Source organism: Cricetulus griseus, chromosome 2 (assembly GCF_003668045.3).
Source record: "Cricetulus griseus strain 17A/GY chromosome 2, alternate assembly CriGri-PICRH-1.0, whole genome shotgun sequence".
Lineage (NCBI taxonomy): Eukaryota > Metazoa > Chordata > Mammalia > Rodentia > Cricetidae > Cricetulus > Cricetulus griseus.
In genome coordinates, this window is record NC_048595.1 from 186,145,225 (window position 1) to 186,217,313 (window position 72,089).

Genomic DNA, 72,089 nt, shown 5'->3' on the forward strand with positions numbered 1-72,089 from the left:
GGAGTGCATTTCCAGAGAGGTTAAATGAGGATGGACATCCTATCCTGAATGTGGGCAGCTCTGCCCATGGCTGCAACTACAGATGAAATATAAAGTGAAGAGCCAAGGAAGTGTTGTGGACCACTTTATTCTGTCTGCAGACTGTAAAGCCATCAGCACCTCACACTCCTGTTTCCATGGCTCCACCTCCATGATGGATTACAGAATCAGTCCATGTGCCACAATAAACCCTTCCTTCTTTAAGGTGCCTTTGTCAGACATTGCATCACATCAATGAGTAACTAAGATAATGGGTAAGCCAGGACACTGGCTTTTCTAAATAAACCATAAAGCTGTGATTACCTTAGGGTAATATTTCATGGGATAAATAGGGAATTGTACAGAGATCCACAAGGATGACCCCAACTAGGAATCTAAGCAATAGTGGAGAGGCTATCTTAAATGCCCTTCCTCTATAATGAGAATGATGACTACCTTAAATGCCATCCTAGAGCCTTCATCCAGTAGCTGATGGAAGCAGAGGCAGAGATCCATAGCTAAGCACTGAGCTAAACTCCTGGAATCCAGTTTCAGAGAGGGAGGAGTGACCAACAAAGGGGTCAACACCCATGCTGGGAAAACCCACAGAAACAGTTGACCTGAACAAGTGGGAACTCATGGACCCCAGTCTGATAGCTGGGGAACCAACATAGGACCAAACCAGGCCCCCTGAACATGGGGCCTCTGGCAATGGAACCAGGATGTATCCCTAGTGCACGAACGGACTTCAGGAGCCCATTTCCCATGGAGGGATACTCTCTTAGCCTAGATACACAGGGGAGGGCCTATGTCCTGCCCCAGACGACTTGACAGATTTTTGATGATTCCCTCATGGAAGACCTCATCCTCCCTGGGCAGTGGGTGGGGCATGGGATGGGGGAATTTGTTGGGGGCATGAGAGGATGGGAGGGAGAGGGAACTGGGATTGATATTTAAAATAAGAGTGTTTCTAATTTAAATAAAATTTGTTAAAAAAGAAATGAACACAAACACAGAGAGAGAGGGAGGGAGGGAGGGAGGAAGGGAGGGAGGGAGAGAAAGAGAGAGAGAGAGAGAGAAAGAGAGAGAGAGAGACCAACTAGGAAAATTACCATGTATGTGAATTCAAATTAGTAATGAAAGAATGACCCAGTTATTTAACAATAGCATTAAAACAACATTCGCATTTAAGAAAAGTTCTAACTACACACTGACCATGTGTTAGACCATAACCACAGTGACAAATACTCCCCGTGGTTTACCTTCCACTTCTTTATTTCTTGCTTGCTTATGTGAACGAAGCTCTGTAGGGAGCTGGATATGGCCGGATATGGCTGGGAGGACCTTTTTCATGTCACCACTGAGAGACCCTGGCAAACAGAACTTTAAACTCCATCTTGCAAGATCGGCCATGATAGCAAATCTAATGTATACAGGGAAGAATTCCTCTAATGTTCTGTGAGACAGGTGAAACTTACATAATCATTTTTACCTGTATTCCATGGTCAATATTTGCCTACCTTCCAGGAAGCTATACAATTCAACCAGGTGCCAAAATGAGGTGAAGAAATTCAATGCATTCATAGTCTACTATATTATCTCTTGATATTAAATATCCTATTCCACTTATTAGGATATAATGAATCCTTCCTTCCGTGTGGGAGTCAATCCCACCCTGTTAGTGCATTAACTCTAAGTGATGCTACCAGCTTTGGAGATAGTTCCTTGAAGTACAGTGACACTTGCCCAAAGAACACAATTACAGAAAGCTCTCTACTGCCATTAGCCCTAATATAGCAAAGTGACCACAAAGAGATATTTTAAAAACCAAGAACTACCATCTAGTAAAGATAATAAGGGAGATGGGGAAGGCTCACATCTGAGGTAATCATACCCCTTGAATGGATATTTTGAAGTCCTCTCCTCTGAGGGCAATTCTTTGACTTCAATTTGCTTTTAGAAAAGAACAACCTCTTTGTTGCCCTTTATAGTGTTCTTGGGCTACTTTCTACTATTGCAATCATCTTCTTGGAGGTTCATTTTTGTTCATTACCATCGTAGGTCATACATACATCATAGGTCAGTAGAAAGATAATGTGGCTGATTATCTATGCAAGTCGTATCCTCCCAAGGTTCTTTCCTCATTGCTGCTCTCGTCTGCTGTTTTCCCCCATTGCCTCCATATTTTAAGGCTGACATAGTTAGGACATAATATTATACCTTTCCTTATGTCTATGGTGGAGCCCAAAGTCTCAATTTAACTTATTGTTTGGAACTAAAAACATTGAGTTTTCCTTCCTTTTTGCTCCTGTTTTATCTGCAAACTAGCAAATTGTTACTATAGCTCATCTCTGTCTCTTTAAAAATCTATTTCTTTCATTAAAAACAAACAAAAAAGCATTTATTAAACATTCTAAGTTCTTACCTTTACCCTGAGACAAGGGGTCAGTAGGCATGAGGTCCAATGTCCAAGTAATTGCAAATGGCCTCTTTAATAATTGTCATATAACACAAATCTCCCATTCTTCACACCTGAATAGTAAATCTCATCCTGGCTATGCTATGTATTTTGAAGTTGCCCCAGAACCAAATTCTACATCAGAATAGGTTACATGCACTATCTTTTAGTAAAACTTCTCTTTAGTTTAACACAATAGTATTTGAACACTCAAGTTTGGGTGACTTACACAGAGAAAAGCCCCTTGAAATCTTTCAGAAGACAGTTCCTTCTCTATCTTAAAGATGGGGAGAATCCAACTGTGGAATCAAACAAAATAAGGAAGTTTTGTGGGCAAGAACTGTAGGTGATTGACATGATTTTCTTCTTCATTCTGTTTACGACATGTAATTCTTAAGTTACATGACTTAAACCTAATTCAAGAGATGCCAGTTAGCAGTAAGGAGGTTGAGTCAGGTGAATGGCTATGCTTTCGAGGCTAGCTTGCATTACAGAGTGAGACCCCTGTCTCAAAAAACCAAACCAAACCACACCACAAAACAAAGAAAAACAAGAAAAATTCTCTCTCTCTCTCTCTCTCTCTCTCTCTCTCTCTCTCGAGAGAGAGAGAGAGAGAGAGAGAATATGAACTAAGAAAAGTAGATTAGTTGAGTACTATAATAATTAGTTTGATTAAGTAGTTTGCTAATCTGCCAGAACGCAGAGGGATACATTCCAGATGGATTAGGAATAGACATTTCAACATGAAGCTATTAAAGTACTAGAGGAATAGCAGGGTTATTTGGGGATATCATAAACTTTACAGGGCATGAGAATTTTCATGGCTGAGTGGAGGAATGAGATGCTGGATCAGAACCAAGTAATTTTTATTACTCACAGTAAAAACAAGACACACAGCTAGGATGCCTATGCCAGCTCCCCAGGAGATTTCAGTCTGGAAGAGTACCCCAAGTCTCAATATTTCATCAGAAAAACTCAAAGGACTCAGAAAAAGCTGTTGTACCTGTTGAATGTGTTGTGACTTATCATCATCATTACATTAATAGGATACAGACTAAAATTAGCACAGGAAAAGGGGGCATGGCTTGACATTCAAGAGACATCAGGTGCAGGTTTCTAGGCATCCTCTCTCTGTGGAGCCATGGACACACATTCCATGTAATGACATCACAAGTATGAAATGTCAGTCTGAGTTTACCTGAATCCTAGTGACCAGGGCTTGCTCGATTGATCACATGCTCACTCTCTCTTCCCTCCGTCCTCCCTCCCTCCCTCCCTCCTTCCCTCCCTCCCTCCCTCCTTCTCCTCTCTCCCACCCTCCCTCTCCTCTCCTCTTTAACTGGGAAATACGTCATATAGGTTCAAATTGCCAACCTGACTAACCTCAGCAATTCATGCTTCAGCCTCCTAAAGAAATGTTAAACATAAATCCTTTTTCTACCAGTAACTCATCGATCACATTGTCAACTTGTAATACAAGTTAATCTCCTAGGAAGCAGACAAGAGAGAGGCCCTAAATAAAGGTTTTTCTTAGGCTGTGCTAACTTCTCCTTACAATGATATAACTCATTGGATGTCTTTCCAAGCAAGCATGCTCACCTGAACCATGGTTTGTTTTAAGTTTTCATTGGGTCAACTTCTCTCTCTCTCTCTCTCTCTCTCTCTCTCTCTCTCTCTCTCTCTCTCTCTCTCATTATTGACCTTTGCTACTTAGCCTGTTTGCCCAGGTTATACAGCTACTCATAAATCACTTTGCTAAACACACTATCTGATCAAACAAAGTATTCAGTGGCTCGAATTCTTACTCGCACAAAACATTATTTTCAGGCTGCAATGTTCAGAACTTGCTTCCCAAAAGGATTAGTCCAGAAGATAGGCGAATCTGGGAATGTGCAAAGTTTGAGTAACCCAAGCCTAATGGCTGACCTTTCCTATACGCCTATATTATCCAAAGTCCTGTAGAGGAAACACAATGAACCACTGTAGACTCTTGCACATGCAGTGGATTTTACTAGAGGACAGGAACATTTTGTGCTAGGGAGTTAGAACCCCTCCCTTGTGGTTGGTCAGCATAAATACAGCTTGAGAAATGAACATGGTGAAGTTAACAGGTCCTGGCATTCTTGGTATGTGGAACAAGATGGCAGGGATGCTCAAGTCTTACGACTTGGGCTCTCTTAAGCAAGGCGTAAAGCACAGACAGGGAAGCTGTAGTGATTTATGAACTTGATTATATAACAAGTTAGTTATATCTATAGCATAAACGATGTGGCAGCAATGAAACTAGAACATAGAACATAGAGAGGCTGAGATCATTAGAAAAATATGAATAGGATAAATTACAAAATGAACTTTTCTTTAGGTAGGTGGTGGGAAAAACAGTCAGATCTAGTAAAGTACAGCCATCTTTTAGGAGCCAAGGCTATGGTCTGTCTGGCTTGCTTGCAACAGAGCACAGAAGATGGGGATGCTGTAGAGCAACGATTCTCAACCTACAGGTCAAGACCCCCTGGCAAACCTCGTACCTCCAAAAATATTTACATTACGATTTGTAACACTAGCAAAATTAGTTATGAAGCAGCAATGAAAATAATTTTTATTGTTGAGGTCACCACAATGTGAGGAGTTGTATTAAAGGGTCGCACCATAAGAAAGGTTGAGAACCACTGCTGTAGAGGCATTCAGTTCAACTTTTGATAAATTGCTACAGCTGAATGTGGACTAACCTTAGAGCATTTAACCCATCGTCCATCAGAATAAGAGGAGCTCAAATACACTTCTGGATTTGTGGAGATGAGCCTACACTGGACACACAAGAGAAGAGACACAGGAGAGATTAGAGACAATCAATCCCCAGATTGAATTTCAATTGAACAAATTTCAATTTGCTCATGGATACCTAGTGCTACAGTTAAAGCTCTGTATAGGTTGATAGGAAATGGTTTTAACATGGGCGATGAAATTGACTTGGCAGTATTTTTACAAATTATACAAAACTTTGTATGGATGAAGAGCCCTACATATCATGACAAACTCCTTTCATGTTCTTGGACTTTGTCTTATGACCTGGTGCTGACTAAGCAGGTCAAGAGGTGACACAAAATGGAAAATGGATTATTTTGTGGCTAACTCAAGTATGTTGAAAACTAAGGAGTCTGGATGAACTGGTACCAAATGTTGGATAGACTGGCTACAATTTCCAAATAGACAAGAGCTGTTTGATGGGTATTGTCTACTACTCCAAAGTGCAGAATGTGACATATAGGGTCAGATAACTGATCCAAGGTTTCTTTCAGTTAGCATGTCCTCATGGTTCACCCATGCTATAGACAACAATACCTCATTTTTCTTTATGGCTGAATATCTCACCATATGGGAAGATCACCTGTTTGTTTAGGTATTTTAGTTGTGTAGCTACAACTTGCACTATAGATGTGAATGTTTCCCTAGTCTTTGGGAAATACAAATGACTGGGAACTCTGGTTAAATCCCATTTTTGGTTTGTTTTTTAATGTGTGTATAAATATATAAATGTGTGCACGTGACTGTGTGTGCCCACGCAGACCATGGAGTTACAGGCCTTTGGCAGGATGACAAGCTTCTCTTGGGTGCTGGGATTTCTGGTCCTCATGATCACTCAGCAAGTTTCCTGAACCTCTGAGCCATCTTCAAGCTCCTCAAACTGCATAATCTCAATTGACACAGGAGCCCTTCTCAACTTTGGTAATTGTGCTTTTTAACTTCAGAATTTTCTTCCTCGAGTTAGCTTAACCTCATATTCAGTCCTATTCAGTCTTAAGTGCTACAACAGTCATGTGCACCATATCTTTATCTATATTTATTTATTTATTTGGTGGTTCAAATGTCATCACCATTTTTCTGATAGCAAATATTCTTCTACATCATCTGCACATTATCTTTATTTTTAGGCTACACTATGCTTTCTCTTATCTCTTTAAAGTGTTCTATAGGTTTTAACATATTTCATTTAGCTTTCTCGAAGTCTTATGTTCAACATCTGCCCTTCCTCAATTTCTATTTATTGCTGCTTTCTGCTTCCTTATGCACTGGGCCACACCTTGTCCATATCTTATTTGTTGAAAATTTGACACATTAAATAATAAAATGCTTATAAAGTCAGTCTCCTATGCCTGTCTAAGGCTGGTGATGGTCTCTTAATTATTCTGGTGAAGTTGAGTTCTTTTGATGTGTTAGGCCATTGTAGTCTGCCCAGACATTCCTTCATCACTATTTAGTGGGCTGTGCTCTCTCCCTGGTGAGAGTTGGGAGCACTTCAGCTTGGTCCTGAGCAGGCACTCACAGCCCGAGCTTGTGCATTCTGAATCCTAGAAACTTCCAAAGCCCCAGCAAGCCGACATTAACTTCTTCAGATTTCCCTCTAGGCTTTTTGGGTAATATACTGTTTACCCAACAGATTTCTACTTCCTGTGGAAGCCTTAATATCAAACTGCTGTGTTTTTGAAGAGCTAGCGTAAGGGAAAATGTTATCAAGCTAAGCAAGCTCTCACTCTCACCAAATGAAGGCAAGCGGGCGATTTCTAGTGAGCAACCATCCAGTAAAGCAATTTTTACGAATGTCCCTGTAGATGTGCAAGCTTGTTTATGTCCAGTAGCTGCCAGGCTGGTCTTCACTGTGATAATGGACTGATGGTTTACAAGGCTACCATGGGTTTATAGTGGGGGATGGGCAAATTAAGCTGTGCCAACCATCACTGTTTTATCAAGAATTGGTAGTTTCTGACACAAACACTCTACTGCAAGCCTGATTAACTCCTGAGTTCAGAGAAAGTTGGTTCCAGGAGTTTGGACACTTGCTTTCAGTTTTAAGACCACATGTCTGCAGGGTAGAGAAAAGAAACAAGCTAGCACTAAGTAGCTGTCTGCTGTCTGCAGAGGGGTCAGGTGACACTGAGACGGATTTCGGGTTGAGATATTACAGAATATAGGTATGTTTCCCCACTTAACAGTTGGAGGTATGATAATGTCAGTAGAACTAGTAAGGCTAAATATTGAAGAGGAAGGACACATTAAGATCTGTGGATGGATTTCCTCAAGGATCTGGTAGATGTTCAATCCATGGAATGTGTAGAAGCTCACACAGGCCTAGGTAGTATGTGATTCTAATCACAATATTACAGTAAGGATGACAAGAGTCACAAACCAGGGTTTTTCAACCTTTAGGCTCAAAGTGCAGAATCTTTCCTACTAGAGTTCAGCAGTGTATCTAGACTGTATCTGATAGCTGTAGTACCTTTCATGTAATAACCTAAACATCTCCAGACACAAGATCAAGTTCACCAGAAACTACCCTACACTAGCAGCTTACCTATCTGGAATCATTGCAGCAAAACAGGAATAAACTAGGTTCACAGATAAGTTCACTGCCATTGTAATGTCTCCATGTAACAAAACTGTTGCAGTAAATGTAAAATTTGGCTTCTACTCTTAGGTGGACCATCTCTGACTTCTGGCTGGAGTAACACTCTTAGGCAGACTAGCAAAACTGTTAAGAGCATTCCCAACTTTAGTTTGGGAAAGTCTGAGGTACACATGAACATTTTTCCTTTACGTGTGTATGTGTGTGTATGGAATAATGTACAGACTGAAGAAAAACACCCATCTACACCACAATCTGAATTCCACTGTTGTAGCTACTGATATTCCTCAGCTCCTGAAATAGAATCTGGAGTTGGCAGCTCCTGCTTACAGGCTGAGCAGAAGGCCTTACCTTCTTCTAACAGCAATAACATGCAGGAAACATGGAATTCAGTGAACATTCTTTAACTAACCAATATTCTTCCATGGCTTCCACAGTAGTAAAAGTGCAAATATTTAAAAGACCTTTCAAAAAGCCCTCTTTTCCTTTAGTCACTGTATGGTATAAGTAGGCGGCTCCGAGTCAAAGCTCCTCTACACAGCCATTTCATTTAGAATTCTAGCCATTCTTCTAGAATTTGTCCTTCAAGGTAACCATTGATGACTCTTCTACAGACACTTCAATGCAAGGTCTGGTGAAACACATCTGCCTTGCCAGCACTGGGGAAAGTAAAAACCAATGCTAGCCTAAGTCACACAGCACGATCTTCAGTGACAGTGCATGCAGAAGATCTAGTATGGAGGATGCCCTAGGTTTAATTACTGGTACTATGTCCCCCAAACCAATACATGGCTAAAATAACTAGACACCATGACTTTCCTGTATCTGTTCCATTGTTAACATACATAAAGTGGACAGAAGAAACCAGGAGTCTAGATCGCCATTCTTCTTCATTTAACGGAAATACTTATTGCAGGGGTATATAATATAGAACTCAACTTTTGGATCCTATACATAGCAAGTTACTTAAACACTACAAAGGTAAGATCACAAGTAACCACAACCATGAAAAATTAATATTTAATTTATATTAGTTATATGCACAATGAAAATTACTATTCGTTTTGCTTAAAAAATAACTTGTAACAAAGATGATGTATTTTTAAGTAGTCATGATTCATTTTTTCACCATTATTTTAAGTATCTTAACAATTTTATGACATTATTTTGTGTGTGAGAGTGCATGTATACACATGCATGTGCCATACTGTGCATGTGCAGAGAACAAGTTTTGTGAACTGGTTCTATCATTCCATCATGGGAACTTCCAGGGTCAAACTTAGGTCATGAGGCTTTGCAGCACGTGAACCATTTCATTAGCCTTGTTTTGCCTTATTTTCAAGGCAATAGGCAAAGTTTAACTAGTGAAATATATTTCATAATCATGGATAAGAAAACAAATTACAGAAAAAAAATTCTGTAACCTCTAAATTATTTTGTATAAGAAATAATATGGGGCAAGCACTCTTAAAAATCAAATTTAGAGACCTATAAAAGATTATGTAAACATTCCCCGAACTCACACAAAAAAGGAAAACTCTTTCAAAGAGACTTAAATAATAGGCTAATTAAAAACAAAAACAACAAAAATTTTGACAGAAAGCTCAAAAGACAATGAGCAATCAGTCATCAAACGTGATTTTTTTCCCTTGAAACACAGTGATTTTGGACTGCTGCTCTTTCCGCCTCCTGCTCGCTTCCCAGGAAGGATGCAGAGGAGCATGAGTCTGCTGCTTCACACTCTCAAACCCTCTTCGTGCACTCTTTGTAAACCGACTCTTGATTGGAGGTTCATTTTCTGCAAAGTCTGGGAAGACAAAGCAAAAATTACAACTAAATATATGGGCAAGACAGACTGCATCTCTTTACATCATTCACTGAAGGAGAATCTCAAAGTATCTCACAATTTACAGCTAACGCCCAAGAGAAAACAGCTTCGTGCGAAAGACTAATAATACGAGGAGCTAACTTTGGAGCTCACCCAAAGTAAGCAGATTCTTACTGAGTCAGTCTATCTTTCTTACAGTAACATCAAGAGAGCAAGCAGTTCTACTAACATCAGGAGACAAAACAAGCCAAAATGAACCAATAAAAATGATGTTGATAATGATCAGATGCTCCATTTCGACTTGTGTGGGTACACAATTCAGTAATTCTATCAGGAGATGACAATTTTCATCCTCTCATTGTGGCAAAGTACTGCTTGTCAGCCTGTCAGACATTAGTACACACCTGGAGTTTTATTCTTTGGGGCCTGTTCTCTGAAATCCCTAAAGAAAAGAAAAAACAACATTAGGAGTTAGAAGACAAAACAAATCTGCTGATGACTGAGTGCATGTAAGCTCACCCTCAAAATGCATCCACTTGCTCACTCCACTAACAGCCAATAAAACAAAATGATCCATGATGCAGCTAAACAGTCATTCAATTTCAATGTGACCACACCCACACACCCACACACACCCACCCTCTTTTCTTTCCACCCACATAGGGACTTCTGTTCAGTGGAAAACAATCCATTTTGGCTATCTTGCTCTTGGACACTGTCTATATAAAGAACTTCAAACATTTTCTCAAGGGGAGAATGATTTACACATAATGAAAATTAACACCCATATTTTGGTGCAGAACCAAGAAAAACCTTGAAACCTTTTGGGTTATGACTGAGTCAGATAGGTAAATATTTTAATTACTCTCAAGGCTTTATTAAAGTTGTAGGTAAATATTCTAATTACTCTCAAGGCTACAAAGTTGAAGTTCTTTTCTACGCCAGGTTTGGAAAAATATTTACATTGTATTATTTTATTAAAGAATATCTCTGACCAATAAATAACACAGAAAAAAGGGTCATTATGGAAAATACCAGCCAGTCACAGCCTCTACGTTAAAATGTGTCAGTATTCCCTATCAGACAAAAGTGATGAATGAAATGAAACTTTATAGAAGATCAGCTGTGAGAAGTGGCTATCGGCAGAGATGAAGAGCAACATCCCAATGTAAAGTCGTCTGTAGAAAGGCAGCCTCATGCACTAAAACATGGGAAGGAGCCAGGTTTGGAATGGTAGTGGGTTGTTATACATCCATCCAAAAATTCTGTTTATTGAGACAGATGTTTTTCATAAAAAATATCCCAAATTTTAAATTTTGAATGGGAAGAACAAAACCTATATTCCCCAGGCATGCATGTCACTGGGCTGTAACAGACCATCTCTTCAGAAGCTGGGCAGTGTCACTGCTGTATGTGTATTTAACATGCTAATTATGAAGACGGAGAGAGCACCAGGCCAAACTCAGCATGGCAGACACAAAGCAGGTTCATGAGGAGTTTCTGTCATAGTGCAAGGATATGCAGCCACTTCATAAAGTAAACAAAAATGAACTAAATCATTTCAGAATAAAAACATGTCCTTACCTCCTGGAGCTTTTAGGTCCAGATAAAGAGTGGAAAAACACAGATTCTAACTTCCTAGCGTCTGGAATTCCCTTGTGTTTATCATTTCTTAAATCCCAATCAGGATCAAGTGTATATGTTTTGGGTGACACCTTTTGGAGGGGTTTGTGTTCCTTAGCTGAGGACCGGACACCCCCTTCCTTCTTTCTTGTACGTCGGACTTTTCCAATGAAGAAATCATCACCACTGTCACTATCCTCAGACACAGAAGACTGTTTGTAGAATCTTTCTTCAGTGCTATCATCAAAGTACTCCTTTTCCTCCTCACTCTCCTCTTCCTCACTGCCACTGTTCTCACCCAGGGTGCTCTCCCTTTCTTTCTTTGTGGTTTCAGTTAAGGCAGTCCGTTTTGAGTCTGCAGGTGCCTTCTGTGAGTGTGCAGAGGTAGCCACAGCATCCTTTCCTGCAGGCATCCCTGGAGAACATGGAGTGACCACGGCTTTGGGTCCATGTTCTATCGTGGCCAATTTTTCTTTTGAATCATGTACTGCTTTCTTTGCTACTGTTTTGGCATCTTTTCCTTTCTGCTCACTGACAATAGTTCTCTCAGGATGCTGTAACTCGCTTGCATCATCTTTTGAACAGAGAGTGTCCTTATGCTGGCTTTCCTCTGAAGCATTCTTTGATGACTCAGCCTCAGGAGCATTCTGTCTTGCATCTTTGAAGGCTTGAACAGCAGCTGCAAGGAAGATAGTGCAAGACTTGTCTCAGCACTGGCACATACAAAGTGTCACTGTCCCCACACAGTACTGCTTTAGCTATGTGGAAACATTTAAGAGGACAACTAGAAATCTACAGTATGTATGGAACAGGAATATGAGCTTACAAAGAAATCTTTTCATTACACAAATGCCAAATTCATAAAGTACACTAGGAGATATCCAGCTTAAACTGCAAAATGAAAATTATTTTCTTCATGTTTCTGAATTATAAAGAACAGTAAAAATATCACTGAAAACAAAATGACAACACTAATTTTTCTGTTAATGTCATTGAATTAGTTTTCAGGCATAATTAGTTTTTAGGTACTTAATCTTTGACAAAGCACTTAATTTCATAAATATATTTTATAAAAGATAAATAAAAATTATGATAGTATGAGTTGTATAAAAATTTAACACATCAACTATCTATCCAACATAATTGTGCTTTATATTTTATAAAACACTACATATAATACATTTTAAAATTTAGAAAAAATACAGATTTAATTTTTTATATCAAACATCTTTCATACTTGCAAACATGTCCAGAGTTATATACTTTAAATATTTATAAAAAATAAAATCACTTATCCAAAGTCATACACCTAAATACATTAAGCATCCTGACTTGTCATTTAACTCATACCTTTTAGTGCATCTATTTTTTTCTTTAGAAGAGGGTGAACTGCTAATCTGGCAATTGCTCTTTCAGAAGCAGTTGAATCTGGCTGCAAATTGAAAGCAATAAATTTATAACATCAAAATTAACCTGCACTATTAGAAATTTGAAATCTATCAATCTATTGTATGTATTAGTTAGATCACATAATTTGCAAATATTCTCGATAGATAGATTATCTATGTAATCTACTGTAAAGACAAAGATCAAAATATAACCGATTTTGAATAATTAAAAAATGTTACCATTTAAAACTAAAAAAACTTAGAATGTCTTCTATCCTTCTATCTGTATGCTCAGAACACAACACAGTACCTAGCTCGTTACTAACACTTTACGAGAGGAACATAGAATTCTGTAGCACTTACTGTGTTTATAAATTAAAACATTCATGTCATGACACCTGTTACTTTTTACATGCCCACTGGGGCCAACCTTTTCCATATCCTACCCCTAGCTCCATCATTGGATCAGGCTGATCTCTAGTAGCATGTTTAAAGAGAGACCTTTAAATTGCCCATGTCTCCTACAGTAATTTCCATTTCCTGAATGTATTTTCCCTTCTAAGTACTCAGATAAAGATTCTGTCACCAGTTTTCCTTTCATCACATACTACAGGACACGTTAAAGTTTAATTTGAATAAAAATAGTGCCATGACAGATTATTCCTAAGAAGGTAAAATTTAACAAAATTTCAAGCAATTCTTTAATTTTATTCACAAGAAAGTAAAATTAGTATCTCAAACTTCTAAAACATTTATTAAGATTTTTCTTAGGCTGGGTGGTGGTGGCACACGTCTTTAATCCCAGCACTTGGGAGGCAGAGGCAGGTGGATCTCTGTGAGTTGGAGACTAGCCTGGTATACAAGAGCTAGTAGAGAAATCCTGTCTCGAAAAACAAAAATCAACAACAAAAAGGATTTTTCTTAGACAATGCTTCACTTTTACAATTCAGATATTAACAAAAGACTATAGGCCAAGAACTTTTTTTCTACAAAACAAACCAACAATCTACACTTGATTCAAGAACATTTAATTTAGCTATGTAGGGACAAACTGGAACTCAAACTCAACTTTGTGAGTTTGGTCTAATATGTCCCTAAAATTTTTCCTCTAATTCACAATCATTTGTGACTTAGCTGCAAATTATTTCCACACTAAATTATTTGAAGTCCACTTTAAGTCTTTTCAGAAAAAAAAAAAAAAAGGAGGAATAAAAACATTAGTGAAAAAAAACCAAATCTAAACCAAAGGCTTGTGAGAAGCAGGAGGCACAGGTTCATTCTCTTGGCCACTCTGTCTTTCAAACTTGCATGTGTTCAGTGCAGGAACTAAACAACAAGGAACCACTGCAGGGCTGACCTTCCCTCTCTACTCCCTCTATACACTTACTGACTAAATGTTGTGACACTAGTTTAGAAGGCTAAAATATCTCCACAAATGACTAACCCAGAGCAGAATGTGATAAACATCATCTGAGAAAATGTCACAGGGACATATAAAAGGAGCAGACCCTGTGATGTATCTACTGTGCAGTGACCCAGGGCTTTGCCATCTCTGAAGTGGTGACACTTGCAAGCAAGGCCTTCACAGGGTTAGGCTGGATGAAAGAAACCGCAGCTTTCCTTATTTAAAACTGACACAACGTTTGCCATGGAAAATTCTCAGGAAACTGTGGTTTCTCACACACCTCCAGTTTCTTCCACTTCAAATAAATTAAAAAAGTAGAAAACACCCTCATCTTTTAATGGAAAAATTTTATTTTGGCATTTGGGTATTTCTTATCAACACAAAGGTATTTATTATTCAACTCTGAAAAGAATTCTTCAGATATGCTCTGGATGGAAACAAGTGTCTAAAAGAGAAAGCTTACCTATGTGCAGCACGAGTTCTTTGAAATGTCACTAAGCAAGTTGTAAACCCACTGCTAAAGCAAGACCATGAATATCAACACTTGTAATAATAAACTGGGCTTAAGTTCAATTTTACATTTTATCTAAAGAAATCAATCAACAAGTTACTGTTCTCAATGCACAGTTCTCACCTTAGAGTAAGAGACAGTTTACTCTGGAGACATTTTAACTGACCATGGCTCAAGAACACCAAATTCCACATTCCAACATGGAAGCAATTTCATGACATTTTGCAGTTTTACAGAACAAAGAAATTGGTAAATCAAGGCAAAGTTAAAATACATTGGTGAGCACATCAGAAAGGCAGTTACAGCAAGAGAAGGGAAGCTTTCCTATAGGCTTAAGAAGCTATCCAACCACATTCTCAGTTTTTGGTTCATGCAAATTAGTGGTGAGCTAAATTAATGGGTTCCAAAGGTTTGTGTGTATTAGTCACAGGATGTCAGTTCTGACACAGGTGGGAAAGCTATGTATTCAGGGGTTACTGACCTAGCCAAAATACAGTAATTAATTAGTCTCTGGGTCTGTGGCATTCCAACCTCTCCACACCACTATAGTTTTATTCAATCACCCTGCAGACACAGCTTGTTTACAGGAATTCTCCTTTACACTATCTGTAAAACTTTTTAGGAAGATAATGCAAAATAGTTCCTTTGGCTGATGAAATGAATCATGGTAAAACCCTGAAGAATATTTTGGAGATGATAAAACATTTTAAAATATCAATTATATTACATATGAACACAGCTAAGATTTCTTTTTCTTTTCTTTTTTTTTTTTTTTTTGGTTTTTTTCCGAGACAGGGTTTCTCTGTGTAGCTTTGGAGTCTATCCTGGCACTTGCTCTGGAGACCAGACTGGCTTCGAACTCACAGAGATCCACCTGCCTCTGCCTCCTGAGTGCTGGGATTAAAGGCGTGCGCCACCAACGCCTGGCCAAGATTTCTAGCTTAAATGCTGAAAATAGACAAATTAAGTGTTTCTACTGGAGAGAAAAACAAAAGAACTAATTTTATTCATTGTGGGTATATATAAAGAAATTAAGCAAGGCTTGCCACAAACTACTTGACATGCACAGGTAAAATGTGATAGATGGATGGCTGTTACATGGTAATTTGAGGAAAGGTAAGCAGTCATTTAAATGCTAATACATTTAATCACTCATGCTACTCTTCAAAATTGTTAAAAGTAGTAGTTTAGCTTTTAGTTATTGGCATTTCTTTCTGCTTGACAGGGAGGAGCTCATCAATACTTAACCTGCTGCTAGATCTGCACTGAGGGGTTGGTATTTATCTTCTGTTAGCTTACATTAACCTCCAATTATAGCTTCCTTAGGTCCTACTTCCAGAAGTGGACCAAATCTAAATTTACTGGGTCTATGTTATATCTTGAATATGAAATTTCTTCCAAGCTTGCTTGGTCCCTTTTAGAAGCTGTTTTAGGAGGTTAAAGATCCTTTGGGAAAGAAGGCCTATTGGCACTGTCAGTGAGGGCTTGGAGGTACAGTTTTGCCTGTATCCATCCATACTATTCCTGCTTCTGGATCCATCAAAATGTAGGCAAGCCTCATAGGAAGCCATTGCCATGAATGGAGCAGCCCTAGCTACCATGCCTTCTACATCATGGTGGGCGTTTACTATAATGTAATGTTAGAGTCTGGTGGCAGTGGCAGTGGCAGTGGCGGCAGCGGCAGCGGCGGCAGCCGCAGCAGCAGCAGAAGCAACCTTTTCCCTTTTAGGTACTTCAGTGCTACTAGGGCACTGTCTGTTGAGACCCTGACTAACAGACTCCTATGTGACAGATCTCTGTATATCAAAGGAGGTATTAGTGACTGATACCTAGCTCCTCACACCTATCCTTGACCCTGACCTGGGAACCATCTAAGCACCTGGCTCTAGTTTTGTGCTGTGAAATCACTCCCATCCTCAGAAACTCTGAGAGTCCTCCTCCTGACAGTGGGTTCTTAGTCCTCCTAAGAGACCCTGCCATGATATCTCTCTCTGCACTCTCCCCAGAGACTCCATTATGCTCTCATACATCTGCCTATCTATACTAGTAATACTCTAGTAATAAACTCTATAACTTCAACAATCCGTCTCAGTGTACAATGGCTCCTTAAGTTTTTGAGCCATTATTTTCTCTCTCTGCTTCTGTACTTTCTTTTTAATAGAGATGAGAAAAGAAATGGATGCATTCCAAACAGAATATTTTTATGTCTTTGGTGAACATACAATATGGCAAATGAAAAACAATCATAAAAAAATAAATGGAGGAGCTGGAGAGACGGCTCAGCAGTTAAGAGCACTGGCTGTTCTTCCAGACGACCTGGGTTTAATTTCTAGCACCTATATGACAGCTCACAACTGTCTGTGATTACAATTCCAGGGACATGCAGGCAAAAACAACAATACACATAAAAGTAAGTAAATAAAAAGTTTCTTAAAAATAAATAAATGGAAAAACGAGAAGTAGAAATTGATTCTTAATATCACTTACTTGACCAGAATTTTAAGTAGGCAGAGGGCAAGATAAATCTTTTAACAAAAGAATAAGAAAAAACAAACAAACAAACAAAAGTACATTCCTCTTAAGACTGCAAAGCCACTGGCATTAATGACAGAAGAGATGGATTCTGGGAAAAAACTCGAATACCAAGACCCTTCCCCCTAAAAAAATTCCAAACTTTTAGCAGTGAGGTAAGTCAGTTTCTTATACTTTCTACTACTTTATGTATTTAGCTATTAAAATTTGGTAATGGAAATGGGAAAAAGGGAGTAGGCAAAAAGACTTCGAAGGTTTATTCTGGGAGATAATTATAGAATATTTAGAGGCAGGGTAAGGTGTTTTACACATTGGTACCTCATCTCTACCACAGACATACCTTTTTGCAAGTTTTTTCAAAGTTGATATCGTCACCAAGAGCAGATTTAGTTATGACATCAGGTTTCAATTCCTGTGATAGTAAACAATTCTAGTTAATCTATGAACAATGTAATTTAAATTCCTTTTGTGTCTTGATTTAAGAAACTTGGTATTTAAAATATTAACTTCCAGAGAAGAAGTAATACCTACCACTGTTAAGAAAATATATAAGGCTACAACAAATGCCTTTAAGTATCACTTTGATTCCCCTTACAGCAACACACAAGTTCAGTACATTTTCAAGGACTACAATCTATAACCCAAAAGATTCATATTTAGTCAGCAAGTCTTTAAATATGAAGAATATAAAAATAAATACAACAAACAAATATACTTTTGAACTTGCAGAAATCCATGGAATACTGTGTATATGACCCTTTGTAAGGGGGTATTGTAAAAGATGAACTTCAGCCTGGGAGAAGTAACCTTATTACCAATACTTGTGGGTGAGTACGAATTTGCAGGTTAAGAATAACTGTAGTGACACAGAAGAAAAGCATAGTAGATAATCCCCATAATTTAACTACAAAGAAAAACTTCAACTGGAAAAAGCAGAGGAATGGAGGGAGGTTGTAGAGATCATTATTTTACACACACGAAAAATGGCAGGAGCCCAAAGGATGTCATTTAAAATGGGCAGACTATGCAATGACTAGGTTCAATTCCCAGCATCCACATGGCAGCTTACAACCATACCATTCTAGTTCCAGGGATACAGTACCTTCTTCTGTCCTCCATAGGTATCAGGACAGAAGTGCACACACACACATATCCAAAATACTCATATTTATCAGAGATGGCTTAGTGGTTAAGAACACTTACTCCTTTCTCAGAAGACCAGAGTTGGATTCCCAACACCCATATCAGATGGCTCACAACTGCCAGAGCCTCCAGCTCCAGGGGATCTGATACCTCTGGCCTCTTTGGAAACTGTACTCACATGCACATACAGCTCCCATGATTAAAATTAATAAACCATGAGACAGAGTCAGAGTCCCTGAGGAGAGATCAGGAGGAGCTACTGGTCAAAGTGCAGACCAGGTGCAGCGGAAGACCCCTGTAGTTTAGAGTACCATGGGATGACTGCCAAGAACAGCAGCAGCAACAGCAGTAGCTGAGGAATGGAGCCAGCCTGGGCCTAGGAGACACAGTGTGTGTGCTGCAGAGGGCAGAGCCCAGAAGTGACCCAAGCCCTTTGAAGTAGCCAAAAAGATAGTGAGTGACTCCCGGACACTGAACACTGAGTTATTTTCACTGTTGGGAGTTTGATTTTGCTTTGTTCAGAGCAAAACATATGCCATAGGTTCCTCGCTCTTGAAATAAGAAAATGTTTAACTTATTTTTGATTTTACAGGAGTCCACAGAGACTGGAATTTTAGATATGGAATTTTAAAGAGACTTTTGAAGACTATAGGACTTCTAAAGTTATTTGAGTTTTATATGAAATTAACTTGTCATCTTAGGGATAAATGAGAAAGAAAAGGTTCTATTTAAATAGTGATGTATTTGTGTGTGAAGTTGACAAGGGGCCAATAGTACTGGTTAGTTTTATGTCAACTTGACACAAGCTACCAACATTTTGAAAGGAATCTCAATTGAGAAAATGCTCCCACCAGATTGTCTTGTGGCCAGTACCGTACTAGAGCTGACGGTCTTAGGTGTTATAAGAAGGCAGGCTGAGCAATCCACAGAGAACACACCAGTAAGCAATGGCCCCCCCATGACCTCTTCATCAGTTCCTGTCTCCAGGTTCCTACCCTCACTTCCTTTGATGTTAGACTATGATGTAGAAGTGGAAGTGAAATAAACTCCGCTTCCAAAGTTTCTTTTGGTTATGTTTTTTATACAGCAAAAGAAACCCTAATTAAACTAGTATGTAACTCAGATAGTCATGGAACAGACATGCAAAAAACAAAGGTTTCATAAATATCTGTTTTACATAGGCACGATAGATCTATAAACCACTATCTCCTATACACAATATTAATCCAATCTACTCTCTAGCCAGCCACTCCTGTATTCCGCTTTCAGTTTCATCATTTTAGAAAGCACAATTGCTCAAAAAACTTTGATGTGTTTATATTTTTAAAAATGCTTCAAAATGGAATGCCACCTGCAATTTTAGTCACTACTTAGACCTTTAAGTCTCCATTCATTCCATAACCCAGCAATGACAGTTACTTTATTAAAGACATAAATTAACCATCTGCATTACATGACCATCAAGGAACCGAGATGGAAACTAAACAATGAGACACAACACCCATTCTGAAGGAAACTGAGACAAGGAAATAATAAAAATGACCATCACACAGTCAGTGTATAGTTTAGTGTACCAGAACTACAGAGTGCTGAAAAGCCCATACCCACCATGCTCTTACAGATCCATGTGCTCTGTCTACAGTGCATTCTACTTACCAGAACACTGATTGCTAGATAGTTCATATTTACTTTTCTAGTTCTAAGTTAGTATCTTCACTGTGGCTTTTTCCTAAAATCATGTTAGATACTAAACTAAATTGTTTTCCTAGGTGTGAGCACCTCTTTGGTTGTGTGTGTTTCCAACAGAACAGTACACTATGACAGCAAAAATCAGAAATCTACTTTATACAAACACTAAGTCTTAAACTAAAATGTACAAAACCTGCATATATAATATGAAATTTTAAGAGCTTCCTAGAAATGACAGCTAGCTTTCATTTTATTTTGAAGTTATCAATTTTATGACTAATCAGACACATTAAAAAAGTAGGATGCTCTCTTAGACTGTGATGAGCAGAAGAAGGGCTGTTCCCCATCCCTGCAAATTCTATCATAGCGTACTTCAACAGTTACGAGGATTTAAAACAACACGTCTCTCCCCGATTCACCCCAGATAAAAACAGTAGATTGAACAGAGTTTGGCTGATTTAGAAAGGAAAAAGGGAAGCATGTACAGGAGATGTCTACAACATTAGACACTGCCAAGGATTAAAAATTAGAGCACTTTTCCCTACTTGGAATAATTCTTATTTTCTTCTTTTGGTGATTTATTTATTTTTATGTGTATGGGTACTTTATCTGCATGTGAAATTTTTACATTAACAGCTGAAAAGTGCTCTGGATACTTTCATGGTTATTAGGACGCATCCTGACAGGGTGAAAAGTTCACGTTTCCAGAATTACAAAACTCGAAAAATCAAATTAAAAATAACCCCCACCCCCCATCCCACACCCAGTACTTTCTACTCTTAAATCTTTTGTACCTACTCAATTGAGAAGGAGGTTTATCTGGATGGATCAATTCCAGAATCAGTTCTTTACTCAGAATCTTGGTGTGTACTGAAACCTAATCAGCAAGAACATTTTGCGTTTACTAACTTGTCCTGAAGCCTGGCCTGCTTTCCCCAGAGGTAAGAAGTTTCAGAAGACAGACACCACTTATACTTGAAACATCTGCTTGTATTTAGAAGAGTAAGTTAGGGCCACCATATGCTTACAAAATGTCTATATTACAGGACCTAGAATGAAACAATATTAAGGGGCTAGGAATATGGCCTATTCGAAGCTCAGACTTTCAGTTGAAGAAATTACATGCCAGAAAGCAAACTGGGATTTCAATTAAAAAAAAAAAAAAAACAGTTCTTAATATGGTGTTTCCTGAGTATGAGGGGGGCAGTATATACTGATCTCTGCACATAAAACCAAGAGTTCCAATGGATCATTTCAAGGATCTTGTTCCACTTTAACAAGAAAAGTCCTGCATTTTAATAATGCAGAAGGCTGGTGAGATGGCTCAGTCAGGAGACTGTACTTTGATCCCCTTGACCTCGTATCGGACCTCTACACATCTGCTATGTACTCACACATGCAAAAACACACAAATAACAATGCAAAACCAAGTTATATGGCCTTAGCGCACTGACTAAGGTGACTTTATACAATAAGGTAATTTTTTATCTTTTTGTTTCTGACACTTAACACGTGTAAATAATAAAACCAAACTTTATTTCATAATCCTTTTAGTAACAATTTAGTATCATTTTACTTTTGTCTGGGGATTTGGAATAATCCCAGCACCAAAGCAACGTAAATAAAAATGCTGCATTAAAAGCCACTCAGCCATCCATATGCCAAATATATCACTATATGTTAGGAACATTAACTTAGTAATCTGACTCAATAGCTTAAGACATCCTCCCTAATTATTAGTAGGGATGCCATGAAAACAGACCATGGAAGAAATATAATGAGCTATATTGAGGGTCAACGGTTCTGGAATGAGAATGGCAGTGCTGGGAAGGGTTCCTCAGAACCAGTACTGTAAGGGTAAGGTGCCAGGGACTGGGGATATGGTTTAGTAGGTAATGTTGTCACCATGTAAAGATGAAGACCTGAGTTCAATCCCCAGCATTCACATAAAAAGCCAAGTTTGTTGTACTTGTTTGCTTCAGTTTTATCTTTTGGTCTCCAGATAAGTAACTTGAGGATCTTTAAGTTGATAAGTTGCCTCTCGGTGAAAAAGAACTTGTTCCAGAAGCCAGTGTGCACACTGACATTTTAAGAGTCTGAGTACCATTAGAAACAGCATCAGAAATGGGGCTCATACTTATAGTATGTAAAATTAGAACCTATCATTTTATAGAATCATAAAGATCTGGTCCCTGTACCCTCCCCAGCGGCCAAAAAGAAACTACTCCCATTTCTAAAAATATAAGGGGTTTTCTTCATGAGGATGACATCTTGCAACAAAATACCCTATTATCATACCAAGCAAGTATAAGACAGTATGTCATGAGCACAACTATAAAAGTCTAGCAGTATATGAGCCAAAGAAAAAACTCCTCTGGAAAAATAGTAAGTAGAGGTTATCCTCCAATTTAATTGTGACCATAAGTCTACTGTTTTGTGGCTATTTCTTTGATACTCCCATATGTATGGAAAAATACTTCCTTACAAAATTATGAAAGACCTTTCAATTGAAAAAATGATAAGTATATTTACTTCTTTCAGAAAAAGGCTGATTCTATAAAAGTACCATGAATCAGAAATAAAATGAAACACTTTAGCTAAGTAAACATATAGTTGATCTAGTAATCCTATTCTGAATTTTTATATTTAGATGCAATGCTGTGTTTAAGACAATACAAAAAGGAGATTAAAAACAAAAGAAGCAAGAAAAGTCAGACTAGCCAAAGTAGAATACCCTAATCCCCACCAGGAATTCAAATATGTATACTATAAAGTATATGAATTCAATGCATAGCTAGTAAACTGTAGCTCTCTAGGGTAACAGTAAGACTTCTCACATAGGGGGAATACAGACATAGTAACCTTGTAACTGTATCTTCCCTGCTAATCAAAGTAAAGAACAGAAAACAAGCTTCACATATAGATCAGAGATGACAACTCCTTAAGTAACAAAAGCATATTATTGAGAATTACAAAATGCAGATGAATGAGACATTTGTTATCCATCAAACTCCTTACAGACTGCATGTCTCTTATATGTACTTGACTCCTCTTACAGAGAAATCAGCAATTATCTAGTTGTTCAAAATCTGTGAATAACTAAAATTACAAAGATTAATCCTTAGAAGAAATTACAGGAAAAGGTCTATCAATTGGATTTTATGTATTTGATAGTCCTACAGAAGGAGTGACAAATACAAGTAAATGTGCTTCATACCAAAGAATCATTTCCCATACCCATATTTATATTAACTGGGATAACTGTATTCTATTCAATATTTTCCCATTTCTAAAAATGGAAGAGTGAAAAGCACTGATAATTTAACTCAATTAAAATATTGTTAAAGAATTCTTTTTTGCTTTTTTATCTAACACAAACTTGAAAGTTATACCAAACTATAAAAGTCAAACATACACACAAATTACCCTGCAATTAAGATAATTGCTGGTACCAAATGTTGTTTTTAAGTTCAGCAATAAAAACGTCTTCCAGACATTTAATGGTATGTCATTTTGTAAATGAAAGTTTCCACAAAGAAAGGGCAGTGAGAAGACCTAAAAATTATGCTAGGGAAGAATCTGGCTGAGAAGACAACAATATGGGCCATGTTGGTCCAACATTACATTTATTTTAAGTTCTACAAACCTAATAAAATGCTGACACCACTACATAAAAATTTATTGAGTTGGCAACAGGAGAAGCATGATGTCAGCCACCAGCATCACCACCCCCATTTCCAAATTGCACGAACCCTTTAACTATTGACCTTAGCTTAGAATACATGCCTAAGTAACAATAAAAATAAAAGCCTTAGACATGAGGCACTATAAAACACAAATGAGTTTAGTTTGGCAATTTAAATTCAAGTTAGTCTAGTACTTAAACAGGGAAACATCTAAGCTTACACATGTAGCAGTTTTGCAAACGTGCCTCTCATCATCAAGCTCAGCCACACAAATAAGCCTTGAACAACCCTGGAACCCTTAAAGAGGCACCATGCACACAAGATATGGGCTGCCAGGAGGCAACACAGCACACGGTGCATATTCACACATCCTTACCTTCATGGCGTGTATCTCTTCAAGCAATCTTTGGGCTCGTCTTTGGTTTTTCAATAGTGCATCTTCAGTGCCCCTGTAAAAATACAATTATTACCAAGGAAAACATTAGTTTTAGAGCCATGTCTTGATTTTAAGCATTTTAAGTTTTTGAGAAAAGCCTACAAGACAAGCACTCCACCCTGTACTGCTGTTCTCAACCCAGTGCAACACATACCTGTTATCACTGTGTTGGAAACTGGACAAGACATGCTATCCTGGAATCATTTCACTGACTGGTAGCTTTTCTCTAGTCTTTTAATGACAAGTTCAGTTATATCCTGTCATCAAAGACTCTATTTAATGTAATAAAAGTTGTGGTGATATTTTGTTTGTGCTCTAACAAATGAAGCTTGTCTGGAGATCAGAGTGCGGAGCTAGTCACTACTTAACCATAGAAGCCAGGCAGTGGTGGCACACCTTTAATCCCAGCACCTGGGAGGAGGAAACAGGAAATGATATGGCCAGGCAGAGAGAGGAAGTGATAAGGCAGGGCGGAGACAGGAGCTTGTTCTCTTTTTGGCTGAGAAGTTGGTGATGTATAAGTGTGGCTGTGGCTTGCTCCTTTGAGTCTCTGATCTTTCAGCAGTTATCCCTATATCTGACTCTGGGTTTTTATTATTAAGACCAACTGGAACCCATGTTATAAAAAGCCTCCTAAGACACCGCTAATGGCTAGAGATACTTTTATTAACTGAAAATTGTTCTCTGGAATAAAAGAAAAAAAAAGATGTTCACTATTTAATTCGAAGGAAGGGTTATCTTCTGGGACATTTATGAACAAACAGAAAATCACAAACCACACATTTAAAGGCTTTTTCTAATACCTTGTGTTTAAGAACCACAAAGAGTTTTTCATTAACACTAATGATACTGGAAATAAAAAATATTATTTTACTGAAAAGCATCACACAATATATAATAAACTGACAACTACTTCTACAAAATACTGAAAAAGGCTGATGAAAAATAGTCATAACTGATTCAAGGTAGGCATCTTAGACTTATTAACACTTTAAAATAACTTCTAGTTACATAAAACACATAAGGAACCATGAAGGCAATTTCACTTTGCAAACAGGAAAGGAGAACTTTCTTAAAAATGGAAGAAATTATTCTGGTATCTTAAGCAAAAAAGGCTCCAAACACACAAGGGCATGCGGACACAGCATGTTCTCTCCCATCTAGATCATTTCTAGACAGAAAACTTATGTGCTGAAAGCATACCCATTTCTCTAACTTATAAATATTAAAGATATTTTTGACATTTTATTAGTTACAGGATTATTACTTCACACAACTAACTTTTTGGACTTCAGTCTGCCAACACTCCTGACAAGTTTTCGGATAACCAAAACTCGGATTCGCTTCACTTCTTTTCTCATCTTCACAACCTTTGAGGGAAAAAGACAAAATTAAAAAGATTATTAATGGAAATAAAGACACTCTGATTGTTCTTCCATACTGAAGTCTACAGTTTAACCAATGCTCTGCTTAACAGCTCAGACTGATGTAATCATACTTCTTACAAGTGGAGGAACACAAGGCTGAAAATGCATGTGCCAGGAGTGGAAGGAGAACCATTAGGATTCTATTTTCAAAGCCACAGAATTCCCAGCAATTAGCATTTTACTGTTATACTCTCCTGGGATTGGAACATACGAAATTATGATTTTTCTATGAGAAATCCCTTTGACCTCTGAGATCAGAGACTCATTATTACCATTTTTGATGCCATACCTTTCTTTACCTTTCTTCAAGTTTCAGGGCACTGTTTGTTTTACTTGAGTCTTTCCTTAGGATAGGAAAGTATCCTCCCATGGGTTTGTCAGCATCTATTCTTCCGGATTGGCTCAACATCATTTCTGGAGGCGACAAATTTCCTACTACTGTAATTAAAGGGTATGTCTACAACTTACCACAAGAACCATAACACTGTACTTTTAATCCAATTATGTTTAATGTATCTTCTCCCCTCAACATTACTTCTAAACTTTTAATGTAGTACATGGCATATAGAAACATTCAACAGATACTTGGTGAACAGTCAGAAACACAGCACGCCTTTTGCTCATTCACTGCTTCAGATGCATACTATATGAAAAGAAAATAATCTCATTTTCCCCCACTAGAATACAGCAACATCTCTGAAAGTTTCTTCTTGTTTTTAACTATAAAGCTTTTCTTTGAGGAAAAAAACCCACAGAAACCACTATCCACAAACCAAAGTCTTTTATTGCTTTGTCTCTTGAGCACAAGGTAGGCATTGTGGCTTACGAGGGTAATTCCAATGCTTCGGATGAAGTGAATGGAAAGACGGCACAAGTCTGAGCATAGCTTGTGCTGTATGCTTAGTCTCAAGCAAGTCTGGACTACCGAATGATACTATTTCAAAACATAAAACAAAGAAGCTAAAAATTGAGAAACAGAATCATAACAGGAGGTTATGATATAACATACAATTAAGACATTTGTAAAAAAGTACTAGCATGTGGCAATTTATACATTAAAACTACACATATTCCTCAGTGCTTAGCCTTGCAGACTTATGAAATGATAATATAGCATTTACTATTAATAGCAAACTTAGCTAGTAAATCACAGCTGGCAGAGCTGGTCCTTAGTTACATTCCCATTACAGGAAAGCTAGTCTCCAACTTTAAAACTCCAATTTCAGAAGAGGTAGGCATGATATTAATTGATAAATAATTCTAAAAGCAAAGGGAATGCTTCATACTCTCAGTTTCATATCAACAACAAACATGTTTTTCTTTATCATTCTCAATATCAGGCAAAATGAATTTGGCTACAGCATGTAACATTCACTATATAAAAAGGAAACTTATTTTTCTCAACTGCTTACTCTGAATCCTTAGCTTTATTTTTTGCAAAACATTACTCCTGGCCTTTTGGTGAGGCCATTAAAAGTTATCAATTCATTTGTTATCCAGAAATTGTGGCACTAGTTGGCAAAAAGCCAGAAGCTGGCAAATATTGCATGTGTGTGGCAGAAGACCATCACACTGGTAAATTCTCTAACCAAAAGCAAGCAGAACTAGCTGGGTATGGTGGCACATACCTATGAACCCAGCACTTGGAGGCTGGGGCTGCAGAATTCGGACTTTGAGGGCTAGACTCGACTACCCAGCAAGACCTATTCTCAAAAACTAAAGAATGAACACACACACACACACACACACACACACACACACACACACACACACACACACACACAGAGAGAGAGAGAGAGAGAGAGAGAGAGAGAGAGAGAGAGAGAGAGAGAGAGAGAGAGAGAGAGAGAGAGAATGCTTTGCTTGTCCCTGTTCCAGAGACAGCTACATCTTCTCATGCAGTGAGAAATGCAGTCTTGTCCCTGAGACACGATGGTGAAGGCTTGAGGCTTGAGTGAACAGATATGGCCATGTTGGGGGCTTCCTTCATTGACCTCAACTACATGGTCTACACGTTCCAGTATAACTCTACCCATGACAAGTTCAACAAGGGCACAGTCAAGGTTGAAAACAGGAAGCTTGGCAACAACGGAATGGCCATGACCATCTTCCAGGAATGAGATCCTGACAACTCCAAGTGGGGTGATGCTGGTGCTAAGTATGTTGTGGAGTCTTCTGGTGTCTTCACCACCATGGAGAAGGCTGGGGCCCACTTGAAGGGTGAGGCCAAAAGGGTCATCATCTCTGTCCCTTCTGATAATACTCCCATGTTTGTGATGGGTATGAACCAGTAGAAGTATGACAATGCACTCAAGATTGTCAGTAATGCTTTCTGCACTACCAACTGAGTAGTCCCCTGGCTAAGGTCATCCATAACAATTCTGGCATTGTGCAAGGACTCATGACCACAGTTCATGCCATCACTGCCACCCAGAAGGCTATGGATGGCCCCTCTGGGAAGCTATGGCATGATGGCTATGGGCTTTTCAGAACACCATCCCTGAGCCCACTGGTGCTGCCAAGATTGTAGGTAAAGTCATCCTAGTGCTAAATGGAAAGCTCACTGGCATTGCCTTTCATGTTCCTACCCCCAATGTGTCCACCATGGATCTAACATGCCAATTATGATGACATCAAGACGGCAGTGAAGCAGGCATCCTAGGGCCCACTAAAGGTCATCCTGGGCTACAGTGAGGACTGTGTTGTCTCCTTTGACTTCAATAGTGATGCCCATTCTTCTACCTTTGATACTGGGGCTGGCACTGCTCTCATTAACAACTTTGCAAAGCTCATTTGCTGGTATGACAATGAATACGGTTATAGAAACTGGGTGGTAGACCTGATTGCCTCCATGGCCTCCTATGAGTAAGGAACGCTAGACCACCCATCCCATCCCTGCAAGAACGAGAGCAACAGAGAGGCACCCAGTTGCTAAGTCCCTGTCCCAACTCAGGGACATCTGAGCATCTCCCTCACAATTTCCAGCTCAGACCCCCAGAAGAAGGGGAGGGGCTTAGGGATCACTTTCTTGAATACCATCAATAAACTTTACTGAACCCACAAGGGAGATAGTGAGAGAGAGACAGAGACACAGACACACAGAGAAGAGAGAAAGTGAAGTAAACATCTCTAGCTTGTCATTATTCAGACTGATGATTCCAAGAAAGCACTCAAAATAACCCATTAGAAGATTCAAAGTTCACATTGCAGAGTGTACCTGTGCTTGCAGTGAGGTCCACCTGAAATTTAGGAAACCTGCCTCATTTCTTGGATAAATAACAAAACAATAAAGTCAACACCTAACATATAGAAAGCCAACTCAAAGATGAGAAATGAAGAAAAGGAACCCCAAACAAGCAAAAGCTGACCATGGAAGGAAAAGCATTCTGTCCAAAGGGTTCTCTAGCTATTGACTAAGTCCTTTCTGTAGTCCAACACTTCACTACTGCTGATCAGCAGTCAAGGAACAGTGTTTACAACATGAACATCCTCTCTAGATTCCAAACAGTCCTTAATGAACCACTATACTGTCTCTTATAAGTTTAGTGGCAATACACTTGTGAGAAAAAGAGCTATATTTTGGGATTCACAATGACAAGTTTCTGATACTATGGTCCATAGACAAAATTCAGTGGTTTGAACTGACTCTTGCTATTTAGTAAATTAGCTAACACCAAGTAATGCATCACCTTGTCATGTACTTGGATCAGACTAACCTTTAACCAAACTGATAGTTACTAGGAAAAGCTGAGTATATCTGTGGTTCTTTTAGAATACATTACAACATTATTCACTTCTGGATATATGAAAATCATAAAACATGGATCACACAGCTATGGGAAAACAGGCATGTTCAGAAACTGCCGGTAGAAAAGGCAATGTCTATAGTCCTTAGGGAGGAAATTTTTGCAATCTTTAATAAAAATCCTACATCTGAGAGTGTATTAGAAGGCATGATTTCACCAGTAAAGGATCACACAATGCTTTCCATGCTCCATTCATCAGAAAATGTTTCACAAGACACTATGTATAAAGAGTACACAAAAGGATAAAGACATTTCTAAAGTACAGTATAACATATTCAAAGCCTAAAAATGTTTATCAATACTATACACTAGGTATAGACATGATACAAAAGAATGAGACATATAGGTGAGAAAAACTACAGCCAAAGAGTAACAATTACCACCAAGCTAGGGGAAAACAACAACAAAAACCTGGTGTGGTGCAGCAAAATCCTGAGAACTCTTAAATAAAAGTAGGTTACAAGGACATATATTTTAGGTATTTCAAGTATTTCATAGTTATGGACCTTATTATGCCTTCATAAGGAAACTCTAAATTGGTCATTTAGATAATAACTTACTGTTCATCAACAAGAATTTCTAAAAAAATCTAAAATGGTAAGTGACTAACTGTAATTTAGCCACTACTAAGCTTATGCTGCCACCTATCAAAACTCATGGGAACAGTTGGCGAGCAAACAAATTGGTGGTCTTTTTAAGATAAGCAGATTTATCACTTCAATAATTTTCAAATACCATGCAACTATGATATGAAGGTTTTTTAAGTTCATATACACATACATATTTTTGATATTCTTATCATTCATAATACATGGAAGAAAATAAATTTGTTCTTAGGCATCTAGCTTCTACCTTTATAACAGTTCCCTAATTCCTTTAAGGGGAATATTTTCTGATACCCAAAGTAGATGTCTGAAGCCACAGGTAGTTCAAAAATCCTGTAAATATGAGTTCTTTCCTGTGTGTGCATATTTATTTTTATTTATAGAGTAGATGCAAAAATTTTAAAACAATAGAATAAATCAATAGTAACATGCCATAGTGAAAATTTCTATTTCAAAGTATTTATTAAATATGGGTTATTTGCACTATGGTACGCTAACAGCCAATCTGAAGACTGAGGGCTTGGGGACCAATGAGTGGTAGCATGTATAATGCACATATCCTAGAATAAGAGGTAAATTACAACACGCACAGCACACAGTTTCATATGTTGCTCTTACAGCACATGTGAACTCACAAATTACTTCTGAACGTTTTCAACTACATCTTCTAACTAGAGTTATCTCATATAATCAAAACAACAAAAATCAAAACCACAGATGAAGGAGCTCACATTACACTACTAGCTTAAAAGAAATTCAATAGACTTGTTATTTTATATCAAATTGTAAAATCACATCACTTTTTTCTAGGGAGTTTCAATGGGAAATATTCTACCAAACCGCCATACCCCAACCCCAATCTTACATATATTTGGCCATGGAAAGAGATGAGTAGAATCAATCTACTTAAAGATCTAAAAATTCTTTCAAAGCCACTGCTATAGTATGGATACTTTCAACTGTGCAAGCTTGCTTCTCTAGTTCTAATGAGAACTGAAGGAAAAAAAATGTCCAAAAATTTGGAGATTTTTTTTTCCTCTCATTTCAACACAATTTTTGAAAGGCTTCATTTTTTCACAAGACAGATGTAAATTAAATATATTATAAAACTTTTAAAATTAAACAAGATACATTGATATAATTCTAGACTATATTATTATACATGAACTTTCTTTCACACATATACTCCCATGTAAATGCCATTACAAACACTGACAAGGAGAATTAAGTGGTTCTAGAAATTACACAAAGGATAAAAGCTATCAAAAGTTTTCTTAAGAAAGCTGTGAGTAGGACGAGTGAGAAGGAACTCTAGGTCTGTGTGCAAACGGCCTTTAGCAAGACTACAAGGAAGCCAATACAGCTGAGTACATGGACTGACATACACTGCTCAATTTTATCCAAAAGCAAGCCAGTGAATTTAAAACAAGGAAATGACCTGACTAAATCTGTGCTGAAGAAAGAACTGAACAGCAGGTTAAGATGAGCAAACTGAGGAACAATAGTGTCAACTTCAACAGCTTTATTTGGGGTATAATATGGACTGTTAACAGCAGCAATGGCAAGAACAAGTGTGACATAGTGAACTTGAACTGTCTAAATGTGCTTCTCTTTTGTGTAAATTGTTGTCAAGTTGCTGTGAAAAAAAAGTCATGTTTGATGAGCTTTTTCTAGGCAGTCATCTTTATTCCTTCTTTTGCTATGTTTCTCAACTTTTATGTAGATCTGTCAGTAGAGTCATGTGCCACATAAACTTTGGAGGAACATACACAGAGCTAGTGACAGTAATGTCATAGACATTTAGGTTTTGTGGTTCAAGGGCAAAACTACTTAATGCCATGTATTTTAAAACATGTTACCATTAGCAATTCATGACTGCATTTGTATTCTAATTTTGACCTTAACGATACCATCAACATTTCCACTATTTTCTGTCCTCTTTATCCTGTATTTATGAGAACAAATTTAAATTTGGGGTATGTATGATTTCTGGTTTGAAAAATCCATCCAGTCACCCAGAAAACATTTATAGAGCATACATATGTTCCTGGGGACACCCCCACATGCACACACGACAGAAACAGGTGATCACATCATAGAAAGCATGCTAGCTAAAGTCAATTAGTGAATTCTTTCTAATGATAATATTTAGCTATTTTGAAAAAGCCTACAAATTACTGAAATGGAAAAGGAACCTTACTTGACTGATTCCCTGACAGTATAATCCTTGAAATCAAAACTGGACCTAAGTGGAATTGTCCAAGGACAATTAACTTATGATCTTTCACAGATCATATATAACTTAAAAAACACCTCACCAACAGTTTTCTTGCACAAAAATACACATTTAAATGAGTGGAAAGTCAGTAAATTCGAAGTATCTTGTTCCTCCCTCTTTGATACCTTGACCCCCACTGCCTACTGAAGGAAGACTCCAATCTGCCACGATAGTGACATATTTGTTAATTCTCATCAGTGAATATTTTCTAGCCCTTTATCATTCAGAGTTTCCTACCACCAACTTGTCTCATCTTAGAAGAGTCCCTATGCCTGCAAGGCCTTCAAATACATTACAGAATTACTATCTACATTCCTGGATAAGATCCTCAAAGATTATCTGATGATGCTTCCTTCAAAAACGTCTGCACTATTATTTGGAGGGGTGGGAATCTTCGTTTATTCTCTACCATAGGCTACTGGAAAAGAAAACAACAGCAGCAAAGGGCATCCTACTCAGCTGTGTAATCGGAACAGTGACCTGCATATAAATGACACACAGGGCAAAGAACTCTTTTACTCCATTTAGCTGTGAGGTGTCCATTCGATCCCTGCCCTTCAAAGTTTACTCTCGTAGGATGCTATAAAACAGTTGGTAAAAGCATATACTGAAAACTCATGGTAGTCTGGCAAGGCTAACACCCTACAGAAGAGGTGGCTGCGAGACTGGAAACGAAGCACGAAACCAGGGACAGAAACTGGGGATAGACAGCGAGTACAAACGGCTCTTGACGTTCAGCGGTAATGGAAACAGACCAGGAGAAAAGAAACAAGGTGTCGGGCGTGCAAAAATGCTCATCCAAGATCTGTGTCACCTTTAGGACAAACTGTCTTCCCTTCCTATCTGACAATCGAGAGAAAGCAGGTTTACTGAGAGCTTACTTAGGGCCAGGCACTAAGCAGACACCCCCGTAAATTTAAATCATACAATCTCACGAGGAGTGTACTCCGGGTTTCATCTTACAGAGAACAATGAAAAGTGACCGTACACTGAGTGACCTCCCTACCGTCGCAGGGACGGAGGCGTGCGGAGCCTGCGACCAGGGACCCGACCCGCCGCGCGTGGCTCCCGTCTCCGGCCGCGCTCCGCCTTCCCGGAGCCCCGTATCCCATCCGCTGCCCGCGCTGCGGGAGCCGCGGAGGCTGAGAGGGAGCCCCACACCCCACAGCCCCGTCCCGCAGCACTCACCTCGTTATTGAGGTTCAGAGTCCCTGGCTGAGCCATTGCAGACGGAGGAAGAGGGTCGGCAGCCATCTCCGGCACGTGAACGCTGGGCGCTTACACCGCGGCTGCGTAGGAACGCCCACTGACGGCGGCCTCTTCCGCCCAAAACTCACCGCCCAGCGCGCAGACGCAAAAAAAGAAAAAAAAGACTCGGGACCTTCCGTCAGCACCGGAAATGGAAGGGCGGCTTCCGGCGCGTTGGCTAGGGGCCGAAATCGAGCGTTTCCTTGGAAACCGGGCGAGTGAACGCTCCAGTGGGCGTGATATAAACTGTTTGCAGAATAGAGTAATTTTTCCCGCTGATTGTTCCTCTGTGCTGCGTTTTAGTTTTCCGAGGAGGAGAGGAGAACGTTTTCCTGAACAGATCAAGCACTTGAGTTGCCCATTTTGTTATTCTAAAATCTAACGCTTGTAGAGATTTTTGCTCTTTCAAGAAGGACATCTTGATAAGAGCTTCAAAGCCTTTTGTTTCCTAGTGGCCGAGGCACGAATATGTGGAAAGGTTGAGTTTTGGTAAACGGGGTATTTGAAGTAAAAGAGGAGCATTTGCCACTTCCTGTAAAAACTTTTTTGAAGAACTGGTTCTGTAGGCTTAAGAAATTTACACAAGAACTCGGAATTAGATCAACTATTACATATTCTAGGAGTGGCCATTACAATGGATGAAGTCTGTGCTAAACGCTTTACATGAATTAATCCCAAAATTTTATCTTCATAAAAAAACTGACATGGAGATAAACTGGCTTGTCCCAAGTCCCTACTTGGGGTTGACCACACACAAGACTTCAGGTACCACTGCATATATTATGCAGTCCATTGTACAATAGAAATGCAAAACCCCCTCATTTAAAAAGCAGGAAAATGCTTACTGCATTAGACAGAGTTTCTCTGTGTAGCTTTGGAGCCTATCCTGGCACTTGCTCTGGAGACCAGGCTGGCCTCGAACTCACAGGGATCTGCCTGCTTCTGCCTCCCCAGTGCTGGGATTAAAGGCGTGTGCCACCAACGCCCGGCTCTGCATTGTGTCTTAATTTGTAACAATAATATAATAATAACAATACCCCACAAAACTGCTGTGTTGCTTCTGTAGTTTTCTCAACCGCAAGATCGCAGAGGTACCAGAATGTACCCCGAAAGGTGGCTGCTATTTCGGCTTGAGTCTCAAGAATACGGGTTTGGGCAAGATGGCAATAGTTGGTAGGTGGGAATATTGGAGGAGGAAGCTAGCGAACTCATCTGGTCAGATCGGATCGGGGAGGACAGCATATGACCAGAAACTAGTGGAACTGAGGGGTCCACTAACATACTCAACAGGGATTCAGTTTTCCCTGTTAAGTTCTTTAAAGTCCCTGAACTCCCACTGTACTGCTGTGCAGTTGATCTAAGAAAATCCCACAGGCTGAGAAGATTACAAGTTCGAAAAACGCTGCCATCAGAGTTAGTTTCCAGGCTTTCCAGTTGCAGATGTCTGACTTCTAATTTTGGCTGTATTCTCACATGGCTTTGATTCTCTGCACACGTGGAGACCTCTCTAGTGTCTCTTTCAGTGGCTATAACCCTCTTGGATATAAATCTCACAGTAATGATCTTGCATATCTTTAATTACTCCCTCACATATTTTATCTCTAACATCACATTAGGGATTAGGAATTGTATATATGGATGGAGAGTAGATAAAATCAAGATTTAGTTTAGAAGGCACACTTCTAGGTTGCCTCAAAGTAATCTTGTCTTTATGCCTTATTGTCAATTCTATAATTTTCCTCAGATAATAAACAGAAGTCATGTTTGCAAACACATTTAGATCTAGATGTTTAGCATCAGAAAAGAATAAAAATACACTTGCACACATGTTGACAAATTTTAAGTGGGGAGAATGACAGTCTTTTAAGCAGCATGTGAGTAAACAAATATCTGTATGAAACACTTGTTTCACACCACTCTAAAACTAACAAAGGAAACTGCATGTATCAAAATACCAAACCTCAAACTTACAGAAAATAACTCAGGTTACAAATCCTATGATTTTGTGTTATGGAGTACTTTCTTAGATATCAAAAAATCCACATGGAAATGTATTGATGAATGACACTTGAATCAATGACATGACTTTTGCTTTCCAAAGCATACCTTCAGAAGAAGGAAAGCATATGTGAAGAGAAGAATTTTGTAAATTGCACAATAACTTCATTAGTCATTATCTTTCTTCTGCTATAAGCACAAATCTTGTGGTACAAACTCATAGCCACTCATAGCCACTAGGACTCAGGGGAGAGATGACTTAGTAGGTCACTTTTAGACCCACCTGCTTTCACTTTATAACCAAACATCTGAGTTGAAGGTAATATCTCAAAGTTGAAAACAAATTGAGGCAGCCCAGGCCTGAAATGGCAGAGGACACAGATGACCAAAAAGCCTGGGGTGAGTTGGGAAAGTCAACCAGGAGCTGACTTGGTGTCAGAGGCTACTATCATACCAAATGCTGCCCTAGGTTTTTATGCCTGGACATGGGGGAGAGGAAAGGCAACAGTTCTGAGCCATCTCTTGCGGCTGGGGTGGGCAGTACTAAAAAATGTGCCACCTGTGACCCTACCAAGAGCCTTAACCCTGAGCAGTTGGGTACCATTGTGGTGAGAGAGTTCAAGGTGGAGAGGTAGAAGAGGAGGGAGGGGTGGAATGCTTTGTGGGCTTGGGAGAGAGATCTGGATAGGTGAAGGTGATGATGAGCAGGTTGACATAAATCGACAGCTGGAGATGTCTGACCCTGGGCTATGACTAAGGGCCAGGTCTTGGTTCAGGGCCCTGAAGCAGCCAAGGGGGCCTTTGTTGATGTCTGTGTTTCCTGTTGCCATTGGGGGCTGTGCAGGGCCCTCTGGTTTAAGTTGACACCTGGGGCCATGGTAAAATCCTGGCCTTGGCTGCTGCTAAAGACCATGTCTGCGTCCATGGTCCTTCCATGTCATGTGTCTATGGTCCCTGGCCCATGTTGCCTCCAGGGGCCATTCAGATGCCTGGGGTCTGGGCTGCAACCTGTGACCATGTTGGTTTCTGAGGGTTGCGCCACCACCAGTACTAGGCCAATTCAGGTGGCCTCTGCTGTCAACTGGTGCCATGGTATCCTCTAGACCAGGGCTGTAGCTTAAGGGTTTGTCTGGGTTCATGGCCCTGTGGTGGCCAAGGTCTGGGTTGGTATCCATGACTCCTGTAGCCACTGAGGGCTCTGCAGATGCCTGGGGTCTGGGCTATCCCTGGAGCCATGTTGGTGTCTGAAGACTACACTGTTGTGGGAGCTATGCTGGTCTGGGTAACCTGAGCTTGCTTGCCACCTAGGAACATGGTGATATACAGGCCTGGTCTGCTTCCTAGATCTACGTCTGGGTTCGTTGGTCCTGATGTTGCTGGGATTATGCCTATGTCATTGGAGCCATGATGTGCTGAGTGGGCCCTTCCCTTTGCTGGGCCTGGGATGTCTGGTCCTACAGCAGTTGAGTCTTTGGTGCCTCCCCCTCCCCAGTACCCCCAGGGCAGCACACTAGAGCTGACCCTGTGGTAGGGGACACAGGTGAGGGAGCCGGCCCTGGGATCATAAGAGTGGGAGAGCTAGCTCTGCCCCACACCAGCTGTAGCACACAGGCGAGCAGCCATTGCACCTTACCTGAGCAAAACAGTAGAGCTGTCCCTGGGGTGTGAATGTGGGGGACCCAGATCTGAGGAACTGAGAGCAGGAGAACTGGTCCTGCTCCTTGCTATAGGCTGGGTTAGGTGAGCTAGCTGAGACAGTGCTAGAGAGCTCATCTGGGTAGTGACTATGAGGGAAAGCTGGCAGGCAGGCTGACCAACCCAACTACCACTCAAGCCCAGAATTCTAGGAGTTGTCCCATCCTAACATCCACTGAACCTATGAACTGCTAGAGCATGGGTAGGGGACAAACCTATAGATCCAAACAGCTACAGGATATCCAAAAGGAGCCCCAGTGGGAGGCCATTATCAGTGGTATTAGCAGAAACTGAATCCTGGCAATGAGCACTTGCAAGTAAACATGCATGAGCTATATTTTACCATTCTTGGGCTCTCTGCTGCCATACTAAAATTAGGTCTCAAATAATGCCTTTTAAATTGTACCCTCTAGTGTTTTAGATGGAAGGCAATACTGTATCATGCCTGTGTGAATGTAAGATATATTGAATCTGGCTTATAGTTTGTCATTCTGATTATACTTTATCAGAAATTGTAGAATCTGGAAAGTATAGAGGGTCACATGCTACATTCATTATTTGTGCCTTTGAGAGTGTTATGATAAAGCATCAGAGAGACCTTGAAGGGGACCTTGGTGGATTCCATGGCAGGTGAGGGTGACCAAGGTGGAGGGACAAACATTCCAGCCAGCCAGAGCTTAAGTGAGAAGTCTTATTAGAAAGGGGAGGGAGGGGGAAGGAAAGAGAAAAGATCTAAAGAGACACAAAGAGAAGACAGAAGAGAAAAGAGAGACAGGAAAAGTCCTGCCTGCTCCAGGGAAACAGCGGGAAAAGAGAATGGAGAGGAGAGAGCCAGAAGGGAGCTGGAAAAGAGAAGAGTGGGAAAGAGAGCTTGAAAGAGAACTGGAAAAGAAAGTGTAAGTGGGTGGGGTCTGTCTTTTAAAGGGGTCCTTTGCACCTGTGTGCAGACTTTGCAATCATGGAACCCTGGTACTGCTTGAATGCATTCTTCCAGGTGACAGGGCCAGCATAATGACTGAATCCTTACAGAGAGGAAATAAAGGTTAGAACCCTGTGTAACGTCTTTGCATAGTGTTCCCTTGTACAGTTTATAAAACTTTCTTCTAAGAGTGTTAACCCCTAAGAGGGAATTTAAAATACTCCTTTGGTTTTGCTCTGATGTGAATGGACTATGCTGTCTCATTCCTATTTTTAATTAATTCACATTAAAATCAAGAACAGGATAGACACTTCCCATTATCACTGTTATTATTTAACACTGCCTTGGGAATTCTAGGGTAAAAGCAATATAGTAGATTAAAGTGCTATAAAGACTGAAAAAATAAGTAATTATCTTCCTGGTAATATTCTTGCCTATGTAGAAAATTCTTCACTCTGGGAAATACTTATAATAATGCCTATAAATAAATGTACCAAAAAATCACTGTTTGTATCCTTAGCTATCAGGGAAATGCAAATCAAAACAACCCTGGGATACCATCTTGCACCTGTCGGATTGGCTAAAATAAAAAACACCAATGACAGTTTATGCTGGAGAGGATGTAGAGAAAGGGGAACACTCCTCCACTGCCAGTGGGAGTGCAAACTTGTACAGCCACTTTGGAGATCAGTATGGTGGTTCCTCAGGAAAGTGGAAACCAGTCTGCCGCATGATCCAGCAATTCCACTCTAGGCATATACCCAAAGGATGCACATTCATACAACAAGAACATCTGTTCAACTATGTTTATAGCAGCATTATTTGTAACAGCCAGACCCTGGAAGCAACCTAGGTGACTTCAGTTGATAGATGGATAAACAAAATGTGATATATTTACATAATGGAGTATTAGTGGGAAAAAAAAAACTATGGAATCTCAAAATTTTCAGGCAAATGATGGAACTAGAAGAAACGATCCTGAGCAAGGTAACCCAATTACAAAAAGACAAACATGGTATGTACTCACTCATATATAGATATTAGACATAGAACAAAGGATTACCAGCCTACAACCTACACCTCCAGGGAAGCAAGAAAACAAGGAGGACCCTAAGAGAGACATACATCATCCCCTGGAGAAGGGCAAAGGGACAAGATCTCCTGAGCAAATTGGGATCACAGGTGGAAGGGGAGAGGGAGTTAGGAGAAAGAGAAGGGGAGAAGAAAGGGGGGAGGAAGACATGAGGGACCAGGAAGATTGAGTCAGGGGAAGAATAGAGGAAAGTAAGAAACGAGATGCCTTAATAGAGGGAGCCATTATAGGTTTACAGAGAAATCTGGCACTAGGGAAATGTCCCGAGGTCAGCAAAGATGACCCCAATGAAGATTCTAAGCAATAGTGAAGAGGCTATCCTAAGTGCCCTTCCCCTATAATGAGATTAATGACTACCTTATATGCCATCCTAGAGCTTTCATCCAGTAGCTGATGGAAGCAGAAGTAGAGACCCACAGCTAAGCACTGAGCTGAATTCCTGGAATACAGTTGCAGAGAGGGAGGAGTTATGAACAAAGGGGTCAAGACCAGGCTAGGGAAACCCACAGAAGCAGCTGACCTGAATAAGGGAGAGCTCATGGACCACAGACTGATAGCTCAGAAACCAGCATAGGACAGAACCAGACTCCCTGATTGTGGGTGTCAGTTAGGAGGCTTAGGCAGTCTATGGGGCCTCTAGTAGTGGAACAATATTTATCCCTAGTGTACAAATGGACATTGGTAGCCTATTCCACATAGAGGGATACTCTCTCAGTCTAGACACATGGGGGGAGGGCATAGGCCCTGCCCCAAATGATGTGACAGACTTTGACGATACCCCATGAAGGCCTCACCCTTTCTATGGAGCAGAAGAGGGATGGGATGGGGTTCGGTGGGACACACAGGGGATGGGAGTGAGGGAGAACTGGGATTGATATATAAAATAAGATTGTTTCTAATTTAAATAAAACACCACCAAAAAAGTCACTGTTTGTATCTACATGGGCAATAACTAGATAAAATACTAGCACTTGATATTTCTCAAATCTTACAAATTAGCCAAATTGATAGTTAAATTTTTTTAGAAGTTTTATGTTCTTGCTGTTTATTTTTTTATGTATGAGTGTTTGTTTTGTCTGCATGTATGTATGTGTGCCACACAGGCCAGAAGAGGGCATTGAATTCCTGGAACTAGAGATACAGACAATTGTGAACCACCATGTGGGCACTGGGACCTGAATTCATGTCCTCTGCAGGAGCAGCCTATGCTCCTAATCACTGAGCCATTTCTTCAGTCCCTGTTCTGTTTTGTTTTAGGTGGGGCCAGAACTTGTTGCTAGATGTTCTCATTGTTCTCTTCAATGTTGACTGCTTTAGTCAATTTTTATATCTAGAATATTTTCCATATACTTTGTGATCCCACTGTAGCTGTTAGGAAGTTAATAGACTTTTACCAAGGAGATGGTTATGTTATACCCATAGACTTTGTTTTACTTGCATCGAGGGTGAAAACATAAGATATCAAGAATCGTGTCATTTTTCTTACACATGCAAGTTACAGCCTTTAGTAGTTGGACGATTTCAATAATTCCACAAGTGACAGATCATAACCCAACTGTTTCTGCAATCCTGAACCAAACAAGTGACTCCTTCCTCCTTTTGACTGTGCATTTCAGCCCCTTATCCTCTGGGTGGCAGTATTGTTTTCTACATTGCACACTTAAGCTGAAGTTGGGAAGATTGGTGAGTAAGAGCCTTTCCCAAATTAAAAAGAAACTTGATGAGTCTTCTGAATCTATACTTGGCAAAAGATGGAGGCTTGGGTTTTTATTTTAAATGAGTCACAAACTGCAGTAAACCATCTACATTTATTGAAGTTTCAATTAATAAGTATACTAAAGAATACACTAATGGTAGGAGACAGGAAATACTCAAATCAGGATAGACTCCCCCTAGGAGAATGCCTGTCATCATATAAGTAACAATAAATGTGGTGAGCATGTTGAGTTTATGGATAGGAGAATTTGAGCAATTTTTATGGTATTATATATTAGTCCAAACAATATGGAAATGAGTATGGAGGTTTAAAAACCCTCATACTGAATGCATGGACCCCAGACTGATGTCTGGGAGGTCAGCACAGGACTGATCCAGACCCCTGAAAGTGGATGTCAATGAGGAGGCCTCGGCACTCTATGGGGCCCTGGTAGTGGATCAGTATTTATCCCTGGCATAAGAAGGGACTTTGGGAGCCCATCCCACATGAAGGGATGCTCTCTCAGCCTGAACACATGGGGAAGGGCCTAGGCCCGGCCCAGGATGATATGGGGAGCAGAGGGGGGATGAGGTGAGTGGCTCGTGGAGAGTTGGGGGCGGGGAGGAGGGAGAAGGAGAAGGGATTGACATGTGAAGCAAGCTTGTTTCTAATTTGAACTAATAAAAATATAATCTCTTGGGGAGAAAAAATAAAAAAACCCCAAACCAAACCTTAAAAATACAGCTAACATGTGACCCCACTATACGACTTCTTGCATATCCCCGAAGGAATCAAAGTTGCCATACAGTGTCCATTATGGAATTAGTAATAACAAAGTATTGAATCAGCCTAGGTATCTGTGAGTGAATAAATGTCTAAAGAACATGAAGTTATATACTCGCAACTGAGTTTTATTTAGTCATAAACAAGAATGGATCTGTATTGCTTTTAGGAAAATAAATATAACTTTTATGAAATAAGATAGACTTAGAAAGACAACTATTATACTTTTCTCATGTACAATAAAGAAAGAGGCTTTTGGGAGTAGAAATAGTACCAAATATGGTAGGTACAAAAAAGGATAGTGTAGCTAATATCATTTTATATATTTATGATAATGTAATAGTTAAGCTTACTGTATTCAACAATTAATATGCACTCATTAAAATAATTTTATTATTAAGAAATATAAAGTAACCTAAAAACCAATTTTGAGTAAAATGGATAGAATCATGATGGTAGCTGAATGAAGGAGCTACTGAGCTTGTCACCTCTCAATGAGGGATTAAAAGCTGTTTACCTTGAAGAGAGTTGATTGTTATTCATTTTGTGAGGTCAAGTACTATTTCTGCTTCATCTCGTTGAAATCACTACTTCAATTAATTCCCACATTAATGCCATGCTGACACACTCTAGTCACAGTCACCAGTGACATAGATAATAAACTATGGTATAGTGGTCTAGATAAAGATTACTAGTCCAGTTATTGGCAAGACTAGGTCATTTGAAAGTATGAGATGAGCCAGTGATTTCCTTTCTTGTCTCCCAAGTGTATCATTGTCCAATTTAGAATCATTGCTGAATGGTGGAATTTTTTATAGTAGACTTTTCACATCCTTCCTTAACCACATGCTTGTTCTTGAGTTCACAAAGAATTACATAGCTGAGGTTGAAACCTACTCATTGATCATGTCTGAAATAACAAATTACATAGTGTAACAAAGAACCAAGGACTAGATTATGCAGAGGCTAGCTATGGGTTTGGAGACAAGGAAGGGGAAAGGCTTCTGTGGAGAATATAAAATCAATAATAATACTAAATGTCAACATTATATTATTAGTAGTATATTTTATAAGCTTCTCACAAAGTCCATGGATGAAATTCTCCTTCCTTAAAAGTTACAGGTTGACAGCTGTAATAGTTTGCAAAGCTAAGAGATACTTTGCAATCAATGTTCTAAACGATTACTTCAGTTTTCCTGCTAAATTTTAGTAATACACTTGTACACTTTAAAAATATCAGCTCTTGTCTTTGATTAACACAGTTTATATGAAAGTAAATAAAGAGAAATGCTCACAATCAGCTGACTGCTGTTTCTTATGCACTTAGCTGCACCTGTTCACTGGTAAGTTTGACATGGCTTGTGAATGAGCTCAGTTCATCTCCAATACCTGTGATAGGACAACCTATCTTACATTGATTGCTTTCAAAAAGCAGTCAAATGTCTTTCAAATCCCCTCACTCTCTCTGTTATTATCTATACTCATCATATTTTGCCTGCATGGTAGAAATTGCTAGGAAAATTATGATCTTTCTAATCCTAGTTTTATATGCTGCCACTCTGTTCTTTCAAAAGGAGACTATGTTGCTCATCCAATTTGTAACCTTTAACCTCTCCATTTATACTTTGTATTGTATAAGGTCTGATGTGGTGGCCTGCCATTCAAGCCTTCTCACCCTCCAGTGTATTTTAGTATTACCATATCATGGCTTTTCAAGCCCATCTGTCCCCATGTATGACCTATGCTCAGTAAGTTAAAATAATTGTTAACAGTCTTTATTGTGGTTTTATTAGACCATATTATTTTTCTTAAGTTTTAAAATGTTATAACATTAATATCTATATTAAATGCTTTTACTTCCCATTAAACTCTTAAATTCATTGTCAGAAGAAATTATGTCTGATTTAACCATTTTATTGTTTGTATCTAGCAGAATATCCAGGGTATTAACATATCCTACTGTGTGAATTTTCCTTCCTAAAGTTATATAATAGGTGCAAAGTGAGACTGAGTATCTGTTAAATTGATAATATTATGAATAGGAAATGACAAAGTCAGATTTCAATATTCAGGACTATAAGATTCAAAGGATGAATAAAATTTATGTAAATGTGATCATAAAGGCAGGCTAACCAATAGGTTAAATGAACCTGTATAAAAACTCATAAATTAGTTAATTATAAAACTTGGCCTTTTGACATTCATGTTATCTAAATCTGAAAATAAGAATTTCAGATTTATGTGCTGATAACTTTCCCAAACTGAGAAAGCTAAAATTTTACGAATAGTTAGACCCTGCCAAGAGAATTGTCATCAAGATTTAAGAGACATAGATTATGTATGAGTCATAATGCTTCCATATCTAGCAAAAAAATTTAAACGTTTAAAAATTATTAACCCAGAATTTCTGGGAACATCACTTTATCATATAGATCCTCAGTATTGTCAACAGTCAAAAGAGATGTTTTACTATTACTGGGTCTTCAACCTGAAGAATTCCATGTTAATCTCAGAGATACTTGTGTATCAGGGGTTATTCCAGCATTATTCACAGTTGTTAAGTTATGGAATAAATTTAGGTGTCCAGCAATAAAGTATTAGGTACAGAAAATGTCATATAGTATACAGTAGAATTGTTTTTAATCATAAAAAGAGCAATGTTACATTGTTTGCAGAAAACTGGATTTGACTGGAGATAGTCATAGTTGTACAAATAAAAACGGTTTAACAAAGACACATACTGGGTTTCTCACATTTATGGTTCTTAAGTTTTATGGATACATATAAAACCATGTATTTATAACATGCCATAATATGACAGTAGAAATGAATCTGTCTGGGGAAAAATAGGATTAATTATATGAAGAAAAAAGAAAAAGGAAAAGGAAAAGAAAGATATGTATAAGTCTCTATATACATAAGTATATGGTGTGTGTGTGCATAAACATTTTTTAAGAAAAAACATAAGCAATGAAAAGACTTGCAGGTAAGAAATTATAAAATCATGTTTTAAATTTATTCGTTGGCTGACCTAATTTATTTTAGATTTTGGAAGTGGTATCTGATTATATATGTTTGGTCATATGCTGATTTGCATGTCTTATGTGTCTTTATCACAATAGGAATCAGTTTTAAATAGGATTGGTACAGTTTTTGCCATTAGAATGAAACCAAAGATACAATTTTATTGGTGCTGAAATTAAGTAGTCACAAATTTCTGCTCTTTATGTTGGAAGGGTAAGCACTGATTTATAGTAACATAGACTTCAGGGTAGAGGAGCTCCATTGCCTTCCCTATTGAGATAGGAGGGCCTCAGTGCAGGGCCACAGATGGAGAGTAAGTGAAGAAGTGGATGGATTCTGGGATACAGTTGCCTTTTAATTCATTATCTTGTACGTAGTGAAGTATAATTATTTTTGCTTAGCATACACCCAGTCATTGATATGAAAAACACTAACAACTAACTGAAAAACAAAATATAATAAAACTCAATATTCTGTAGAGGCCAATGGATTAATATTGTAAGTAATATTTCAGTATTACTCTGATGTAAAGATATATGGAAAAGTTGAACAGGTGAAATGAAACATCTGACATTGTGAAAATGTTTCATGGAATGTTAACCATATACTGACAAGTAGTTTGACAAATGCCAGTATTGGTTATGAATTTAATAATATTTTAATATTCTCTGGGAACTCCAGCCCAGGGGTCTGCAGGCAGATCGACTGGGCCTCTGAGGACCAAGCTACCCAGACTCTGCTAAGATAGCTGGGCTATTCCTGCCCCCACGCAGTGCAAAGTGCAGAGTGCAGAGGTGAGCTGCTTTGGCCCCTGATTTAGGCCCAACTTCCACCTGCCCACTCTGGGAACTCCTGCCTTGGGGTCTGTAGGCAGGTTGACTTGGCCCCTGAGGACCAAACAACCCAGAGTCTGCTGACATCTCTTCACTAGTCCTGCTCTCACCCAGCTGGAGAGTGAGTGCCACAGACCTGCCCGCACCCATCTTGAGACCCATCAGAGTATCAGAGCCAATTACACCCACTGGAAGAGAACCTTGGACCCACACCAGGAAAGGAAGAGACACCACCTGCACCCACTGGAAGAAGAGGTGGGAAGACGACAATATAAGAACACAACCAACAACAGGAAAACCAATACGACACCACCAGAGTCTAGGTCTACACCATCAAGACCTGAATATCCCAACACAGATGAAGCAGAAGACAACAACCTTAAAAACAACTTCATGTAGATGATAGAGACCTTAAGAGAGGAAATCAGAAAATCCTTCAGAGAAATGGAAGAAAAGACAAACCAAAAGATGCAAGAAATCAAGGAAAGCCAAGTAAATACAATTAAATAACTGAAGGAAACAGTTCAGGACCTGAAAACTGAAATAAAGACAATAAAGAAAACACAAACTGAGGGAATGCTGGAAGTGGAAAAGCTGAGTAAACAATCAGGAACCACAGATGCAAGCATAACCAACAGAATACAGGAGATGGAAGATAGCATCTCAGATGCTGAAGATAAACTAGAGGAAATAAATTCACCAAGCAAAGAAAATCTGAAGTCCAACAAATCCTTAACACAAAATATCCAGAAAATGTGGGACACTGTGAAAAGACCAAACCTAAGATAATACGTATAGAAGAAGGTGAAGAAACATAATTCAAGGGTGCAGAAAACATATTCAATAAAATCATAGAAGAAAACTTTCCCAACCTAAAGAAAGACGTGCCAATGAAAGTACAAGAAGCCTACAGAACACCAAATAGAGTGGACCACAAAAGAAAGTCCCTTTGTGACATAATTAAAACACCAAACAAAAAGAATAAAGAAAGAATATGAAGAGCAGCAAAGGAAAAAGACCAAGTAATGTATAAAGGCAAACCTATCAAAATTACACTGGACTTCTCCATGGAAACTCTGAAAGCCAGAAGGACTTGGATAGATCTTCTACCAACTCTAACATAACATGGATGCCATCCCAGACTATTATACCCACAAAAGCTTTCAATAACTATAAATGGACAAAACAAGATATTCCATGACAAAACCAGATTTATATAATATGTTACCACTAATCCAGCCCTACAAAAAGTACTGGAAGGAAAACTCCAACCTAAGGAAACTGACTACACTCACAAAAACATAGGCAATAGATAATCCCACTTTACGAAAACCCAAAAGAAACAGCAGGGTAAGTCCACATACAATACCAATACCAACAACAAATCAAAAAAAAAAACAAGAATAAGCACTCAATCGTCCTTAATTTCTCTCAATATTAATGGTCTTAACTCTCCTATAAAAAGACCCAGGCTAACAGAATGGATACGAAGACAGAATCCATCCTTCTTCTGCATACAAGAAATGCACCTTGAATTCAAAGACAGACATTACTTCAGAGTAAAGGGTTGGGATAAGATATTCCAATCAAATGGACCCATGAAACCAGCTGGAGTGGCTATCCTAGTATCTAACAAATTAGACTTCAAACTAAAATCAATCAAAAGAGATGATTAGATAATTTCATATTCATCACAGGAAAAATCCATCAGGAAGAAGTCTCAGTTCTAAACATCTATTCCCCAAATACAAAGGCACCATCATTTGTAAAAGAAACATTATTGAAACTCAAATCACAAATAAGACCTCACAAAGTTATAGTAGGAGACTTCAACACCCCACTCTCACCACTGGACAGGACCACCAGACAGAAACTTATCAAAGAGACAAAGGAACTAACAGTAGTTATGACCCAATTGGTGATGGGGAATGTACTTCTTTGTATGTTTATCTTATTGATTGTTGAATAAAATACTGTTTGGCTAATGAGACAGCAAGTTAGATAGGACTAGGAGTCAAAGAGGATTCTGGGAAATGTAGTAGAGAAGTGGTGATCCAGGCAGGAAGTGACATAGCAAGGAGACTCATATTTAAGCAAGGAGAAAAAGGAAGTGTCCCTTTCCCCTTTGCCTCCTCCAGTGTCACCATGTGAGCCACCAGCAAGAGAGGGTGCCAGAGGAAGGCATCCTCTATAAGATAAGTCTTATAAAATATATAGATTTATGATAATTAAGACTAAGCTAACAGATGATGGGGCAGGGAGGTTGAGTTGGGGGAAGAACAGAAGAGAGCAAGATAAAAGATAATATAATAGAGGGAGACATTATAGGTTTAAAGAGAAATCAGGCACTAGGGAAATGCCTGGAGAGCTACAAAGATGACACCAACTAACAATTCAAGCAACAGAGGAGAGGCTGCCTTAAATGCCCTCTCCTGATAATGAGATTGATGACTAATTCATATGCCATCGTATAGCCTTCATCCAGCAGCTGGTGGAAGTAGAAGCAGACACCCACAGCTAAACCTTAAACTGAACTGTTATCCAGTTGCAGAGGAGGACAGATGAGCATAGGGGTCCATACCAGGCTGATTAAACCCACAGAATCAACTGACCTGAACAAGGGAGAGCTCTTGATCCCCAGACTGATACCTGGGAAACCAGCATGGGACTGATCCAGATCCCCTGAATGTGGGTGTCAGTGCGGAGACCTTGGAAATCTATTTGATCTCTTGTAGTGGATCAGTATTTATTCCTAGCATAGGAATGGACTTTGGGAGCCCATCTCACATGGAGGGATACTCTGTGAGCCTAGACACAAGGGGGTTGGCCTAGGCCCTATCAAAAAGAATAAGACAGACTTTGAAGACCCCCTTTGGAAGGCCTCACTCTCTCTGGGGAGCAGAAAGGGTATGGGATAGGAAGGGTGTTAGTTGGGGGGGCAGGGGAAGAGGGAATGGAAAGGGATCTGGGATTGACATGTAAAATAATTTTCTTTCTAATTAAAATAAAAATGTACAAATAATTAAAAAAGAAAAAATAATATTTTAATATGAAATGATTTTATGTCCTTTCAGTACAGAATTCTGTATCTAAACAGAAATGAGGAAAATGGACTCATGAAATTAGCAGAGTAATGAATTATTCATATAACTCTGTGTTAAACAATGAAAGCCAAAAACTACGGTTTCATATTTTAATATTACTTCATAGCTGAAGTTCTTAATATCTTATGCAACACTGAAATTAAAGATGTATCCATAGAAATGAATGTACATTATTTTCTAATTTCTAGGCTGTATACTTTTAAATTTGCATATTGTGTTTAACATGAGAAAGCTTAAGGTTAATAGTTTTAAATGTAGTGGTTAATACACTGCACATCCTCAGCCTCTGTACAGAAAAGTTTAATGACATAAGAGCACTTGAATATAGTACCAAATACAAATGTCCATTTACAAAACCATTCTTTGTTGTGTAAGAGAGTTCCCCCACTGTTATGTTGTGTGCTTTTTCTTGTACATGAGAACAAGCAGCTTCACATACCAGATGGCAACAGAACAAAGGGATAATTCCGTCAAGTCTCACTTTGTGAAACAATGAGTTTACTGGAGCTACTCACAGGACAGTGACCCAGACAGCTGCAGTACTACACAGATTCATTGCTTTTATAATCTTTGGGATAGGCCTTTTTTATTCTTCCATGAGCTTCCAGGTGTCTTGATGCTCCCTTCTCCCTTAAGACTGAATGCTTGAATTTAAAGGAAACAGCTGTGTAACCCACCACAATTTAATGTAACTCTCAGGTTCTGAGTATATTCACCACTGGCTTTATATTGTGGCTTTCTAACTAACTAGTATAGCTAACTAGTATCAAATTCAAAACAAGAAAAAACAAAAAACAACAAAAACCAGTTTCAGTGCCTAGCAGGAGAGAGGAGCCATGTGGGTTCTTGTTCCATATGTACTAAGGTATCAGGACAGTTTTCAATGATTCTATTCAACTTGGTAGCTATTTTAAGAAAGTGAAGGCTGCTTGCAGCTTGGTGATGCCATAATTTACTAGTAATTAATAGTAATTTGTTCAAAATCATGATATATCTGTTTTTAAAATTATCATAAGTTCAAAAATATCGAAATAAGCTGTGCTTTTCCAGCTGCTTATTATTTCAATCACTGTTAAATGTAACTTTTTTATACAAGCAAGGATATGTGCTCCTGTCTGAACTTTATAAACCTTTCTTGATTTCCATTCTTTCTTCCTGCTAATTTTCATTTTTAGAATCAAGTACTTAGGCTAGCTATAGATTGATGGTGAACTGAACATTGAAAACTCAAATTGAAAACTGTTAAGAGGTATTTTACAATTTTCATTCATGTCTCATTTCTCTAACTCAAATGATTTTTGATTAGTTCACACTGGTATTCCCATGTCATAAAAAAAGTTCACATCACCTTCCCGCTTGCAACTCTCCCATTACTTAGGTTGTGACTAGCCAGCTTTGTTCTCCCTTCAACCTTTTGGTTCAATTGCTGAGTGGCTGTTTTCCCTAAACCAGTCTCATTCTCTGTAGGCCTTTCCCTCCTCCTGCTCATCTCTCTCTCTGAGGTGCTAGTCATTTTTCACTGCTACCCATCACTCTGGGGCATTAATCACCTCTCACTTGACCTTTGAACAGTCTTCCTGGCTGGTCCTTCTGCTTCCAGGCAGACAGTGTTTGTTCCCTGTAAGTTCTATTCTATGCCCAGAGGAGTAATTAGGAATTGGATGTGCAGCCACGTACCTCCAAAGGCTTTCCAGTATTTCTTCACCGACTGCAAGATGAAATCCAAACCTCTTTACCTCTGCAGCTCCATCTATTCCCAACTTGGCATTTTTAACATGCTTTAAACTAAAACATAAAACAGAGCAACGAATATTATTGGAACACCATGTGATGCTCCTGTCCTAGTTCAGGTTTCTCTTGCTGTGATGAAACACCATGACCCAGAAACATCACCAGTCCTGGAATGGCCTCACCTACTTCTGTATCAATCACTAATGAAGAAAATGCTCTACAGGCCTGCCTATAGCCCTATCTTGTGGAAGCATTTTTCAATTGAGACTTCCTCCTCTCTGATGACTCTAGCTTAGTAGCTCTCAACCTTCCTCATGCAGCGACCCTTTAATACATTTTCTCATGTCGTGGTGAACTCCCTAATCATAAAATATTTTCACTGTTGCTTTATAACTATAATCTTGTTACTGTTAGGAATCATAATATAGCTATGTGTTTTCAATGGTCTTATGTGACCCCTGTGAAAGGGTCTTTTGACCTCCAAGGGGTCTTGATCCACAGACTGAGAACCACCACTGCCTTGTTTCAAGGTAACATAAAACTAGCCATCACAGTTTGATTTCACACGCACATCCACACCACCCACAGTGTTTAAATCAATTTGAATGTATTTGCATTCACCCTCATCATTGCTATAAGCTAAGAACTTTCAGTGTCCCTTTTTGTTGTTGAGGTTGTATTAAACATGTCCTACATGGGACTCAGCATTCTACTGTTCCTAATTCTCTCCATTTTGACCCACTATGTATCTCTATAATAGTTTCTGTCCACTGCAAAGAGGAGCTTCTCTGATGAGGTGTGAGAGCTACACTTACTTCTGGGTATCAGGATTGGTACTTAGAAGGCAGTTGGAAACTAGTAACTTAGCAACAGGATAGCAGTTAATTCTCTTCATGAATGTAGGAAAATTATATAGGTGCTGGAAGCCTTGTTCCAGATGGGTTTGATGACCTGGGACGGCTATGTGAGTAGGTGCCAAGAAGAGACTCTGACCACCTGTTGTTCAAACAAGTGGCCCTGGATAGAGTAGGGTGACTTTATTTATATAGTTTCAATGGTTTGCATGAACAGTTTTACAATCAGATTTACTTCCTAAGTTTCTAAAAATGTTTACAATAATTACCAGTTTGTTCCTTCCCCCTTTCCCCTTCCTTCTCCCAACTTTCCCACCAGTAGCCATTCCCTTTTTGATCTCTATCTCTGTTAGAAGCACAAGCAGTTTTGCAAGCTATAAAGGACATTTTTGACTAGACACAGCTATAGGTAGAACAGTGTGACCAATTGACAGCATATACATTTACAGATCATGCAGAGTGAAAGACAGTTTTGTCTCTTGTGGTTAATATTTGCATCTCTTAGTGTCTGGGTTTTCATGATCAATTTACCAGCCAAGGCTGGATCAATCCATCATACATTTTTTTTCTATTTATCCTAAGGGCAATATAACTTGGAGACTTACTCTTAGTAAGTTGGTACTGTCTATCCCTTGTCCTTATATCTATCTCTCTTAACTTCTTTGGGCATTGGCACAGCCCTAAAAATGAGGGAACTGTGGGTTTCTATAATTCTGCTTCATTGTCTGTTTCTAGGCTGTTTCCATTTACTCCTGATACCATCTATTTAATAACATTTCTTTAAAACTCTTATGGTTAACGTCACTCTTTCTGACTACCTTTTATACCATACTAGAGCCTTCATCTAGTAGCAGATGGAACCAGAAACAGACACACACAGCTAAACACTGAGCCAAACTCCTGGAATCCAGTTACAGAGAGGGAGGAGTGATTAGCAAAGGGGTCAAGACCAGGCTGGAGAAGCCCACAAAAACAGCTGATCTGAACAAGGGGGAGCTCATGAACCCCAGACTGATAGCTCAGAAACAAGAATAGGAGCCATTCAGACCCCCCTGAATGAGGATGTCAGTTAGGAGGACTGAGCAGTCTATGGGGCCTCTGGTAGTGGATCAGTATTTATTGGGAGCCCACTCCACATAGAGGGATACTCTCTCAGCCTAGACACACTAGGGAGGGTCTAGGCCCTGTTCCAAATGATGTGACAGACTCTAAAGATCTCCCATGGAAGGCCTCACCCTCTCTGGGGAGCAGAAAGAAGATGAGACAGGGAGTTGGTGGGTGCAGGGGAGGAGGGGAGGGAGAGGAAACTGGGATTGACATGTAAAACAAGATTTTTTTCTAATTTAAATAAAAAATTATATGAAAAAATAAAGTCATTCTTTCCAGAATCATTATACAAATATATAATGTTAAACTTCAAGAGCTACTGTGACTCTTTCAGGGCAGCAGTATGACTAGCATAGTGAAAGCAAGGAGAGCATGTAGTACACATGTGCCTGTAGCCATGCCCAGAGTTATGTAGTGACCTCTCCATAGGTCTTTGCCAAGTGGATCAGGGTTTCCAAAGCCTTGCCCCAGGGAGAGTTGTTTGTGCTATTCTCAGGCCTTGTCCCCAAAGAAGTCACATGGCTCCTACCACATCGGGCCCCAGGCCTAAATGAAAAACTAGAGGCAACCAATGACTGAACCTGGAGGGGAATGTTCTTTATGAAAAAGTTCTCAATACATGTAGATATGGATAATACTAATATGAATTCAAGAGGGGCTGGTAGTGGAGACACAAGGGAAGTTAGAGGAGGGAGTAGGAATATACTTACCCATGTATTTTAGTGGGAAGAAAAATAGAGATGCCCAAGAAAGTGGTCATCTGGAGAGTTGCTAAAATTCAATATTTAGATAGTAAAGCTAAGTATACAGAGAAAAATTTCCCACACTAACCAATGGGTTAGTAAATAAATGAGTTATTTGGGTAATTGTAAAAGCTTCAAGCCACAGATGCTAAGTTATCTGTGTAAAACTTGTAACTAACCTTGCTATTTTTATTGTAATATATAATTGTCATTCTGCAGTTTGATGAGGATGGAGGGATGATAGGTGTTAAGTTCAAGCTTTATGATGCTACTGAATTTTTGTATTGCCAAAAGGCAACATGATTGGAAAGAAAAGGACACTCTCATCGACATGCAATTAAATATTTTCCATTGACTCAAAACAAACAAACAAAAGCAAAAACCCCTTTCTTCTGGCTTTTGAAAATGTACATTGCCTCATTATCAGGTGTAGTCACATATTGCAATGGCCTTGGAGCATCCCCCTAAGTAACTACGACATAAGGGTCTTTTTTTGATCCCTTCCTCTACCTTGGACTGTGTTTTTCAGTCCTCAGGAATGACTTGTAATCCCTATAATGCCCCAGTTGTCCAAGTTCTGTGGCTATTCCCATTTCATGGTTTCTCTTTCTGATGAATATTTAGTCTTGGGGCATGCTTCTGGCAATACACGTATTTTCTTCCATCATTCAAAGTGTAATCATGCAATTTGGTATCAGGAGAAACCACTAGGACTGTTTCTCATGAGTCATTATTTTAATCTGGTACTGGAAGCCCACACTCTTGTTGCTTGTGTATCTTACCTGACTGGATTTAATTGTCTATCCCTAAACAGTTGGATTTTCTAAACTCCTCCAGTACTCCTCCTGCAGTACTATCTGCAACTTGCAATTAGTCTTTCATCACGTATATCTTCAGGCCCTTCATTTAAAAAAAAAACAAATAAAAAAACAACAAAAAAACCGTTTTATTGATTCTATGTGGATTTCATGTCATGTGCCTCAATCCCATTCGTTTTCCTGTCCCTTCATATCTGCCTTCTACCCTTGAAACCTACACACAAATAAAATAAAATAAGATTTAAAAGAAAAAAATTATGGAAGTTGTAGTGTGACACAGTATTCTCTTAGTCAACACATCATTACTTGCAAGTGTTCATTACTATGAGTCATTGGTCTGGTTCGAGGCCTCTGGCTTCTGCTACATTATAGATGCTGGGCCCTCTGGGGGACTCCTCTTGGATATCCTGTTGTTGCCCTCTGTGATGAAGATCCTGTAGCTTTGGGTCTATGGGATCAGCCCCTACATATGTTCTAGAAGTTCATAGATGGGGTAGATAGATGTTGCGATGGGCCAACGCATAGGTCTGGTTCTGAGCCTGGGTATTAGCTGGGTTGGTCAGCCTGTCTGCTCTACGGATCGTCATCCAGAGGGTGCCGTCTCCAGCACTGCCCCAGCTAGTTCACCCAATGTGGCAAGTAGCAAGGAGCGGAGTGTTTAATGGGCAGTTCCCCTGATCTCATGTCCTCAGGACTGGCTCACCCACACCCACACTCACACTACCAGAGCCAGCTCTACTCTGCTGCCCAGATGAGGTGCAGGATCTACTTTCCTGAGTGCTGGACTGGTGAGGGGCAGAGCCAGTTCTCCTGTTCTCATGCCCCCAAGGCCAGCTATCCCACCTGCCACAGGCAGTGAGGGGCTTGGCTGGGGGAAGTAGGGAGGAGGGCATCTCTCCCTTGCCCACACCACTGCATGGCAGATGAGGGTGGGACTAGCTCTCCCATTCTCCCACTCAGGTGGCCATTCAGGCCCTTCATTAAATTATATTTTAATATTTGTTTATAACAACACAAAGTCTCTCAATATACATAATCATGTCTAATTTTATTTTATAGTATAGCATTGTAAGTTTGTAATTATATGTAGTATTTGTAGACACACACACACACACACACACACACTACTTAATTTATAATTCTTTCCCAGACACACAATATTTTCATTTTATGTAATAATGAATGATTTTATTAGATATTTAATAAAAACTTTTAATTTATTCTCAAATTGATCTCAAATTATCTACAAATTGATCTCAAGGCAACCATTGAAACACAAAGTATCAAAAATTGCTATTATTAATGAGTTTTAGGAAATAATAAACTTTACTTTAATAAATCTCATTAAAATTTATAAAATTTTTCAACCTTATTGATAATTAGGTATATGTTTATTTTTTCTTTTTTTTAGGGGCAAAAATCTCATTTATTTATTTATGTTTTAAATAAAAATTAGCATTATTTTAGAGAATTTCATGCACAAATACTGTATTTACTTCATTTCCACCACTCCCTCTACCCCTCCAACTTCTCCTTTGTCACCCCTGCTCAAATTCATGACTTCACATACATGTATATATATATATATATATATATATATATATATATGTATGTATGATGCATTATGCTAAGTTCATGTGGTGTTGCTCATATTTGTTTATATTTAGGGCTGACCACTTGAAATTGGGTAACCTATCAGAAGCTCATCCCTGGAGAAGACTGATTCTCTCTCTTAATAGCCATTAATTGCTTATAGCTCTTCGTCTAGGGGTAGGTGGGATTTCCTATCAACACTGGCATGTCAACTGGTGTTGTCATTGCATAGGTCTTGTTTAGGTGACCACAGTTTTGAGGTTTTAAAGGTGGGAGCCTCCCTTTCATAGTTACAACAAACATCCTGGTCTATGGTGTTAAGTCTTCCAGCCCTCTTCTGAATCCTCTGAGCAATAGGTATGAGTTGTGTTGCGGACTGTACACTTCACAGTATGTTGTCCCGGGATTTTGATCACTGCAACTTTCTGTAATGGTCTCCATCTACTGCAAAAAGAAGCTTCTGTAATGAAGGGTGAGAGCTACACTTAAAACTATATTTAGAAGACAATATTTAGAAGACATTTAAGAGTTTTACTGGTCAGGAAAGTGGCAGTAATAAGTTGTCCTCTAACATCCATGACCTTACCATGTATAGATAGTTCCAGACATAAATTACCTCCTCTTGAGTAGCTCTTAAGTCCTATTAGATGATTATTGGTTACTGCCAAGGTAATAGTGACACTATTGCACCATTGGGCATATCTTGCTGCACTGGACTAAGATTCCCTTGAAGGCAAGTGTAAGGATTCACTTATATTTTTCTCCCCAATGGCAATTCCAGGAATATTTGTAGATAGTTAGGAGATGCTAATTGAATGAATACTACCTTCTTCCAGTAGCACTTATCTAGCAAATGCAGATTGTAGGATTAATCCCACTAGACTACCCAAATCTAAAATTAATTTACTTCCACAGATTAGACATGGAAAAGTGCCAGGTTATGAAGACACATAAGCTTGAGTGTATAGAAACAGCAAGCTTATGCTAGCAGTTTTATCGCATATGAAAATAGTAAAAAATTAAAATTTATGGTATAAACAAAAAGATGCCCAATTGTTTTCTTTTCAGAAAGGTATGCCTATTTTGATGGGGACACTTGTTTTCTATTATTGTTAAGTAAAGGCAAATGCTATTTATTATTTGGGATTCTCAGAATAATCATCTTGATGATAGTTCTTAATATAGATTTACTTCTAGATTGCGTTGTACCTTGAGCTTAAAAAACCTTGTAGTGTTTTTTGCACAAAGGGCAAGATGGCCTTTATCAACTCTTACTAGGTTACACATATTATAGATTTGGTGAAATAAATACTTTGTAGCTTGGTTTTTAAACATCTGTGTTGATTTTCCATCCTTGCCTGTACTGTGAGTTGTACTGATGCATCCTGTCAATATGAAAACTAGGGTTAGTATACAGCATCCTTTCAATAACTGGAAAATTTATCCCTCCTTCTAAGAGAATCAGTCTGCACACTTACTGAACAGATGTGAAGAAAGAAGTGTGTGAGATACTCTGACAGGAGGACAATGCTAAACGAGGAGCATGTGTCATAAATGTGAATCTTACATAATAGAATCACACCTTTTACAACACAAATGTGATCATAAAACCATCTGCTTCATCATCAGCTTGGAAAGTGCATCTGGTGTTGCTGTATCAGCTCTCTAAATTGTTCCTAGATGCACTTTAAAAACATAACATGAACACAAGCATTATGGGTGGAGAGACTGGATGTCCAGATGGCTTCCTTTAGTATCTTTACTAATTTTATCATTGTATTTCTTAATTAAGCTTTCTCAGTAAACATGTAACTGTTACCACTAAAATCATATTAATTAAACAAATGTTTGAAGGACCAGGTAAGTGGTAGTTTCCAATTTAGTTCTGTAAGTTGCTTATAATTTTATCCCTTCTCAGGTACTCCTATCTGTAAAAGAATTGGCAGCAGCACTAGAATCTTTATTTCAACTGTGGTGTGTGCAATATCACTATAAAATAACAGCTTACAATGGTAGTGCAGAGTTAGTGGGCTCTGGAGATACAAATTATTCTATATTGAAGAGACGATTTAGTGACTGATATCACTGACACCAGATTGTAGTATTATCAGTGTTGATATTGGAAATGGAAATGGCTATTTTCTGATTGATCACTCTACTGACTGGTTTTGTGTGTCAACTTGACACAAGCTTCCTCATTAGAGAGGAAGGAGCCTCAGTTGGGGAAATGCGTCCATGAGTCCCAGCTGTAAGGTATTTTCTCAATCAGTGATCAGAGGAATAGGGCCCGGCTCATGGTGGATGGTGTCACCCCTGGGCTGGTCTTGGGTTCTATAAGAAATCAGGTTGCGCAAGCCGTGGGGAGCAAGCCAGAAAACGTCTCCCCACCATGGCCACTGTATCAGCGCCTGACTCCGGGTTTCACCTCTGCTTGGGTTCTTGTTTTGACTTCCTACAGTAATGGACTATTAAAGTGTAAGCCAAGTAAACCATTTCCTGTACAACTTGCATTTTGGTCATGGTATTTCATCAAGGCAATAGAAACCCCAACTACAACAGTCACAGTTTTTCTTCACAGTGAGGAAATGGTCCTCTTTAGATAGATTAAGAGGATAAAGGTACATTGAGTGTATGCATTCCAGGTTATTTTAACTGCTACATGGATTACACTTCCCATTGTAATTGTAACCCATTGTTCTGTAATTCCATGAGAGCTGACACCTTTTCCTTCAGTGTTGTCTGTTACAGGAGCTATGTACCTTCCTCCCCACTCTTACCCCAAGTCATCTTCCTAACCTCCTGGTGATGGCTAATCTTGGTTGTCAACTTGACCACTTCTAGAATCAATGAAACCTAAGCAATTAGGCACAACTGTGAGGGATTTTTTTCTTGATTGTATCATTTGTGGTCAGAAGGGCCTTTCTTCCAGATCATTTGAGATCAGGAGACCCACCCTAAATCTGGGCCACACTCTCTAGTGTGGCAGGCAAGGAAGAAGGATATTTTTTCCTCTGTGCCTGCTTGCCCTCATTCTTTCTGGCAAATTCATCTTCCCTGATGCTGAGGCATTCCTTCATTGGCATGAGGACCTACTTTTTTTGGGTTCCAGCATATACTGAAGACCAGTGGAGGCAATCAACTTCATGGATTCTTGGCCTTTCTATTAGGAGACAGGCAGTGCCTATCATTTTTATCTTCTAGATATCCCTTCTATCACTTGTTTTTCTAGAGAACTATGGTGAATACAACTCCTATTACTTCATTTTTAAGGCCAATACCCAATACTAGTTTTAATTTTGAAAGTTGAAGGTTTAAGTTAACAACTCTTGATTAATGACAAGTGTGTGCTTTAATTATGTGTATATCCCCTCTGATATTAGCACCTAGATTTGCTTTTTCAGTTTGTTTTTGCTTTTCAAGAGACTCTCTCTGCATAGCCCAAGCTGGTATGTACTCAGATCCTCCTGTCCCTTCTTCCCAAACAATCTGGCCTTTGGTTGACTTTTGATACTGAGATTTTGACTTAAACTGAGTAAAAATTGGATCTTACAATTGCCAGTGCATCTGACCTCACATTCAAATGCACAATCTGCTTTGATATTATTTATTTTAAAAATTGAGTATTCATTGCATTCTTGTTCTTTGAAATTTTTATAGGAAATAGCATTACTATCCTAAAAACTGATTAAATAAAATTTTTAATGACAATCTCAGGAGGATTAGTTAAGCAGGTGACATATGAGTTGGCTCCAAGGAATACAAAAAGATTTTTGACTGTTGGAGAAGATCCAAATATAGATCACAAAAGACACAAAGGTGAAATTTTTTTGAGAAGGAGGAAACAGTAATAAATTTATATTAAGTGAATACTATGGTAGGTATCTTTGCATATATACATAAAGTACCTTAACTCAGTCCACCAAGTGGTCACCAAATGCATTCTGCTTTGTTTATTATGATTTTAAATTTAAGTTCCTGGTTGGGATTACAAGGCAGTAAATTAAGCTGTAATAAAAAATCATTAGACATTAGAGCAAAAAGAATGGAGAAAAATCAAATATCTTTTATCACTAGCTAAGGTACTTAAATTCTAGTCTAGAGATTTGGTATCCATTAGTAACTATCATACATTGTTACTAAAGCACTAAGCAACTAGGGTCCACAGCAGAAGAACAACAGAAGAGGAAACACAAGAATAAAGGCTATAATTAAGGTACTAAACTTTGTAGAGTAGGGTTTTTTTTTGGCATTTTCGTATGTGTCTCTAGCAACCAATCAAATATGCTACCTGAATCACAAGGACACCTCTCCACTCTTCTCAGAAAATAAAGGACAATGATGAATTACATGAGAGATAATTTGATAGTCTTCTTTGTGTTAAAGGGTAGTTGTGAAAGATTAATCATATACTTTATTCATTCTGTGTCTCTTTTTTACATTAAAAGTGGGTGACTTTAATTTAATGTAGACTGCAAGTGAAGAATTAAAAGAATGAGTGATTACAGAGTCAGCCACAGATGGGTGCTGCTTACTGGCTTTCTCTTCATCTCTTGCTCAACCTGCTTTCCTATAGAACCTGGGGCCACCAGCCCAGGGATGGCACCACACATAATGGGCATGGCTCTCCCCCATCAATCACTAATTAAGAAAATGTCCTACAGCCGGATCTTATGGAAGCATTTTCTCAGTTGAGGATCCTTCCTCTCAGATGACTTTAAATTGTGTCAAGTTGACATAAAACTATCCAGCACACTACTTTTAAATAGTGGAAATTTAAATTTGTGACATTACCTGTTCAAGCAGCATAGCATTAGGCATCAAGAATAATCGTGAATGTGGTAGAGCACTGCTACATCTCTGTTGGATATAAATCCCCAAGGTACTTGTCACAGCTTGTAAAAAGACTGATATGAAGATGTGTGTTTCTGCCAGAGGCAGATAAGAAATACACCATGTACTTAACTGTTCTAGTTTGGTTTCTGTTGCTTTGATAAACACCATGACCTCAAAGTACCCTGGGAAAGAAAAGGTTTAACACAGTTTACAGGTTACAGTCTGTCATTGAGGGAACCCATGGCAGGTGCTGGGAGGAGAAACTAAAGCAGAGACCATGGAGAATTGCTGCTTACTGGCTTGCTCTTAGATTCAAAACCAGCTACATTTTTTTTTATACAACCCAGTACCACCTGCCCAGGGACCGCACTGCTTCCAGTAGGCTGGTCCTCCTGCTTCAATTAGCAATCAAGACATACTTCTTTTGGTTGTAGTTTCACTATTTAATACATTTGTTGATGCTAATTTATCTTTAATCATTTAAAAATCATCTTCTGTTTCTCTACCATACAACATTTCTGTTTCAGTAATTAGAGTACATCATCCAAATTTGCAGAATTAACAAGAAATGATAAAAACACATATAGAAAGTTTATTGCAGTTTATTTGAAGTGTTACTTATGTTTTTACCTTGCATTTTCAAAACTGGTGTTTTAAAATGTGTGTACTGTCAATTCAGTTTCCCCATTGCACAGCTGTGTTTCAACATGTTTTCCTTTGCAATCTCATTTTATCTTGTGTGTTTAAAATATATTCTGTGAAGTAAGGGAAAAAAGAAAAAGAAAATGCCCCACTGACATGCCCAGTCTGATGGAGGCAATTCCTCAACTGAAGTTTTGTCCTCCCAGTTGTATGAAACTGACAACCAAGATCTTCCAGCACACTCAGTGAGGGTACTGCAGAGAGAACAGAGGAGCAGACTCTGGTCACGTGAATGGGAAGAATAAGAAACAGGAGATTCACTGATCTCCTAAATTATGACACACACAACTACAGTGTTTCCTAGAAAATTCTGTATGCAGCTAAACACCTGATAGATGGTTGATGGGAATAAGTGAATGAGGCTTTGGAATGTTGCTGAATATATAATATAACAAATATAAAACTGAAGAGAATTTGGAGGAGTGCTATCATGATAGTAATGAAAAAAAGCCATTTCAATTTCCTTAGAAATAAATGAGAAAAGCAGGGCAGAAAAGGCAATCTGAGAGAACATGTGAAGAAGAATAAATTCATATAAATAAAATATAGAAATGGTAAGAGTGAGTATTAATTCAAATTCTGCTTCCACAAGGCTTACAAGCCTTTTGTACCTAGTTTTTCTCTTTCCCTCCTCAAGGTGGCGGTGGGGAGGTGCTGAACGACAGTGTGATGTGTGTGGTCCCTGTCTCTACCAAGGACTGTATTTTCATTCCTGAAACTGGATGTATTTTAGTTTCCCTGGACCAAGGTTGATTTCTCATCAGACAGCTGGAAGGCTTATGGCTTAGTTCTTTAATTTGCCTGATATCTATTATGTGTCATACTTTTTATGACAAAACTTTCTAAAGTATAATTTTGGGTCTTTGGATTTCTTTCCTATAATAAGAAAACAACAACAAAAATCAATGGGAATCCGTCTACCACAAGATCCAGCAATTCCACTCTTAGGCATATACCCCAAAGAAGCACATTCATACAACAAGGTCATCTGTTCAACTATGTTTATAGCAGCATTATTTATAATAGCAAGAACCTGGAAACAGCCTAGATGCCCTCAACTGAAGAATGGATAGAGAAAATGTGGTACATTTACACAATGGAATACTACTCAGAGGGGAAAAAAGCAATGGAATCTTGAAATTCCCAGGCAAATGATGGAACTAGAAGAAACCATTCTAAGTGAGGTAACCCAGTCACAAAAAGACAAGCATGGTATGTATTCACTCATATGTGGATTTTAGAAATAGAGTAAAGGATTACCAGCCTGCAGCCTAGGGTGCCGGAGAGGCTGGTAAACAAGGAGGACCCTAAGAGAGACATGCACTGTCCCCTGGAGAATCAAAAAGGGACAAGATCTCCTGAGCAAATTGGGAGCATGGGGGAGGGAATAGGGAACTAGGAGAATGAGAAGGGGAGAAGAGGAGGGATGAGGAAGACATGATGGGACAGGGAGGTTGAGTTGGGGGAAGAACAGAAGAGAGCAAGGTAAGAGATAATATAATAGAGGGAGATAATATAATAGAGGGAGACATTATAGGTTTAAAGAGAAATCAGGCACTAGGGAAATGTCTGGAGAGCTACAAAGATGACACCAACTAACAATCTAAGCAACAGAGGAGAGGCTACCTTAAATGCCCTCTCCTGATAATGAGGTTGATGACTAATTCATATGCCATTGTATAGCCTTCATCCAGCAGCTGGTGGAAGTAGGACAGACACCCACAGCTAAACCTTGAACTGAACTAAAATCCAGATACAGAGAAGGAGGACTGATGAACAAAGGGGTCCATACCAGGCTGGTGAAACCCACAGAAACAGCTGACCTGAACAAGGGAGAGCTCTTGGTCCCCAGACTGATAGCTGGGAAACCAGCATGGGACTGATTCAGACCCCCTGAATGTGGGTGTCAGTGAGTAGACCTTGGAAATCTATGGGGCCTCTTGTAGTGAATCAGTACTTATCGTTACCATAGTAATGGACTTTAGGAGCCCATCCCACATGGAGGGATACTCCCTTAGCCTAGACACAAGGGGGTTGGCCTAGGCCCTATCCCAAAGAATATGGCAGATTTTGGAGACCCCCATGGAAGGCCTCACCCTCCCTGGGGAGCAGAAAGGGTATGGAATAGATAGGGCATTAGTTGGGGGGTGGGGACAGAGGAGGAGTGGAGGAGGGGAGAAGGAGAAGAAAGGGACCTGGGATTGACATGTAAAATAATTTTCTTTCTAATAAAAAAAGGAAAAAAAACTAAGTTAAACATTAAAAAACACAACTGAAAACAAAATATATTCAGAATAATATTGAGTGACACATTTGAATCCACAATGATTGACTGGGCATCTTGGTAAATTCATACTGAAGCTTGAAATAACATCGATGACAGCACATCTTTACAGATTTCATTTATTATTTTTAATTTTTGGGTTATAAACTAGTTGGTTTCTTCATGGAACTTTCATACATATTTATTAGACTTTTCTGTTGTTCAGTATTCTACTGTCTTCCCTGTCCGTTTCCACATCTTGCTTGTTCCTCACCCACCAGCAATTTCCCTCCTGCTTTCCCTGTATACATCTATTACCTCTCTTAACCTTCTTCTGGCTTCCTATCTCACAGTCCCCTTTTGTTAGGGTTACAATGTGCAATGTCTCCCATAGGCCCATGTATTTGAATAGCTGATTCCTTGCTGGTGGCACTATTTTGTGACATTGTTGAAACTCTAGAAAGGGTAGCCTTGCTGAAGATAATCAAGACTCTGGAAGTAGGTTCTGAGCTCTGTAAACTAGTCCTGCTTCCTATTCCATCTCTGTTTCCTAGTCTGTGGAGATTCGAAAAGTGTCTGTCTGAACACTCCAGACACTGACTTGTGCTGAAGTTTCCATGCCATGTTCTACTTAAATCTTCAGGGGACTCACTAATGGCAAAGACACAGATACACTTAAGGAGAAGTGATAGAAAAATATACAACACATGAACAGAACTTAAAAGTAAAGGACAATGGCTCTGATTTGAAACAGACTTTAAGTTAGAAAGTATAATATGAAACCAATGAGGTCTATTTAACCACTAGTTTATTAAATAAATACTTAATATAAATATATGTATAAAATTATTTATATACACCTTACTGGAACACTCAATTTTATTAATCAAACATTTTTATATTCAAGATAAGGCATAGATTCTAATATACTAGTCAGGAAATTGATACTCCACTATCATCAGTGGGCAGTTCACCCTAAGAGGGACACATGGATCACCCTGAAAGAGAAATTAGATGATATCTACAGGGCAAACTGGGGGCAGGGGGGATGGTAATGGGTAGGAGAAAGGGTATGAGAACAGGAGGGAAGGAGATGGCTTTGGTGGGGAGGGATGCAGTGGAAGAGCAATGAAAGATATCTTACTAGAGAGAGTCACTATGGACTTAGAGAGAAACCTGGTGCTAGGGTAACGCCCAAGAATCCACAAGGAGAACCCCAGCTAAGACTCATAGCAATAGTAGAGAGGATGCCAGACCTGGCCTATCCCTGCAATCAGATTGATGAATACCCCAGCTATCATCATAGAGCCTTTATTGATGGATCCACATACAGAGAGCCACAACCAAGAACCAGGCTGAGCTCTCAGAATCCAGTCAAAGAGAGGGAGGAGTGAACATTTGAACAAGGGACGTCAAGATCCTGATGGAGAAATCTACAAAGACAGCTTAACCAAGCTCATGGAAATTTGTGAACTATAGACCTACAACTGTGGTGACTTCAAGGGACAGAACTAGGCCCTCTGTTTGTGGGAGACAGTTGTGAAACTTGGACTATCAGAGGGGCCCCTGGCAGTAGGACCATGATATTATCCAGGTACATGAGCTAGCTTGTTATGTGGAATGCCATTCTTATGGTGGAATGCCATGCTCAGCCTTAATGCATGGGAGAGAGACTTGGCCCTGCCCCAACCTATTGTGCCAGACTATTTTGAGTCTTCATGGGAGCCCTTATCTGTGAGGAGGAGTGAACTGGGGGTGTGCTAGGAGGGAGGTAAGAGGGGGTGGGAAGAGGTCAAAGGGGATGGGAGGAAGGGTGGGAGGGAGAACTATGGTTGGAATGTAAAATGAAATTAAAAAGGAAAAAAATGTATGTACTCAATTTTCTAGTTTTTCTTTTCTGTTTAACTTAAAACCACTGTTAAAACCCAATCATATATTTTTGATTCTGTTTTCAGATGTATGCATTAACAGTGAGTCAGCAGCAAGTGCCCTTGAGTGTTACATCATGAAACATTGTCTTGTAGTTACAAAGTAAAATCGAGGCATACCAGGGATAAACATCAATGCAAATGGTGGTATTTCTATGGTAATGCTGTGATTTCTCTGTTTGATCTGGCACAACACAGCGGATACTTAAGACATTCCTAATAGGATGTTTTCTTGATATTTTTAGTTTTTTAGTTTAGTTTTTTTTTTAACCTGTGGTACCTGCATTTATCTATATTGAGCATATTTCTTCCTCATATCTTCCTACCCTCTTTTTTCTCCCCCTCCCTCCTTCTTGTAATCCCCTTTGTCCCACTAGACTAGTGGTTGTAGGGAGATACTGTAACCATGCTTCCTAAAAGCTAGCTACAGATTTGCTTGACCACGCCTGTCAGGGCATGGTTAGGGGAGGTTCAGGATGGCACGTGGGGAGTTCTTAAGGGGGCTGCAGACACTTTTCTCTCTGGCCTCCCTAGCTTGCTGCCTCTGGGCATGCTCTGGCTTGTGGTTGGCCGGTATTATTTGAATAAAGATATCATAACCTGTAACTTCTCATTATACCTGGTGCCTCAACTAAAACCCACGACCCATTCTAGCTCTTTGCAAGCCCGTGCGGGCCTCTGCTTTTGGCCATGAACAGTTCTTCAAATATTATAACATAAAGCATGTCACAGGTATACCACATGATCCTACAGGACAAGCAGTTGTTGAAAGATCTAATAGAACGTTTAAGGAGATGCTCCATAGGCAAGCTGGTAAGTCAACCCCCCCCCAAACATAGGTTGCATAATGCTTTATTGACACTAAACTTTCTTAATGCCAATGACATAGGACAAACAACTGTGGAAAGACACTGGACTATAGAAAAAACTGCTGAACTGAATCAACCAATGTACTTCAAAGATGTACTGACCTTGGTATGGAAGCCTGGACATGTGTTACACTGGGGTAGGGGTTTTGCATTTGTTTCCACAGGAGAAGAAAAACCTTGGATGCCTTCAAAATTGATCAAGATTCGAGTTGAAAAAGACAACCCTCTCGACAAGGATGACTGACAGGGTATTTACTGAGGTATATCTCATTAAATAAAAGCCTCCCAAAGGCAAGGGAACTGCTTTGTTTTTATCTTCACAGGAAAACTCATCTCCAGAAGGCAAAGGACACTGCATAGGTAGATACTTAAAGAAAAGAATGTAGCTATAACCATCAAACAAAAGGAATGTGCCATACAGTAAACTTTACAGCTGTCTCTCAAATAACTCTGTTTCTCTTCATTTCCCAGTCCCTATTCAAGTAAATCAACGCTGAATTTAGAGTTGGATTTTGCTTTCCTCCCCTAAAATCCAAGCATGTTGTTTAACTAAACTTTAGAGTTTCCATATTATATCAAGAAGCCAAGTGATGTAATACAGAATAAATAAAGAATTTGAGGACTATCTTTTGTTTCTTCTTGGCCCTTTCTTTCAAGGCGTACACCCTCTCATAATTGTCGTTTTCCCCTGGTTGCCTTTCCCAGCAGACATACATATGCAAGCAAACATTTCTCTGCTAACACTTATGTTTGAGTCCCATACAGCCAACGAAGACGTGCCTGACAACAATCCCTGGATGCTCCGGAAAAGGAATTGGGCCATGCCTCCTAGATTGCACTAAATCCAACTTACTCTCTTTCAACAGACACACTGACCAGAGCTTCGAGTGTTGGCTTCAATCAAGTTGAGGATTTCAACCTAGATCTTCAATCAAGCAAATCCCATCTAACATGGACTGGAGATTACCCATTAGAGACTTTCACTATACTAACATTTTCTTCCCACAGGACCCCACAAGGCTACCATGGTCCCATTTCAGCAGGAAGTAACTTGGAATATACCACGCCCCCGTTCCCCATTGTTGTCTATTAGGGTGGTGTAAGCCTAGTTAGGAATAACTTTCTTATTGTTTAGGGTTGGGATTGGAAGGAGGTGTTCAAGTTGTACACCCCTTTCAGATGACTTTAGGGCTTAGCTGAAATAGACATAGTTAGGATGTGCAATAGCAGATTATTGTATCTTCTTGTATTTCACCTTTATGATTGTTAATTTTGGATGTTTTACACTATTAAGTTTTAATCCTTTTTTAGACTAAAAGGGGAATTGTAGGGAGACACTGTAGCCATGCTTCCTAGGAGCTAGCTACAGGTGTGCTTGCCCACGCCTGTCAGGGTGTGGTCAGGGGAGGTTCAGGATGGCATGTGGGGAGTTCTTAAGGGGGCTGCAGACACGTGGGGACCTTTTCTCTCTGGCCTCCCTAGCTTGCTGCCTCAGGGCACACTCTGGCTTGTGCTTGGCAGGTATTATTTGAATAAAGATATCATAACCTGTAACTTCTCATTGTAAGTGGTTCTCAACTTTCCTAGTGTGTGACCCTTCAGTTCAGTTCCTCATGTTGTGGTCACCATCAACTCTAAAATTATTTTCGTTGCTATTTCATAGCTGTAATTTTGCCGTTGTTATGAATTGTAATGCAAATATCTGTGTTTTCTGATAGTCTTAGGTGACCCTTTTGAAAGGGATGTTGGACTCTCATAGGGGTCAGGACCCACAGGATGAGAACTGCTGCCCTAGACAATTTTAATTCTACAATCTATATAAATCTAGGAACTATAGATGAGAAAATCATGTTTTTCTTTCTCATATTGACTTAATTCATTTGATTTAATATGATAACCCCAAATTATAACCATTTTTCTGCAAACACAACTTCATTTTTGTATGGATGATAAAAGATTGCATTGTGTGCATACCACATTTTCCACAATCATTTTTCTGTCATTGAACTCCTGGGTTGGTTCTATAACTTAGCTGTTATGAACAGTGAGGCAATAAACATGGATGTGTAAATATTTCTATTCTATGTTGACTTAGAGTCTTTTGGGTAAATAGAGTGTTATAGATGGGTCATATGGTTGATGTACTTTTAGTTTTTTGAGAAACTTTCATTGTGACCAAACTAGTTTATATTCTAGCCAACACTAAGGATTATCTTCTCTTCAGTCTCATAGCATTTATTATCACTTTCCCTTTTATTTTCTAGCAACAGAGGACAGAAGGAAAGTCCCACTAGTGTGGGGACCTTGGATAGACTTGGGAGGAAAGGGGGAGAGGATAAGGTGGAAGGAGTTGAGTGATGGAGGACTGGGGAGAGTGCTAGGGACAAGAGGCTATGGCTGTTCCCTGAACAGGGTGGCTTTCAGGGTTGGTCTCTATTATCATTCTTTTTCTTAATGACTTACATGCTAATTGGGGTAGAACAAAATCTCAATTTAATTTTGATTTGCATTTCTATGTTGGCTACTGAAGTTAAACTCGTTTTCTTTGTGTTTACTGGTAATTTGTTTTATTTTTTTCAAAGCTATCTGTTCACTTCATTAGCCCATTTATTGGATGTATTCCTCTCTCTCTCTTTGTGCATATGTACATGGTTTGTGTTTACCTGTGTGTGTATGTGTGTATGTGAATCTTCATGTGCACAAAGGCTAGAGAACGTTGGATGTCCTGATGCATCACTATCTGCCTTATTCTCTTGATATAGGGTCTCTCAATGAGTCTGGTAGCCAGCAAACTGCAGTGATACTATCCCCACTCTCCTCATATGTTGTCCTGCATAGGACTGGAGTTACAGGGACACAAGGCCACACATGACATTTTTATATTATTGCTGGTATTTGCATTCAGATCCTTATACTTGCACAGCAAACACTCTTCTTACCTTCTGTTTAATTGCTTATTGTTTAGTTTTGTTATATTCTAGATATTAATCTTCTGTCTGATCTAGCTTGCAAAAGATTTTCTCCCATTCTATCAGCTATCTCTTCACTTGATTGATTCACAGAAGCTTAATTGCATGAGGTACCATTTGTCAAATGTTGGCCAGATTTCCTGAACATCTGGAATCTTTAAACATATTTTAGCTTTATTAGTAATCATGTGCATATGTGTGTGTATGTCTATTCATGGGATTGAGCACATTAATTCTGTGTCCTTGGAAGCCAGAAGAGGTCATTATATGCCCTTTAACTGGAGTAACAGGCAGTTGAAAGATACCCAGTGTTAGTGCTGAGAAGTGAATGGTGGTCTTCTTAAACAGTATGTGCTTTTAACAGCTGAGCCATCTCTCTTGTCTCGACAACTGGAGAATTATTGAAAAAGCATATTCTTGATTTCAGTGAAGTGTAGTTCAAAATAGTGAATGCTGGCAATAAAATTTCATTAAAATACATGTTCGTGAGTTTGTGTGGACATGTGCACATTTGTGTATTTCTGTGTGTTTTCGCAGCAAAATCCTTCACACTAACAATTCCTATCCTGGAAGGAAGCTCATTAAGATTCAAAAGGTAAAGAATTTGTAAGCATCAGGAAGTCCCTAAAACTGACAAGACTCACAAGACCCCTTCTTTTCCAAGGTTGCAGAAGAGGTAAGGACTTTTCGGGAGAGAAGACTGTAATCTGTCAATCTGCAAGCAAGATTCCGGGTTACAGTTTTTGTGAATGATGATTCAGCCATGCTGTGATGGGGTTTTTAGTGATGACTCTGCTCATGATTCTATAAGCAATGCCTAACCCATGCATACTCAAGCAACCCCAGGATGGTCATTGTTCCACCAACCTGGACTTTGTTAGAATCCTTTCTTTCATCTGTCGTAGTTGTCCTTCTTGGGTTGGTAGACATTTGTTAATGTCTCCCTAGGAAAAGTCACAACCAACAACCATGTAGAGGGCAGGTGTCAATCTCAGGTATACTTTTTTTAGCTGTTCACCTTGTGATCTGAGGCTTGATGGTTAGAGTAGGCTGACTGTCCAGCATGCCTCAGGGTTCCCTCTGTCTCCACTTCCCCAGTGTTGGGATTACAAGTGCACACCACCATCCCCAATATTTTTTACTCAGGTTTCAGGCATCAAACTCGGGTCTTTGTACAGGATCAGCCAAGATATCTCTCCAACACCTCCAGATAAAATATGTCCTAAATCTTAAGTGCCATTGCTAGCACAGAAAATTTTCTGTTAGGTAATATTTGACATCCTATTTAGTCACAATTTGAAATCAATATTTAGTCACTGAAAATTTATATGTATCAAGGGAAATAAAATGTCTAACGGATTTCCCTTAAAAATGTACTCATAAACATCATCTATTATTCAAATAACTGCTGTGATTATAATGATGTTCCTCTTTTTCTTCAGCTCTGCAATAATTTAAAGAGAACATTAGTAATGAATCAGCTACAAATAGCAAAACCATGCTTATAAAAACACCCGAATTGTAATTAAACTAATCTAAGTACCGCAGCAACATATAGAGTTCCTATATGAAGTACTACTTTATTTGGAGTGATCCAGTTGTATCTTCCCCTTCATTTATATTTTCCTTATGTATGAGGGGGTAACACTGTATGCATATGTGTGTCTGCAACTCAAGTATATATGAAGAGCAGAGGTTGATGTAGGGATGTTTTGCTTCTCCACTGTATTTTTTCAAAACAAATTTTCTTGCTGAAACCAGAGCTTAACTAGTTTGGGTCAATGACTTCCTGGGAGTTGCCTTTCTGACTCCCGGAATTGGAGTTTCAAGCACACATTGCATTGAAATTTTACATGACTGATAGAGATTTGAACATGAGTCCTTGTGCTTGTGCATAAGGCACATTAGCTATTGAGCTATTTTCCAAGTCCACATTTTTTCAATGATAACAAACTTTGCAGTAAATAAGGAAAAACAACAATATTAGAACACAATTGGTTCATTCATTCATTCATTCATTCATTCACTTATAGCGTTCTAGTAGTCATAGACACCACAAAAAGAAATCAGAGTAGCTTTATAAATAGGACATACTCCACATTCTCAACCATTCCTTAGAGTAATTTTTGATATTTGGGATTTTTGAGAGTCTGGGATATTTTGTTTGGGGCAATGCATTAGGAATTCTTTGTGGTAATCAACAGAAACTGAATTTAATTAAAGTGAGAAGATAATGAGGATAGTGATTACTTAAAAAATAGATACAATAAACAAGGATTTAATAAAGAATAGAAACCAGGAACTCTGGTAGTGAGAACTTAAGAGTCATTTTCTGGGCAGTATCTTGGTTCCATTTTCCTGTACACTTAGGTCTCTCCACTCAATGGTCACTTTTCTGGAAGAGTCTGATTGCTTTGATCAAGGTCACATGGCTCTACTTTGGATAAGAAAGCAGTAATAGCCTTATGTATAGTTTTACTTGGACCACATGGGATACAGGAGTGATTTTCCTAGGGAAGAGAGAGATGCTACTAGTAAAATACAGGGATAAATGCTATGCAAATAAGTACAAAATTCAGAAATTCTTCTACTTGAAAAACAAGTCACACTTCTTTGTAATCAATGCTATAAAATTGTTAAGAACTTTGTGCTTGTTGGTAAACTACCCATTTTATAAAGTTTCTGTCTGTGGAAGACTTATAAAAATGACTCATTTTTGTTTCTTGGTTTAAAACAGCAGTACATACAATAATATAGTAATATGTTCCAATAGTAGCTGGAGATTGGATGTAATTCCCGTTAATTCCCACCATGTCTATGAACTCTGAAATAATCTTGTGAATAAAATGAAACACAAACTAAAAGAGAACATAAAGTTTTATTTAAAAACTATCTTATTGTGACAGATGATGTTTGCTGAATCTGAATCATTGCTCAAAATGAAAAGATGAAACCAACTGTTACAAGGCAGGCCCTTAGACGTTTGGCATGCGTGCTGCACCATATGCTCAGAAATAATGCACACTGCCCTCCACGTTCTTCATGGAATCAGCGT

The 72,089-nt window shown here is 39.0% G+C and overlaps 1 protein-coding gene and 1 non-coding gene across 3 annotated transcripts; both read right to left on the reverse strand.

The window, feature by feature from the left end:
• Positions 1 to 6,292: 6,292 nt before the first annotated feature.
• Positions 6,293 to 6,387, reverse strand: LOC113834076. Its single transcript, XR_003482346.1, has one exon. It is a non-coding gene; the product is annotated as a small nucleolar RNA SNORD24 (small nucleolar RNA).
• Positions 6,388 to 8,745: 2,358 nt separating this feature from the next.
• Srfbp1 (serum response factor binding protein 1) lies at positions 8,746 to 33,554 on the reverse strand. 2 transcript variants are annotated; one of them, XM_035440148.1, is made up of 9 exons: positions 33,420 to 33,542; positions 25,832 to 25,956; positions 25,397 to 25,485; positions 24,056 to 24,128; positions 17,502 to 17,573; positions 12,676 to 12,757; positions 11,287 to 12,004; positions 10,107 to 10,144; positions 8,746 to 9,681 (listed from the first exon to the last, which is right to left on the reverse strand). In XM_035440148.1, the coding sequence occupies exons 3-9, from the start codon at positions 25,474 to 25,476 to the stop codon at positions 9,497 to 9,499; spliced, it is 1,248 nt and encodes a 415-aa protein (XP_035296039.1). In that variant the 5' UTR covers positions 25,477 to 25,485; positions 25,832 to 25,956; positions 33,420 to 33,542; the 3' UTR covers positions 8,746 to 9,496. The 2 variants fall into 2 exon arrangements, with proteins under 2 accessions (XP_035296039.1, XP_027256687.1); XM_027400886.2 differs by lacking the exon at positions 25,832 to 25,956 and having other exon boundaries at positions 33,420 to 33,554.
• Between the last annotated feature and the right edge of the window lie 38,535 nt (positions 33,555 to 72,089).

What these genes read in the sequence shown, in the direction of transcription:
- Srfbp1 (XM_027400886.2), bottom strand. Translation starts at nt 33,485, where the DNA reads ATGGCTGCCGACCCTCTTCCTCCGTCTGCAATGGCTCAGCCAGGGACT. An exon ending in GGCAGACTGAAGTCCAAAAA is followed by an intron (nt 24,129 to 25,396) that starts GTTAGTTGTGTG and finishes GTATTTTTACAG; the next exon opens with GGGCACTGAAGATGCACTAT. An exon ending in AAAAATAGATGCACTAAAAG is followed by an intron (nt 12,005 to 12,675) that starts GTATGAGTTAAA and finishes TCTTCCTTGCAG; the next exon opens with CTGCTGTTCAAGCCTTCAAA.